We start from the raw sequence: 72,089 nt of genomic DNA, 5'->3' as shown, positions 1-72,089 counted from the left end.
TTTTTCTAGCTTGAAAATATCAGTGACAATAGGTGGGAAATACTCTATCAAAATATATGAGTTCCAATTACTTAATTGTATATGAAAAGCCCTGTCATTTTTTTCAGAGCCGAAAGTCTCTCCGTAAGAAAAAAATTAACAAAAGAACTGTGGCTATTGGACATGCTTGGTTTAATACTATATCTGCGCTTGAATTTTTACTTGATAACAACGTATTAGATTTTAGCGAGAGAAATTTATGTATTCCTGAAAACTTATTACACCAGGGTTTTCGATATCACAAACTAGTCAAAACATTTACTAAAATTTATCATCGGTATAAGGATATAATTCGTAAATATAACTCAACATGCAGACATCTTATACGTTCAGGTATTTCACATCCAATCTTTTATGGTAATATTCTTTACAAAGCACAACAATCTAATTAAAATATAGATCCCCGATTTCGTTATACTACGTTCCTACATATGAGTAGTAACGTAGTATAACGAAATCGGAGATCTATATTTTAATTAGATTGGGCAAGTCTGGAAAGGTCGTGTTTCAAAGTTACTGTGCCAAAATAGTCACTGTGGTAACCATTACAGTATAGTCGGTGGAAACAAGTTATTTTGTTGTGACATAAGTTTCAGCACTAGATGATTGCAATTGAATGATCAAACAAAATACTGCACATTTGTTGAGAGTAGAAATTTAATAGTAAACTAGAGAAAAAAGAGAAATACCTGTTACCATTCTTTCTGACCTTGATCAGCACTATAACAGAACAGATAACAAGAATATGAAGTGGAGTCCAGGCAATCTGGAGCAATCATACTGATAAGAATATGAAGGGGTACGGGTAATCTGGAGCAATCATACTGATTTTATATTATAATTCATCCAGTTAATTGTGATTTTTTTTGTTTGGCCCATTTGCCACCTGTTTTATAGAGATGCATCTTAATTAATTTATCAATATACAGATATCGACTCGGAAAAATAATTGAGAAAATGATAGAATAGGTATTGTATCAAGTTCCTCCTGTTGATCACTTTATTTGATGGATACTCTTAACTCTGTTCCTTGGTATAGAAACTGTCACAACCATCATAACACATTATCTGTATGATATTTCAATCAATACACTTCTACCAATTAATTATGTAGTAGTTGTTAGAGATACCATTTTCTCACGAAACCCCTCTACCCCTGTTAAAACCGAATTTATTATACAAAAGAAGTTTGGATACGTCTTTTGCAAATCCTTATTCTAAACATATGTTCAACATGTTCAACCAACTTACAACTAGATGCCTTAAACATAACTATTCAACCGTGTATATGAAGTTCATATATTCCTCATACATTTTGTAATCATTTCCTTGATAAACGGGTGCTGATAACAGGGTAACTATTAAGGTTCATCGATACACTTCAACACAAATGGCTGTGTTTACACCATGAATTTTTCTTTGAATTCAGACAAAACTGTGTAATGTAAATAGTTTTAAATCCTGACAACCGCTAGATATATACAAGTTGTATTCATTTTGTTGTTTTAAAAAGAAAAAAAAAACTTTTTGAGGATTTTGCTAAACATTTTCTTTCCTTGCCACAGGTTGTGTAAAAATAAACAAAGTCATCTGAAATCTTTGAGATGGTCTCCCTCAGCAAATGATTGTATTGTATCATATTGATCGATATAGACAATAGAGGGACAATAGAAATCTACTCATTTAAATATTATAAATGAGAAGACTGTATCAATGAAAATTCAGGTATTTGTTTATTTCAACATCTTCTGTGGCAATGAAAGATAAAATGTTCATCAAATCAATAAAGTGTTTTAATTTTTTAGAACATAAATTGGATGTAACATTTATTTACACTGTATGCCAGCTTAAAAACTTTAAAATTACACAGTTTTGACTGTATTCAGATGAAATTACCTTAATTGTGTAAACAGCCATTTTTTTTTAAAGTGTATAAGATGAACCTTAAATCAGAGGAGCATATCTTCGAGTATAGTAGTTGTAGGTTGCCGTCTGTAACAACAATTTTTCAATAGTTATCAAAGGTATCAGGATTATAATTTAATATGCCAGACGCGCGTTTCGTCTACATAAGACTCCTCAGTGACGCTTAGATCAAAATTGTTCTACAGCCAAACAAGTATTAAGCCGAAGAGCAATGAGGACCAAAATTTTCAAAAAGATGTGCCAAATACGGCTAAGGTAATCTATTCCTGGGATAAGAAAATCCTTAGTTTTTCTGGAATATTAAACCAGGAAATTTATAAAAATTACCATATAATTGATATTCATGTCAATATTTTAAATGTTATTTGCTTAAATTAGACTGTTATTTTTCTGTTTGAAGTTTTTACAAACACGTGTTGTAGGATCTCAATATTGACGACTTCAAGTCTAATCCTTCTGACTGCACATATGCTAATCACTCATTCATATATAATCTACCTGACCACGTTTTAACTGGTGACCTAAATCTTGTCTAAAACACTTCTCTGCAAAATGTGTTATCCAAAGGCCCGAAATATCATGAGCCTAAATCCATCAATCCAACACGATTGGTTTTGGCCGAGGATTGTGCACACACAGCAAACGAATGGAAAACCACTGTCATATTCCCGACTTGACACAATAGATAAAGGCAGATGTGGTGTGAGTGCCAATGAGACAACTCTCCATCCAAATAACAATTTAAAAAAGTAAACCATTATAGGTTAAAGTACGGCCTTCAACACGGAGCCTTGGCTCACACCGAACAACAAGCTATAAAGGGCCCCAAAATTACTAGTATAAAACCATTCAAACGGGAAAACCAACGGTCTAATCTATATAAACAAAACGAGAAACGAGAAACACGTATATATTACATAAACAAACGACAACTACTGTACATCAGATTCCTGACTTAGGACAGGTGCAAACATTTGCAGCGGGATTAAACGTTTTAATGGATCCAAACCTTCTCCCTTTTTCTGAAACAATAGCATAACATCACAACATAGAAAAACATACGATAAAATATCAATTGGCAGACTTAACTCAATCAAAAAACGTATGATTACACAATGAACGAATAAATTTGATAGCATGTAACGGTTTATGTAGAAATTGTGGATTAAACCTGGTTTCATAGATAGCAAAACTTCTCACTTGTATGACAGTCGCATAGAATTCCATTTCATTGACAAAAATGTGCGAGCAAAACAAACAGACATAATCAGTAACCAGATGCTTTACAGGGCGCAGCTTGATACGACCGCAGAGGTCGAACCCTGAACAGTTGGGGCAAGTATGGACACAACATTCAAGCTTGATACAGCTCTGAATTTGGATTGTGATCAACTAGTTGACACATGATAGGTTTCTGACACATAATGAATGTGGCCTAAGAACTTAAAAACATTCAAGTGGACATATCTATAATACTAAAATAACGAGGTCCAATTTATCAGCCGGCATGGGGTATAAACGACAAATCTAAGAATTCAACTTTATATATAGCTAATATAGGACAATGGTGTTGATTAAAAATTACACCACTCCAGACCCTTTTGTTTTCCATATAATTAATATTGCCAATAATTAACACAGGTGCACCACCAAACGGTGAATTTTGAATTTGCTATATACACGGGTCATACTTATAGGGTTGAAACTACTAAATTCAATCATTGTCACATTGTTTCCTATTGTAGCATTTTAATAAGCATGACTTATACGAATACTAAAAAGGTACAGTTTCCAATTTGTTAGCCGGCATGACGTAAAAACAGCGAAACAAAGAATTCAACTTTATTTATAACTTATATAGGACAATTACTCAATTCAAGGCCCTTTTGTTTTCCAAATAATTAATATTACCAATAATTGATAAGTTCCAGGTTGACGGGTTCAAACAGAAAGATCTAGAAAGCATGGAAAACTGTGCATCTTATAATGAGCATAACTATATCAGATGACCATACCAATACTAAAAATCCAGTCTTAAATAAGACTTGCACATATTTATACACTTTACTTCAGTCACGGACCCGCGATATCACGGGTGTGTTCTAGTACCTATTATGGTCCAATATCCAAAATCTAAATACATGGTTAGATTCAGCATATCAAAGAACCCAAATAATTTAAGTTTTGATGAAATCAAATAAAGTTCAAATTTGGACCCGTCAGAATTCAATGTGAACCAATTTGATAAAGGGGCCCAAATATCAAAAATCTAAATTCATGGTTAGATTCAACATATCAAAGAACCCATATATTCAATTTTTGTTGAAATCAAACAAAGTTTAATTTTGCGATTTTGACCAACTTGAAAACTGGGACCATAATCAAAAATCTAAGAACATTGTACATGTTTAAGTTCAACATATCAAAGAACCCCATGAATTCAAATTTTGTTTAAATCAAACTAAGTTAAATTTTGGACCCTTTGGACCTTAATGTAGACCAATTTGAAATGGGACTAAAAATTAAGAATCTAAATATACGGTTAGATTCGGCATATTAAAAAACCCCAATAATTCATTTTTTGATGAAATCAAACACAGTTTAATTTTGGACCCTTTTGACCCGTAATTCCTAAACTAAAAACTCCAAAATCAATCCCAACTTTCCTTTTGTGGTCATGAACTTTGTGTTTCAATTTCATATATTTGTATTTACTTATACTAAAGTTATTGTGCGAAACACAGGAAGAATTCTTATTTGTCCCTGTTTTGGCCCCTTATTCCTAGACTGTTGGGATCCCCCCAATTCAATCCCAACCTTCCTTTAATTGTTATAAACCTTGTGTTAAAATTTTATTGATTTTTATTAGGGACGACTTCAAAAGATCGATGTAGGATAAAAAAAACTTAAATCAAATAGCGGGGGGGGGGGGGGGGGGGGTCAACATTGCTGCAAGTTTTGTTAATCTAAAATCGATTTTATATATCTCAATATAGGTAAATCAATTTTTCCCAAATTGAATTAAGAAGGGGGGTAGGGGGGTCAGCCAAAAAACTATGTGAATTAAGTTTTTTTTTATCCTACATTGAACTTTTGATGTCGTCCCTTAATTTAAGTTATTTCCCGGAAATCATCCGTTTTCGTCCGACGCTGACGACATGATTCGAACAAAAAAATAAAAAAAATTGCAGTCGTATCAAAAGGTTAAGAATTGGGGTACAACAGTCAATATTGTGTACCCGGTATAATCGTGTCATGAAGACAAGAATACAACAAATGACCATATTAGAATGGCGGTATGTAAAGATAGGATATTATTAAAAATGGTTTAAACAATAAAGGTTAAAATTACAAAGACAAATAGGAAAAACTAAAATCAAGATGATGAGGCACAACGTGGGTACTTAAAATCTATACTTCAAGACCATCATGTATAATTTGTTAAGTTTCAGTATACAGAATATTGATCAACAAGCAGGCGCGTAGCTCCCTATATATATACGCTAACACGCAGTTGCGTGCACATCGATTCGGCATGCAAAAAACATTGCAAAATAAAAATTTATAAATTATATGTTTAAAGGAAACACATATGTTGTCACTTTTTTAATTGATGAAATGTCATTAGATAACGGCATTTGGTTTCAAAATAGAAGTTTTATTGGAGATCATGACAAAATCGGACAGTAACTTGTACCTTTTACAAGATTTGAATTTGTTATACTCAGTCTAAGACAGTCACATGCAATTTCGGAGCACATCATATTACAGAGTACGGTTTATCTGTTTGGAATGAGATGTACCAATCGGTATTAGATTTATCAGAACCCTTCGATATCGTTGAAAATATGCCACGGCGATGTTTTCGACAGACTACCAGAGCCAATAACCCTGTAAACTCGCCAAAACAGTATTGGAAAGTCTCATATTTTGCGTTTATAGACCATATGATAATGGAACTGGAGAGTGGAGTCGCGTCTGGTATTATCAGAAAATCGCTTCTTTGTGTCGTATCTGCTTCCTCGTGTTGTAGGAAATATAACAAACGAACCGAATCTCAACACAGTCTGAGACATACCAAACTGACCTGGTATATAATTTTGACGAATTCAATTTGGAGGTCGCTCGATGGCGAACACGTACGCTGGTTTATATTAACATCTCGCGAGTGCTACCGTGGCGATCTATCAGTGTAGTAGCTACGTCTGTTGAAATCAAATGTACGATCAACAATGAACAACGACAGGTTATCATCGCTAGCAGTACTGCATATTATTCATCGGGATTTCAGTGTGAATATTGACAAAGTAATAGAGAAGTTCGTTTCTGCCTAGACCTGAAGAGCAGATTCTGTACAATTTAGAGTTAATTCTGTATCAGAAAAATGTGTAGTTTATTTCATAAAAAAAAGTAAAAAGTAAAATAACAAAAATACCGAACTCCGAAAAATTCAAAACGGAGAGACCGTAATTAAAAACCACGAGTCGTTCTTTGACATAACCCTGGTACATCAACTTTCTGCTCAGACAATGCTGACGTTTCATTAAGTTTGAGTAGCAGCTGTACGCTCCTGCTTCAGAGGTGGGGGAAATTTATAATTTCAAAATTAAAATCGCCTCGTTTGTCATAGATTCTGGTACTGAGATGACTGATATGTCAAATTCGATCTAAAATTGAATAAGACAAAGAAGACGTAGATACTCTTTACGAATCAAATGAGACTGTGAGGTAGAATTATACAAATTGAACAGGTACTCTATGAAAACGTATGCTGCAGCAAACTTTAAAGAACAAAACATTGCAAAACACATGTCCTACCTCTAAGACAGATACTTTGTATGTTGTTGTTCCCGCAGATGAAGCCACAGGCAAAATCGTATGTATGTGTAAATCACATTACATAGGTTGCTTGATAAAAGAAGTAACCTGGAAATATATACTTACGACACTTACCAAGGAAAAAAATCCATGATAATCATTGCTTTGCTCTATGTTCTTTTGGAATTTAGGCAAAGGTGAATATCTGGAATTGAATACCTAAGTTACATTTATTTTTACAAATAATGTTATATTGCTGTGTCTTCCGAGTGACCTCTTTCTAAATTAAAACATAAATTATACCAGCAATCAAAGCCGGGCTTCAAAGTTAATGTGAAACTACATATTCTAGATGTGGCATGAATCAGATGTGGATACTAAATCAAAGCCTTAAAGGCTGTAAAAGCAATTGCTGCCATGTTAATGTTTGGGGACTTTTATTTTTCATCCACATATATACAAGAATTAAACCTGACATGAGTGTTGTCTAGTTAAAAGTAAGAAGGTTTTAACTTTATATAAATAAAAGACTTTAGCAGAAAGTCATTTTTAATATGTTTTATATTTCACAAGGAGACAACACGTTTACCAGGCTAAAGTTGGGGTCAAATATACATGTGCTGAAACATATAACTCAAAAAGAAATCATCATGGATTATCCCCTGGTAGTGTTTGTAACTTCCTTGGCAATAATTTCCTTTATTGATTTAATTTTAACAATTTTCATTATTAATTTATATTTAAACATTAACACAAATGATTAAGTTAAAACATTTCAACTTTCCAGACGCAAATGTTAAAAAACGGGAAAGAAATAAAATATCTTACAAGACATAAACATGTAAAGAATAAATGTATATTTCAGCTTAATAAAAATATTTTCATAATGTTACTTTGTCATCATTTTTAAAACTAAGTTCCAAACATTATTGCTCAGTTGATATGTGTCCTTCTGATGCGGTACGAGCACAGGCACTTGTTTCTATCCATAGGAAGGTCGATTATCCATATAAATAGTTTTATATGGATAGTCGACCTTCCTATGGATAGAAACAAGTGCATGTGGGTACGAGATAACTACAATTCTCATGCAATCCCGAAAAGGGGGGTCATCACAGACAAACATGACATTAAATCGTTATCACTGAACTAGTATATATATTGTATAGGGGCCAGCTGAAGGACGCCTCCGGGTGCGGGAATTTTTCGCTGCATTGAAGACCTGTTGGTGACCTTAATTCTGCTGTTGTATGTTTTTCTATGGTCGGGTTGTTGTCTCTTTGACAAATTCCCCATTTCCATTCTCAATTTTATTATACGAACAAGAACAAACAGCTCTAAGTTGCTTTGATATTTATCAATTTTCAGGAAACATTGCGAAAAAATGATCTTCAATATTTCGAAAACATGTGAAATAAAATTGCTAACACGGTGGACCTTCGAGTGTCAACAAACGTAGTAGACTTGTTCACTGAAAAGACGAGGATAATGGTTTCATCTGACATTTGTTATGCAAACCCAGTTTTGATCATGATATTTAAAAAGACGTACTTTTTTTCAATCTATGTATTAATAAACTAGAAAATTCCAAATTGTAAATATCTCTTCATCTGGACCGACTTGGCATCTACTACGTTTGGACGGGTCCATTTCATTAGTAAGGTGATCGATAAATATTACAGAGTTTTGACAGAAAAGGAAAACGAACTTATTGTTATGTGTTTTCAACAAGGGTTTCGTTCCGCTAAATTATTTGCGCAAATAAAGTTTGTCTATTTTTAGATTACAGGTAATAATTTGACATACGCATTAACCTGTGTAGTGATTTTGATTTTACGATAAATGTATGAATGAACGATAATTTTATGAACGAACAAGAGCACCTGACCTCTTAAAGAAACACAAATTAAACATAAAAAAACGTATTTATTAGGAGATAATTCAGTTAAATTTTCAATACTAAATCAACAACTGAAATGAATCCATATTTTGTTGAAACATCGTACGAACGGCGGAAAACGGAATCGCATTTATTAAAATGTACTTTTTTTCACTCGGACTTCTATGTTATTTGATAGTCAAACGGTTGACCCTTTAAATACAAAAATACATCTACAAGAACATATTCTGAAACTTCTTAAATCCACTAACTTTTTTTTAAAGTTTCAAGCTATGTATTGCATTAGAAAACATACATAGGTGTTAAAGAATGACTGACCAGGAGCCTGTTTAACAAAATACTATGGCTTGATCTGGGCGGAGTCTCTGATCTGGGTCACAAAGATGGCCATACGCGACGGCATAAAAGCAATTGCTTTAAAAATTACATGCAGTCTATCACACATTCATCTTGCGAATGTATTAAAACATGTGATTTTTCTACACTTTACCCAAGCATTCCCCTTAATAGGGGCAGACAAATTAAACTGAGAGTTGGTCCTGTTTTGTTTCATAAAAAGAATGACCAACGTATATACAAGTATCTTGTCTTTTCAAACATATTCTCTGAAACTGACCTTCTCAAGGAGTTTGATCTCTTGATTAACAACACTTATGTAACATTTTCATGACGTTTTCTTCAGCACGCAAGCGGTTTTCCGATGGAACCAATCACGCTTCTCTTGCCAACTAGTTCCTTTATCAATATGAGTCTCACTTCAAACAAGATTTTCTTATGAAGAAATAAAAGAAGAAAACGTTATCCTTTAACTTCATTCAGGGGGGTTCAGGGGGCTAAGCCCCCCCCCCGACGGAAAACGGTTTTCAGCGTTTTAGCTGCAAAATTTTATGTACAAAAATGTTAAATTTACTGGTTATTGAATCATGATAATTATAATATACATGATGAATAGTTGAAAGAATTGTGAATAATGTACCATAAAATCTGACCGGTGAATTAAAAAACGCAGTACAATCCGTAATATATATAAAAAAAAATTACAATAGGCATTGCCCAGCGTAGATCAGCGTATCCCTTTAATTAAGCAGTACACCCTGTTTGGTATAATCATATCTATTCCGTTCTGATTAACTTAATTAATAGTACATATTCCCTACCTGCTTAGGAATTTTGAATAATTGTGGCCATTACACACTGATTTGAGAGTACTCAAAATTACTGGAAGCCAGTTGATTGATTGGCTTTTTTACATCCTGTCAAATATTTACTCAAGTTCAGGACCGTTGATTTTTTTTACAATAAATACAACTTGGAGCATAGGTCCTGTAATAGGTCTCGTCCAGGACGAAGATCTGGAAATTTAAAAATGCCATGTATTGTAAAATGAGGGATTATTGGATAGGAGTAGAAAGTTTGCCTTTCAGTAGACCAACTACGCACTCCTCAAGGACGCATTCTCTCTACAACTAGGCATCGGATTTAATGTCCCCATTCTGACCAGACGTGACTGCGTATTTATACATCCTGCACAGCCAAACGGACGACCAACATTGGCAAGTCGGGTGAAGACAAAGTGGAAAGCTAGTTGAAAACTAACAACAACTAATTGAAAAACTCATGTGTCTAAGTTGAGGTTCATTCAAGTTTTTGTTGATAGAAGTGAAATGATCTGAACCAAAGTTCTAGTTTATAGTTTCTATATAAGGTAAAATCGTAAAAACATTCAATTCTATCCAACATTCCATTCACTAAGGACAGTGTATACATGACATTCGATAATTAAAGAGATTTGACAACTCAATCTTTCATCTACAGATAACGTTGTTTATAAATTTTTTTCTATCAAAAAAAAAATTTGTGAAAAAATTATGTGTAGGCACGTGCCTAAAGTGCCTAACGGCAGCTACGCCCCTGTCAGTTTCCGCTATAAAGATGATGTTCTCTCAGTGTTGACTTACATCTAGAAATTTATAACAATGGATGATCCCAGCCTTCCAATTGTGAACTTTCCATTTCTTTGTTCCAACATTCCAGCAGTGCTTGCATATGAAGTATTTATATTGTTGATCAAGATTTCTTTGATAGAGAGTTTCTACTCACAAAAACCATGAATTGGTTGACCTTTATGGAACAACTGGTTCACAGATGACGACGAAAATGTTCCAATTGTCGTAATCCCAACCCATTTCTTTTCCCCAAAAATGACATACCAAAATAGACTTATCAGTGGGTTTGTAGATATATAAGCAACACGATGATCGCCACGTGTGGACTAGGATATGCGTGCCCTTCTAGGGCACCTGAGATCCCTCGGTGTTGGTGGGATTTGTGTTGTTTAGTCTGTACTTTTCTATGTTGTGTTTTAGTATTGTTTGTTTTTTGTCTTTTTCTTACTTTTTGCCATTGGGTTGTCCGTTTAAGTTTTACTCATGAGCTTAAATGTCCCTTTGGTATCTTTTTTCTCCATCTTTCAAATGCTGTTCTTGCAAGATATTTGTTCATACAACATACCTGCCAACTTTTCAAAATATACATTGGGAATATTAAGCTCAATCTGTGCTCCTCTTTTATTGTCACAAGCGTTTTAAATCTACTAATATTTTGTTTGAATGAGTATGTACTTGCTTTTTTTATTGAGATGTTAAGTTTAATAAATGAAGATTTCCCCCATACATCTGGATAGTTGGCAGGTCTGTCACTGTCTTTTTATAGTAATACTTATACAAATTTTAAATGAAGATGGAAGTAATTTCTTTGGAAGTTTTGTCATTCCATCATTCTAAATTTGAACATAAGTTTAATTTTTTTCAGTATACAGTTACATGTATCTGTTTTTACTACATGAATGTATAAAGATGACTTACAGAATTAGTAAGCCATTTGTCATAGTTGGGGAATTCGAGCCCTAGGACTTGTTCAAATTTCTTTCTGATAATTTGGTCCATTAAGATATGATGACTGTATAATCCAGTGTGGATTTTTTTCAGTTGACCGATTTTGAGGGGACTAAAATTTTCAAATAATTTTGTAATGCCTACAGATCTGGAGTACATCTTTAATGCATTTTTGTAAAATCTACATATCTATGAGTACATTTTAAGAGGATTTTTGTAAAATGATGACTTGCATATCAAATAGTATTTTGTTTCTGTTGACAGGACTTTTACTGATAAGGAAACAGATGGGGCATTAATATTCTACCTACAATTTTGATCTGGACTGTTACACTATTTGGTATTGATGTCAGATCAATGATAGCATTTACATTTATTGCCTTTTCACAAGTTTCTATTATATACAGCATTTGACATATTTCATAGACACTAGACTATATTCTGACGGTCTGATCCTTTGGGGTCTTTAAGTTTGTGCCACTTTGAGTTGCTGTCACAGCCCATAAACCCCAATTCTTATTTTATGAATTTAAAAAGAAATCAATTAAAATGATGTGCACAGTTTATTTACTATTCTTTTTGCATAATGAAGCATTTACAAACAAAGTAAAAATGCAAAAATCACAAATATGAACTACACTTTATTTGAATAAAAGGTATGTACATAAAAAAAATAGCACTTAACACAAACTAATATGACATAATGATGATGTGCTAACAAAAGTTAAATTTAAATCATTTTTCTAAAAAAAAGAATAATAATTTATCTCAAACTTCAAGCATGCTCCAAGTATCCTCTCATTCAAGTTCTTACCAATGCATTGAACATGTTTAATAAAAGAGCTTTCATGATGAGAGTTCTTGAGATATGCTTTAAGCTTTCTTTCCAGTAAAAAAAAAAGGATGAATTTCTGGTTAAAATGATGAACAACATAAATTAAACTGTATATTATATCAGTTATAATACAGGTAGCAGCCACTCTTAAGTCTTTTAAATAATCATTTAATATGTTCTTGATAAAATAGTGATTTTGAATCTTAGTTTACTATGGTTATTCAATTTACTGTTTTAAAGTTTTTGAAGAATTATTTACATATTATTTATTCTGATTGGTGTTTCATATAAATTCTGAATATTTAAAGTGTACTTCATCTATAGTTGGAATATCTTTTATTATGTTAAATTCATTATTTTATTATTTCATGTTTCTATCATTTATATGCTTTAACTGTGAATTTTAGTTTGTGATATAATTTTACCAATAATTTCTAAAGTTTTATTCTGATTATATTATAGAAATTTCTTGACCTTGGTTACAAAAATCTATGCTATTTATAATTTAGAATATTTTAAAACCAAAATCTGAACACATAATGCAGTAATACACATATAAATAATGCTAGTCTTGTCTTAATATAAAATTCAATGATTAATATACATGTAAAGGAAATTATTGGTATTTTGAAATATTTCTAGATCTAGGCTGGGAGCAGTATATCTAACGTTAATATATATGTTCCTGATCTGAGTTATTTGTAAATTAAATGACTTTTTCAACACACTGTCCCTTTAAAGAAAAATAAATGTATTTTCTGTTAATGAAAACAATACTATCATAAAAGAAAGACAAATAAACAATTAAACCAAAGAATTCTGATCTTAACTTTTTTTCAAACTGGTAGACATGACAAAGTCCACATACAAAACACAACAGAGAGATATTGATACATGAAATAAACGATTTGATATATAGCAAATATGTATATCCTCTCATTGTCTTTACTGAAAAATAGATATGACGTCTGAAAAAAATGTTTGAATTATTTAGCAACATAACACTTTTATCATTTCTTTTGACACCACAAAAACTTTTAAAACAAAGTTCATGTATAGACGATCTTGTAATTAACTGATTTATAAATTCATGTATAACTTACTTTTATAGTAATATAGTTAATATATTGTTTTGGGTTTAAAAAACAGATAGACATACAGGGGGTTTAAAATTATTTTCCCTGAAAAAGATGAATATGTCATTAATATTGTGCAGTTGCATAAAGGCTTTAATAATTATACTTTTTTAAATATGGGTTCAAATAACTTCACTATGTTGTTTTAAGTGACATAATAACTTTTTTTAGAAACACATTGTCTAAATTAAAGAAGACAAAAATCATTGTCTTGAACAATTGTTGCAACAAAAAATTTCAGACTAGAAATGATTGCACATTGATAACGGTTTCTAAGCTATAACACTACTACTTTAATAAATTTAAACAAAAATATCTGAACAATTTGCATTGTTTACATTGCATGAGATTAGGGACCTACTATCATTCTATATTGTTGAATAATATAATTATTTTACAAAAGAAAATAATGTCTCCACAGCTGCAGAAAAAGACTGAAAAATAGCTAATGTATTTTTATTACTGATTATTTTTATCATTTATGATCTGCTTCTTTTCAATTTGTTTTTGTTCTGAAATTGCATAAGATATTTGTCACTAAGTGTAAAGCAAACAACAATCAATCAATCTATCGAAGTAAAATATCAAAATCCATTTATTAAGGGAAAAACATTTAAATAATGTAAAAAGTCACCGGCACTTGATTATTGGACTGGGTTTCATGTTATTGTTTTTACTTCTTCATAAACAAGACTAATACGAAACTTCACATTTCTTTTAGTTACTGGTGTAGGGGTGTTATCCTGTACTGCATGCAAACAAGTAGATCTGTAGATGTTAATGCCTCTCTTTACTACATGGCAATTTATTTTGAAATTAACCTTACAAAAATAGTCGACCATAGGTGTTGTTAAGTATGCAGAAAAGTAACACCAATGTATACATTATGGCTATTTCCCTATAAGAAAATATCCAATTTTAAGTCCAAAACAGGAGAATTACATAGATGCACATATTGAATAGTTATACAGCAAATTTTACCTTTCATCTATAAGTGATGTACCATATATATTTATATCAACTAAAATATTTAAACCCTGAATTGAAACATAGTTTATACATAAAAAATGCAGATGAGCTAATATAAATGTTCTCGCTACAACATTATACACAATGTACTGTGAAATAAGAAAAAATACATGTATTCAGATGACAGGGTCAATATATGACCAGCATACTGAAACTTTTTGAACTCTGAACCAGAACACAATTCATCATTAGAATCCACTCAATTCTACATATCATGTACACGTTGAACTGGATCCATGTCCGACTGTGAATTCTGGAACCAGAATAAAGTAATGTGGGAATGTGACATCAATTACAAATCACACTAGAGATATTTACAACAGGTGGGTAATCTTAATGACAATCTGTTTTAAAAAAAAGCTTGAAGTGTAAACAAATGGCAATAAATGGAAACAAATTGCAGAAAAATAAGTGAACTGAGCATTTAACCTTCTGAATATATAATGTCAACAAGCAGATAAATAACAACAATTAGTACAACAAGGTTTAAAATGTCCTACAATTATCTTACAAACTAAGAACACAACAATAACAAATTAAATAGTAAAACAATACATCTGTGTAGGATAATACTGTACAATAGTAAGTCTGCCAGGTAGTGGGCATTTCAAAGTTATTATAATATCATAAATGGCATCCATAATGGATCACATGATCATTCAATGACCAGCATTGCCATAAAAACATGATGACACCACATTAATAAACTTTGTGTTTTGTAGTAAACTTTTCTACTAAAGACAACTTTACACTTTGCCTATGTATTGGACCTATCAGATATACATATAATGCATTTATCATAGATTTTTTTGGTAAATAAGTGATATTGCAATTTGATTCAAGTTGCATCACGTATAATAAATGCATTACTCATACAATATTTATATTAAAATATCACTTTGTTTGTTGAACTTATACATGCAAGTTTTAAGATCAAGTACACTTGTCTTTAATATTATACATAATTGCAGAGATCATTAGTTAAAAGACTGATAATGATAACAACAGCATCATAACCAAAAAATTCATGATAATGGTGTTACAACTATATGTCAAGTTTTCGCAATTACTTATCTGGCTTAATGCCAGCAGCATGTAAATGTAACAAGTGGTGACACTACTACCATAACAATTCAACTTAAATTTGGGCTCATCTTAATCTTCCCACCAGTATAAAGATTTGATCTACTCATTCATTTTAATTTTCACTTTAAAAAAAATACTACCGTACTTAAATTAACATATTACAAAACCACCTGCCAAACCACATATATAATATCATACTACAAGAGCCTACATTTTCAGTCAGTGATCAAACCAAATTCACATAACTTACAACTAGAGGCTCTAAAGAGCCTGTGTCGCTCACCTTGGTCTATGTGAATATTAAAGGAAGCAGATGGATTCATGACAAAATTGTGTTTTGGTGATGGTGATGTGTTTGTACATCTTACTTTACTGAACATTCTTGCTGCTTAAAATTATCTCTATCTATAATGAACTTGGCCCATTAGTTTCAGTGGAAAATGTTAGTAAAAATTTACAAATTTTATGAAAATTGTTAAAAATTGACTATAAAGAACAATAACTCCTAAGGGGGTCAATTGACCATTTCGGTCATGTTGACTTATTTGTAAATCTTACTTTGCTGAACATAATGGTTGTTTACAGTTTATCTCTATCAATAATAATATTCAAGATAATGACCAAAAACAGCAAAATTTCCTTAAAACTAACAATTCAGGGGCAGCAACCCAACAACGGGTTGTCCGATTCATCTAAAAATTTCTGAGCAGATAAATGTTGACCGGATAAACAATTTTACCCCTTGTCAGATTTGCTCTAAATGCTTTGGGTTTGAGTTATAAGCCAAAAACTGCATTTTACCCCATGTTCTATTTTTAGCCATGGTGGCCATCTTGGTTGGATGGCCGGGTCACCGGACACATTTTTCAAACTACTAACCCAAAAGATGATTGTGGCCAAGTTTGGATTAATTTGGCCAAGTAGTTTCAGAGGAGAAGATTTTTGTAAAAGATTACTAAGATTTACGAAAAATGGTTAAAAATTGACTATAAAGGGCAATAACTCCTAAAGGGGTCAACTGACCATTTCAGTCATGTTGACTTATTTGTAAATCTTACTTTGCTGAACATTATTGCTGTTTATAGTTTATCTCTATCTATAATAATATTCAAGATAATAACCAAAAAGAGCAAAATTTCCTTAAAATTACTAATTCAGGGCCAGCAACCCAACAACGGGTTGTCTGATTCATCTGAAAATTTCAGGGCAGATAGATCTTGAACTGATAAACAATTTTACCCCACGTCAGATTTGCTCTAAATGCTTTGGGTTTTGAGTTATAAGCCAAAAACTGCATTTTACCCCATGTTCTATTTTTAGCCATGGCGGCCATCTTGGTTTGATGGCCGGGTCACCGGACACATTTTTCAAACTACTAACCCAAAAGATAATTGTGGCCAAGTTTGGATTAATTTGGCCAAGTAGTTTCAGAGGAGCAGATTTTTGTAAAATATTACTAAGATTTACGAAAAATGGTTAAAAATTGACTATAAAGGGCAATAACTCCTAAAGGAGTCAACTGACCATTTCAGTCATGTTGACTTATTTGTAAATCTTACTTTGCTGAACATTATTGCTGTTTATAGTTTATCTCTATCTATAATAATATTCAAGATAATAACCAAAAAGAGCTAAATTTCCTTAAAATTACTAATTCAGGGCCAGCAACCCAACAACGGGTTGTCCGATTCATCTGAAAATTTCAGGGCAGATAGATCTTCACCTGTTTAACAATTCTACCCCATGTCAGATTTGCTCTAAATGCTTTGGTTTTGAGTTATAAGCCAAAAACTGCATTTTACCCCTATGTTCTATTTTTAGCCATGGCGGCCATCTTGGATGGTTGGCCGGGTCACCGGACACATTTTTTTAAACTAGATACCCCAATGATGATTGTGGCCAAGTTTAGTTTAATTTGGCCCAGTAGTTTCAGAGGAGAAGATTTTTGTAAAAGTTAACGACGACGACGGACGCCGGACGCCAAGTGATGAGAAAAGCTCACTTGGCCTTTTAGGCCAGGTGAGCTAAAAATGCATCTCCTAGAGATGGATGACTCTCTATCAAGGAGTTACCATTTTGGATCTTTGAGATATAGGCCTCACACTAACAATTTAAACATGTCCCAAATGTTACAGATCTATGTTATACTACAGAAAACACTGATATAACATACTGGGTTTCTTACTACTGTCAACTAAGAGTGATAAGCAGGCCATATTGAAACTTTACTGAGCGATGTTGTTGTATCTTAGTAATTTTTGATCACTTTGTTTCTGAAGGACCAAATTTATTTTAAAACTAAATTGTTTGTATCCTCCTTCTCCACCTATACTGCTTATAACATATACCATTAAATAAGTATCTCTGTTAAGATTTTCCACCCAAAAAGTGGTCATATGAGTCTACACTTTGTCTTATCGAACTCATTGGCCAAGCAATAAAATGCTTTAAAAGTTTAAATTGGTTTCAGATAGAAGAGTTATTTTGTTTTTCAAATATTATAATAGGGTTTGTCTTCTACTGAACACTTGTAGATTTAAATACAGTTTTACAAATTCCATAATATACGAAATTTCTTATTCTTTTGTGCATAGCACATATAATGCAAAATATTATTAGATTTCTTTTTTATATTTTATCCCCATTTTATTAAAACAAATTTCTTTTAAAAACTTTTTAAAATTCAGATATTCTAGTGAAAGTCAACAAAATATTAAAAATCAATATTTTAAAAAACCTAACAAAACTTCAAAATGTTTGGACATCTATAAACGAACAACTTCAAAATGTTTGGACATCTATAAATGAACAAAACTTTTCCTAACAAGTAAAGAAAAATCTTTTTAGACATTTATTTTTCCATTGCATCCTGTTCAAGTCTTTTTCGCATGAAAAATCAATTTTAAATGAAAAATGCTATGTTACCTTAATTAACAACTTTATGTTAACCTTGGTCATATTTGTAACAATTGTACACCAAATATCAGTTTTGTGTTAACACTACCTATAACCTTAGGTTATAAAAATGGTAACATATAAATAATGGCAAGTTATGAAATCATAGCACATATGATGCATTAGTGCTATGAAGTGTTAAAACAATAGTTATTACGAATGATTATCAAAATAAAAAAAGATGAAAACAAAAATGACATATTAAGTTAAATAGATGCACATATAGCTATACAATATCAATTTCAATGAAAAATGAATGTATTTTTAAACAAGTTCTATGATATAAGGATTTCTTTTTTTAAGAATTTATTTATAGTTATGCTAAATCATGGCAATACATCAGTTTTTTGTCAAGGTTGTAACATTCAAAAATTTATTCTCAGGTTCAACAGGACCTTTAAGATTTTAATTTGTTAAATAATGTTTAAGACCTTTAATTGTAGTAAACTTACTCTAAGCAGCAGAGAACTATTGATAAAGATTGGATGCAAGAACAGAACTTAATAATGCCCACAGTTTTATAAATGCCAAGTCTTATAATGCTGGTACTATTTTTCTACAGCAGTAAGGTTGTAAGTTGTTTTAAAAAGTAACTGTGCCCTCTTGTTTACAAAATTTCAATATTATTTGATTTGATTTTTTTTCCTGTTATAACACCACTTTTAAGCACTGCTTTTTGGCTTTTTTGTGGTGACCAGTTTTTATTGGTGGAGTAGCTGGAGAAAACCACCAACCTTCAATAGGAAAAAATTTAGCAAGTCCAAAATTTTACACTAAAATGCGTCTAGTTTTATGGTCAAAACTGATGTTTGCAGAGATGACAACTTAACATGAGGTAGTACTGTGTTTTCAGGATTAATTGTTCTTAAAGGCTGCAACAACGGCAATAAATTACGTTCATGCTTACAAGTATTCAAAGATCTAATAAATGAAAGTTAAAGAAAAAAATAATAAAATAATTTATCAAAAATGTATAAAATCTAAATTGAAATAAGAGGTTCACATGAGCCTGTATTGCCTTCTTTGCCTAAAGCTATCAAAATGAATTACTGTACAAGATCTCCTAGATTCCTAAAATTTTCAAATCTATTTCACCTTGTTGTTTCAGACTTAACACAGTATAAAAGGGAAATATATGTGCCCAAAGCAGCAAAGCATTAATCCTATTAGCAAGTAATCTTGAATTTTGGTACAGGTTGTACTAATCAAAACATTTTTAAAGAAAACAATTTTCCTTGCAGTTTCACAGAATAAACTGAATAATTATCCATTTGAACAAATGTTAACATTGGAAGCCATGGTTCATCACCTGGTGTGAACTAAATGATCAATTTCTATTATAGATTTACCTTCAATATGCCAGAACAGTTTGATTTGAATTTTTTAAAATGTGATCTCTTAACAGTTTTCAATTGGAACCTATGTGGATAAAAGGATATGTGAAGAAAGGTTATAATGAGTCAATCAAAGAAAAATACCCACAAATAAACAACAAGAGTGCACACGCTGAAATGTCTCGCCTTCTATACTAATCATTGATATTATGTTGATAGTCCTAAGTATAAAGCTTTATTACAACTGTCACACTTAACATTAACCAAGATAACTAAACAAAGACCAATGAACCTTGAAAATGAGGTCAAGGTCAGATGAACCATGCCAGGCAGACATGTACAGCTAATAATGCTTCTATACAACATATATAGTTGACCTATTACTTATAGTTTGAGAAAATAGACCAAAACACAAAAACTTAACACTGTGCAATGAACCGTGAAAATCATGTCAAGGTCAAATAAAACCTGCGCGACTGACATAAAGATCATAAAATATTTCCATACACCAAATATAGTTGACATATGGCATATAGTATTAGATAAAAAGACCAAAACTCAAAAACTTAACTTTAACCACTGAACCATGAAAATGAGGTCAAGGTCACATGACATCTGCCCGCTAGACATGTAAACCTTACAATCATTCCATACAACAAATATAGTAGACCTATTGCATACAGTATAAACAAAACAGACCAAAACACAAAAATTTAACTTTAACCACTGAACCATGAAAATGAGGTCAAGGTCAGATGACATCTGCCAGTTGGGCATGTACACCTTACAGTCCTTCCATATACCAAATATACTAGCCCTATTGCTTATAGTATCTGAGATATGGACTTGACCACCAAAACTTAACCTTGTTCACTGATCCATGAAATGAGGTCGAGGTCAAGTGAAAACTGTCTGACAGACATGAGGACCTTGCAAGGTGAGCACATATCAAATGTAATCCTATTACTTATAATAAGAGAGAATTCAACAACACAAAAAATCTGAACTTTTTTTTCAAGTGGTCACTGAACCATGAAAATGAGGTCAAGGACATTGGACATGTGACTGACTGAAACTTCGTAACATGAGGCATCTATATACAAAGTATGAAGCATCCAGGTCTTCCACCTTCTAAAATATAAAGCTTTTAGAAAGTTAGCTAACGCCGCTGCAGCCGGATCACTATCCCTATGTCGAGCTTTCTGCAACAAAAGTTGCAGGCTCGACAAAAATCAACATCAGGATATGAGGTGCCATTACCACAAGTGACATCCAATCAGCTTGCATGGAATTGAGGATTTTCTGAGGATGGTCTCAAAAGCATCATTCCTTTAATGTTTGAAAATATATAGCTTCTTGTGTCCATGTTTACCTTTATTTGCCAAATGAAGTGATTTTAAAACAAACTTATGCAGTTTTCTACCTATTAATGTTCATATGAAATAGATATTTTAGAGGAAACTTTATAAATATTAACACTTGAATGGTCATTAATTAAAGCTCATGCTGTTTCTTTAAACAAAGGGGACTATAATAGACTTATGTGACGGTGTTTCACTTAATCTATCAAACAATTTGGGATTTGTTTTTTGTTTTTAAGATTTACTAAAGCAGTAATGCTGATTTCATGAAAGTAAATAAGCATTAAGGCAAAATGAAACAGGTATACATCATGATAAAAAATTATTTCTTCACAATCTTAAAATAATAAAAGACAATGTTTCTTAAATTAAATGACATTAGTGCTGTTTCAAATGACTAATCTGAAGATATTTACAATGTAGCAATCTCATTATTATTATATACAAATTTGTCGTTGGATATTCTACAATTATAACATTGGATTTATCTCCAGCTGGAATTATATAAACTTGACGTTCAGACTCATATTTGTTATGATGTCATCCAGTCATTGACAAGGTTTTTCACAACCTTTATTTAGGCACTGAGTATCACTTATCAGTATGATTACAGGCTGATGATTGGTCGGTGGGTAAACAGTCATCAACTGATGCCTTTGAAGTTGTATTTCTGGACAAAAGTTTGGAAGCTTTCTTTCCATCATAATGATTGGCTATATGATTAGAGGAAGCTGTATTATTACTATCAGCTTCTGCTTCTTCACTAACTTCTTCTTCTGTAGAGCTCCGTATATCTGTGATTTCCTGTAAACAGAAATAATACACAGAATTTAAAAAAAGAAATACAATGTATTGGCAAAAATTTACAACTAACTGTTCTAAAATTGACCATACAAACCAGTGTTAATGCATAGAGAAAAGCATCCAAGGTCAGTTTCTGGAGGCACTGAAGAAGTCTAGGGTACTCATGATGGAATGAATCACACATGCATTTGTTATTTAGCAGCAGAACTATTATGGAAGTCAGGATAGGAACACTATTCATGAAGTTTCTGTTTAAAAGCCATAGTTCCATAAAACTTCAGTTAATTGGAGTGAAAATGATTTCAAGCCATAATCAAAACTTAGCTATACACACACAAAAAAATGAGACAATGATTCCCCATGTGTTATTGTTGGAAGAAATTCATGCAATTACTAACTAAATCAAAACTAACCTAAACTATCACTAAAATTATCTATATTATTTGTAATGTTAAAATCAGACAAGACAAATGCTTTGTCCGAACCTGTATAGCTGCATACAATTGATTGTCAGAGGCAACATGTATACTGAAGGATAAGTGATCATTCCCTTTCACTGAAGACAAGAAAACATTTGCCAAATCTTTAAATGCGCCCTGAAATTATTTAAACAATCAGTAAACAGGAAGTGGTTGAACAGCAAATACTTTGTTTGCTTTCTCTATATCCTATAACTCAACAAAATCAATCTGGAGACCAAATATAAATTCATTCATTGAAAAGAGGAAAAGATCTGTCAAAAAGATGGAATGACCGACCAAGTGGCATTGTATCTATACCTGCTTCTGAGATCAGCAATGGAGTCAAAATGCCAGAATCATTTCAAAACCTGACAGGCTTCGTATTAATTTTGGTCGAATGTTTCATAATATCTAAACTGATATAATATTTACAACTACATAGACTTATAAAACAATAGTCTTTTTACAATATTTGTTTAAGGCTTTTGTTCTTGGCATGCCTAGAGATTTACACTTCTTGCATGAAGAACATATAACTTTTTTATATACCTCTAGGTCAGTGCCTCTACTTTAGCACTTTCATCCATTTACATTAAACAAAATGTGACATTCTGACTGTGAAAGGATTAGTTTCTATAACTGGATTATTAAGCTAAATTTTCACACTAAAACAAAATGTAACAAGTAGTGACACTACTGCTATTACAATTCAACTTAAATTTGGATTCTCTCCAAATACAAACTGATGTTTATCTATATGAACAACACCATTCATGTCAAAACCTATTTGGTATAAGCACGCATTAACAATATTTCTGACCAAAAAAGTGTCAAAATATGCATTTTTTTATTTATTTATAATTAAGAAAATTATATGAATGCTATTTGTAATTAAGAAAATTAAATGAATACTAATTTCCCACCTAAATTTCCATCAACATTCATAATATTTTATTTTCCACATACTTAAAAATGATCCTAATATCCTAATGCAAAAAAAATCTACACATTTTGTGCATGTAAAACTTATTATTTGTCAATTTGGAGCCTTAACTCATTAGAAAGTTCAAGTTTCATTATAAGTTAAAAAATAATCAGTTGGAACAAAACTCATGTATTAGATTTGTTAATATTCATTACACTATAACAGACGAAACACCAGCACAATATCCAGAAGAATGTATCATTCACTCACCGAGCATTAAGGAATATAATGATGCAATGCAACAAGAAAATAGGTGTTACATATACAGTTTTAGACAAAATCTTGTCTTGCTTCTGCTTATGTCTATCAATGAATGTTTTTAAGATAAGCAGAAGGAAAAAATAGATTTCGTATGTATTCTAGGCTCGACAACTTCAGCATGGAGTTAAACTAACTTTTTTGAAGATCTTGTGTTACTGACCACATTTTTGCTGTTAAAAGATTCAGTCCATCTATTATGCTTTTTTAGATACTATATTGGGTAAAAAGACTATAACTGGTAATTTGCATATATACATGTATATCAGAAACATATGGACTACTGTTCAATCAGAGATAAATAGGGAATCAAAAGACCATCTAAACAGTATTCCATGACATATATAGTTCATTTTGGCTTAGTAATTTCAGATGACAAAATGAAAATGTTAAAAGTGAACGATAACTAAAGCTAGAAATGTGCTAAATAAATATCTGCAGTAACAACTTGTAAAACAACTTTTGTAATTAGAAATTACAGATTCGGCCACAGGTTAAAATATATATCTCATTTAGCAACATAAATGTCCAATTCTACTAGCATCCATAGTTAACATGGTAAATTCAACCATTAAAAATCTGAGATATCTTCTGGTATATATAGAACAATACAATATGAAACATTTGGCAAATACTGTATTATCTTAAATACAATTTGTACATTCAAACTGAGTCACTAATAGTAGAGGAAGAAGAAAAGAAAGGGATCATTTATATACATGTGTACTGTAAATCCATATGACTTTTCAAATATAGTTTGACACCTGAAAAATGCAAGGTTTTGCATATTTGTTTTTGCCAATAGTCAGAGAAGAATCACCTTTTGTTGGTTTATGCATCATGCTCATTGACGAAGGTGGTCACTGAAATTTGGTCAAATTGAACTTGATTTAATGCATTTTGCATTAGGCCCAGATCTAAAGAACTAGAAATCTTAGAGTAATGACCTTTTGTGTTTTGTGACAAAGGTCAACACAAATATGATCAACTTAAAATTCATTTAACAAAAGAAAGGCATTGATTTAAGTAATTGCCTTCATAGAGAATAGATCTAGAGTGATCTGATGCATACCAGTCTTTTTTAGCCTTGCTGGGGTTCATACAAGTCCCCCCAAAAATGGCTGGCAAATATTCAAGTATCTCCTACTAGTACAGGAATTATCTGTTGTCAGTTGCTCCATATTTAGTGAACTAAATTATGTACGTTGACCATCATCAATAATAATAATAAAAAAAGCAAATAAAGAAATTATGGATAGGAGGTAAGAAGTTGTTAAAGATGGCCCCATTTCTTTCTTGTACACAGTTACCCATTATTTATGATGCAGAGTTATACATTTCAAGACACAATATACAAGTGATTTATAATTATTATATAAGAAGAGCTAAATTAAAATGGGTCATGATTGTTCCTTCTTCACATATTCATATATGTATTATTAGTATTCAAAGCCATGGACAATACAAACTCACTGGTGGTAAGCGGATGGTCGTAACTAAAAGTTACAACCATCTGGAGATGGGAGACAACTCTAGGGATAAGTTTTTCTTTTTCGATTTTTGTGCAGTAAAAAGTTAATTTGAGCAAAACCGCTTGTCTCATATATCCTTGTCATGAGTGCGTTGATATTGAAATCAAATTTGATAGATAAAACCATTCAAATTTTAGTAAAATAGTCAATCAAAAATTCGAGCTTGATGGTCATAACTTTAAATGTGTGATGGTCTTAAATTCAAGTATAGTATTTTGGATGATGGTCGTAACCGACACAAGATGGTTGTAACTTTGAAAGGTGACTGTAACTTGAGTATTAAGACACACTTTTATTGATGTATTCTAAAAGTAAAAGTAATCAACTCAGATGTCATATATGTTTGCTACAAAATATATTATTTGTTACTCTGATAATGTATGCAGAAATTAAGCTAAAGGATTATCAAAAATACACAGTTCTGATGTATTCCAAACGCTCATCATTTAGGGGCAACAGTGAAAACTAATCAACTCGCATTAAGCCAAAAAGTATGTTAGGGTTGAGTATCAATATATTTTTTACCTTACGTTAAGGCATAAAATTATTAAATGCATGTGTATTCCCTCATATTTAATTTCAGTTTTATTTTTTATTTACGATTTTTCATTATCTGCAATCATGTTTAGTTGAAATAATGAAACGTACAAATCTGAACAATCATCTTTAACTTTTAACCAGCTATTGCAGTTCTTATAAACTATTGGCCTTTAAATATTCAGCTTTTGGTCATTCATGAGGAAATTAAATCCACAAATGCACTTCGGAGTCCTGGATTTTTTAACTTGTTGTCTTTATTTTTCAAAGATTACATAACGATTATATATAGCGGTATATCATTGATATTAGTTTTGAGTATTGGTTCGGAATGGAAACTGAATCAACGGTGTTGCAATGAACATTGTATTAACCTCAAAAGTAGGAATATTGTTGATATATATTTTACACTGCTACATGCTTTGAATTCAAGAGAAAAATAAAATACTTGTTTGTAGCCAGGCTTAAGCTTGTAGCTAGGATAATATTACAAGGACTTAGATAGAACTAAATGTACTGCGGCAACTATCACATGCATACCCTGGTATGCAGGTTGAAAATTATGTGTATGTTATATGTTTATATTGTATGAATGGCTACAAGCTACTCATGGACTTTGTCATTGGACATAACTATGCACTTTATCAGCTTGATTTTGCCAAACAACAAGACTTCTAAAAATCCAGGCTAAAAATAAAGGGTGTGTTCTTTAAATCAGGTACGGCCATGTGAATTCGTGGGTATGGGTTAGTCTCAATACTGACCGTCATAACCTATCAATACTTTTAGCTTATTTTGAATCCTTACTGATAAACTTTCGACTCAATGTATCAATCTTGAATGGTAGATTAAAAAAAATCCACCTTGTAGGTACATTCTCAAAAAGTTTTAAAAATGTTTATCTTTTCAATAGATGCAAAATCTAAAGAAAAAGAAACAGGATACTGTTATTTCATGTGATGTCCAATTTATTAAAAAAAAAAGCCTTTTCTTAATATCATTAATTTTGTAATTAAAAAATGATTTGATACATTTCGTGCTTTTTATTTCTATCTAAGAATTATCACAACCAGAGCTGTGTTTCTTGTTTTAAAATGAATTCTCCTATTTTGAGAAATTTACATTGTTAATGAATCTTACTGCTTACATTAATTCAACTATTTACCTTTTGGTTAATTTTATACATTATATTTTCAGTATATATTATATACTGAAAATATAATGTATAAAATTAACCAAAAGGTAAATAGTTATATACTGAAAATATAATGTATAAAATTAACCAAAAGGTAAATAGTTATATACTGAAAATATAATGTATAAAATTAACCAAAAGGTAAATAGTTATATACTGAAAATATAATGTATAAAATTAACCAAAAGGTAAATAGTTATATACTGAAAATATAATGTATAAAATTAACCAAAAGGTAAATAGTTATATACTGAAAATATAATGTATAAAATTAACCAAAAGGTAAATAGCTGAACTATATATGACTGTTCATTTCATTTCATTTTGTACTGTTTCATTCCATTTGTTCCAATTTTCTTCCGTTTCACACTTTACAGGTACCCCTCTTTTCGCCCATTTCAGTTTTTATTATTTGGTGAAAACAACTTCTCAAATATATAATATAATATATTCATATAACAAAAGTCATTTAAAAACAAGAGGCTGTCACAACGACAGCAAACTGGATGTATTAACATTTATTTGTGTCCTGGCAATATCACAAGAACCATAACTGATGAATGGTGAAAGTGTAAATCGTCAATATCAAATTTGACCTCCATTTTGTCATCAGTATCAACATATTAAAACTTGAAAAGCTTAAGTTGATTGGTTCATGAGTAAATGCAACAACGTGAATGTAAACACCATTTTTCGATCTTTCAAGAACCATAACTCCTGAACGGTCAAAATAGTCATTATTTAACTTGACCTCCATTTTGTCATCAGTAACAACATATTAAAATTTGGGAAGCTTTGGTTCAACAGTTCATGTGTAAATGCACGGACACGACTGGAAAGGCCATTTTGTAATCTTTCAAGAACCAAAACTCCTAAACGGTAAAATTCAAAATCGTCATTATTGAACTTGACCTTCATTTTTTTGTCAGTAACAACAAATCAAAATTTTAAAAGCTTTGGTTGAATGATTCATGAGTAAATGCACGGACACGACTGGACATACCATTTTTCAATCTTTCAAGAACCATAACTCCTGAACAGTAAAAGTCAAAATCGTCAATATTGATCTTGACATTCATTTTGTTGTCAGTAACAACATATTAAAATTTTATAAGCTTTGGTTGAATGGTTCATGAGTAAATGCACGGACAACATTTGGTTGACGCCTGCCCAACTGCCGTACATGTCCAAATCAATAACCGACATTTTTGACACAAAAATCTGGTTAAAAATAGAATTTTAAATCAAAATACCCACAAAACTAATATTTGAAAACTTTGTATAAAATTTTGAATTGATAAGTGTTACACGGATTGAAATTGCTTTAATATACTATGTATGTAAAAATTTTAAAAAATCTTCAGAAATGCATCGTATAATATATGCATAAAAGAAAAGACACGTTTAAAACTTTAAACTTGCCTTATTAGGTCTTATTTAAAACAGAGTTACGACCATCCTTAACATTTTTGTTTTTTTAGTTACGACCATCATGCTGGAATTTTTGAATGACTATTTTCAGAAATTGGAATGTTTTAATGCATCAAATTTGGTTTCAATATCACCGAACTGCCGAATAGTATGTATGGGACAAGTGGTTTGGCTCAAATAAACCTTTTACTGCACGAAAATTGAAAAAGAAAAACTTATCCCTAGAGTTGTCTCCCATCTACAACCATCTGCTTACCACCAGTGAAACTAAGATATTGTGTATCAAGACTATCAAAATCTTTTACATTCATATACTGTGGATTCGTTATCATTTGAGGGATACCAGTTTTGGTAAAGGCTAACCAAGAAATCAAACAAATGTTAGTTTTTTGTTTATAGGGCCAAAATAAAAAGATTGTATGTTTGCCCAAACGCGACCGACCCAAAATAAACCCGCCGACTCAAATTCTTTTTTGACGTTTTTTTGAAGAATTTTTTTTTTTTCGGATTTTTTTGGGGTCCGCTCCGTCATCGTACAAAACTTAATGTTTGTCGTCTTTGCGTTTGAAAGTAACTGTGAATAAGATTAAAAGAAAGCGTATAAGAGACACAGTTAATCGATATTCGATGTTCTCTGTTTTTATCTTCTGATTTAACGAACGTAAAGAAGTAAAACATGTGAAGTGGCCCATTTTTTTTACGCTGTAGTTGTCTGTACTACCAAACCCTTACCTATATGCTCAATGTTAATTTCATCGTGTTATCGAATATCTGATTAGAATATTCAGGTAGATTTGTTCAAAACCATGTGCAATCGAATATTTTCAATGTTATTCTGACAGGAAATGGATCCGGAAGTTGCGAATTTACAATCTTGCAAGAAGATTTTGTTTTTACTGAATAAAAAGGAATTATTTCTTGATAAATTGTTGTCTTTAACTACTATAATCTTCCTTTATCATGTAAATTAGATGCCCTTTTATTCAAATAGTTCAAATTTACAAGTCTCATTAGACAAGATCAGTACGTTGCTGTTTGGGAGAATTTGATAAAACTATAATTGCTCACAGAATCAGAAATATAATCTTAACTGAATGTAACTCCTTCTGAATAATTTATTGCAATATAAATATAAATCCTTTTTGACAAGAGAAATCTGACTTTTGTCAGAAATATTTTTTTCACATGTGCAAAAGTAAAAACATGTTATTGACGCCATATTGGATTTTTATACAAATTTGTGAGGAAGCCTCTAGAACCATGACCTAAAAATAAATAGTCTTCAGAAAACGTTAACTTTTTGTAATTATATTTTATCAACAATGATTATTTTCAAAAATTAAACTTGATTATTTAAAGAAATAAAATTATAACAAATACGTTTTTAGTTTGGAGATTCTACAGAACATGCTTTGATCTATTTATAGCCAAATTAGTTTACCTGTGTGATAATGTAAAATATTTTTTTTTTTTCAAAACATAAAAAAGACACTAAGGATGATAGATAATAATTCATATAAATATTTTAGGACATTTAATCTATTTTAATAGAAATAGGATTTAAAAACTGAAAACAAATTTAATCATTATATATTAAATCAGCTGATATTTTTTTTACACAAACATCGTGTTGATGGAACTGTTGAAATCACTTCATAAATCCACCAGCCCTTTCACACAGTTAGCAATTGTCAGGATTATAAACATCTCAGGATACAAATCATATTTAGACTAATTTATTTATAGAGGTTTTAAATCTATGGCCTTTGGTTGTCTCTACAAAGGTTTGACCAGAAAATAAAGATATACTGTTATAAGATCTTTTAATATTTTCATGCAAATTCTGATAAAAAAAAAAAAAAAAAAAAAGAATTTGCCTACCTACCTACCCACACCCAGTCATCATGGGTCGGGTTTGGGCAAACTGAAATATTTTTAATTGTGGCCTAGGCTTGTATGCAGACTTTGGCAATCCATGAAATCAAATATCCACAAAAAAATACCATTTTTCCTCAACAAATTTGGTACCCATGAAAATAAATGAATCCACAGTAACTGTCAAATTCACAATCATGTTAAACATATATTTATCCATCTCTTTCATAAAAATACTGCCATAAAGTATTACATGTATAGATGATTTGAGGTTTATTGTACAGTGGCCAATATTACTTGCATCTCCGAACAAGAACATGTTCATTTAATAGGAATATAAAGGCTGTTTTGCTGACCATTCTTTGTCCTTACTCATAAATGCTATGTTGTTTGCGGAAAAGCACCAAATACCAATAATTTATAGTATTAGAATTTACTTGCAGATTATTTCATGACACCAAGAATTTTTTTTAGAAATAAATTTTTTGGTATTTTGTATGATTAGTTTATATAAGCAGTCTGAAGTGTAAAAAAATGTGATTAATTTAGACAGATTTTGTTAAAAAATGTAATCATATCTAGAATAAGTCAATATAAAAATAATGAGTAACTTGACATGCCATATGATTTCAATGTATGAATGATCCCTTAAATATCTTCTCACCCATATTATTCAAAAACTTTTTACTAAATTTTACTAATTCTAAATTATAAAAAGACTCTATAATATTAAAACTATTGTAAATATGTAAAGAGACTTGATTAATATAACACTGCAGTCGACTATTACGTAGAATTTTGAGTGCTCAGTTTAAATGTGGGTGAGTGAGATAGGTAGGTATATTACTCTCTATCTCACCTGATTGTCCTGCAAATAAAAATAACAATCAATTATCAACTGATCAAAACAAACATTAGTAGTACCTCAACTAAACATTTAGTTCTAACACACACTTTTACACTGACATAACAGTTCTTATATTAACTGATCATGTCATATGTTTTAACAAATGATTGTACATTAACATTCTCAAATGCTGACATAGGGAGGCATCTAAATCATGGCAAGTATTTCATTGATTTCAATATAAAAAGATTTTTAAGGTAGCTTGGGTGTCTTACTCCCATCTTGGATTTTAAAATACCAGATAACAATCGGTCTAGATCGTTAATAAAATGTGCAAATTTCAAGAGTATGTGATTTATTTGTTAGTTTTTTCAAGTTAATACAGAAAATGACATGTTTAAAGATATCTACAAATGTGAGATTCAATTTTTTTCAAGTTTGCCATGTAAGGGGAGACAACTCAAATGCAAAGGGAGATAATTCAAATAAGGTATTTTTTTTTTACAAAAGAATGTATTAGGAAATATATGCTATTTTATTGTGTACCATGAAAATGAGTCTGGTGACCTAATTTATTATTTATATATTTAAAAAAAAAAGTATGATATAAACTACATTTTGACAAATCATTTAAAAATTCTATGGAATTTAGACCCCTAGCTACATTAAAATACACCAAGGGGAGTTTATCAAACCAATCTCAAGATTATTTTTTTTATGAATGAGTTACAATGTTTGACCCGATGTCAATTGCCATAAAACAACATCATCAAACAATCAATTCTTACTGACATAACAACATGAGAATTGTGACACAGGAAATTTACGGGAAAGATACTAACGCATTAGCTTCCAATAAACAAGAGGCTCTCAAGAGCCTGAATCGCTCACCTTAATTCTTTTGGTTAAATCTCTCATCAATGATTATTTTGGCTTTTCAATTTATTTAAATGTTTTTTGGATCGTCCTATTTTCTTCAAAAGCCAAAAAAAATAATCATTTTCTCCTATGTTCTATTTTAGCCATAGGAGCTATGTTTCTTGACATACAAGGAAATAAAATATAAAATTTATACTAGATACTCTGAAACTCATTTAGCCTAAGTTTGGCTGAAATTGATACAGCAGTTTCAAAGGAGAAGATTTTTTAAAGTAAGTCAACATGATGAACAAATTGTGAAAAAAGTCTTTAAAGGGCAATAACTCCTTAAGGGGTCAATTGACAATTTTGGTCAAATAGTCTTAATTGAAGATCTTACTTTGCTGAACATTATTGCTGTTTACAGTTTATTTCTATCTATAATTATATTCAAGATAATAAACAAAAACAGCAAAATTTCCTTAAAATTATCAATTCAGGGGCAGCAACCCAACAACAGGTTGTCTGATTCATCTGAAAATTTCAGGGCAGATAGATCTTGACCTGATAAACAATATTACCCAACGTCAGATTTGCTCTAAATGCTTTGGTTTTTGAGTTATAAGCCAAAAACTGCATTTGACCCCTATGTTCTATTTTTAGCAATGGCGACCATGTTTGTTGATAGATCATAACTTCGGATACAATTTACAAACTAGATACCCTAAGGAACGTTCAGTTAAAGTTTGGAAGTATTTGGCCCAGTAGTTTCAGAGGAGAAGATTTTTGTAAAAGATTACTAAGATTTACGAAAAATGGTTAAAAATTGACTATAAAGGGCAATAACTCCTAAAAGGGTCAACTGACCATTTCCGTCATGTTGACTTATTTGTAAATCTTACTTTGCTGAACATTATTGCTGTTTACAGTTTATCTCTATCTATAATAATATTCAAGATAATAACCAAAAACAGCAAAATTTCTTTAAAATTACCAATTCAGGGGCAGTAACCCAACAACAGGTTGTCTGATTCATCTGAAAATTTCAGGGCAGATAGATCTTGACCTGATAAACAATATTATCCCCATGTCAGATTTGCTCTAAATGCTTTGGTTTTTGAGTTATAAGCCAAAAACTGCATTTGACCCCTATGTTCTATTTTTAGCAATGGCGACCATGTTTGTTGATAGATCACAACTTCGGATACAATTTACAAACTAGATACCCTAAGGAACATTCAGTTAAAGTTTGGAAGTATTTGGCCCAGTAGTTTCAGAGGAGAAGATTTTTGTAAAAGATTACTAAGATTTACGAAAAATGGTTAAAAATTGACTATAAAGGGCAATAACTCCTAAAGGGGTCAACTGACCATTTCCGTCATGTTGACTTATTTGTAAATCTTACTTTGCTGAACATTATTCCTGTTTACAGTTTATCTCTATCTATAATAATATTCAAGATAATAACCAAAAACAGCAAAATTTCCTTAAAATTACCAATTCAGGGGCAGCAACCCAACAACGGGTTGTCGGATTCATCTGAAAATTTCAGGGCAGATAGATCTTGACCTGATAAACAATATTACCCCATGTCAGATTTGCTCTAAATGCTTTGGTTTTTGAGTTATAAGCCAAAAACTGCATTTGACCCCTATGTTCTATTTTTAGCAATGGCGACCATGTTTGTTGATAGATCATAACTTCGGATACAATTTACAAACTAGATACCCTAAGGAACATTCAATTAAAGTTTGGAAGTATTTGGCCCAGTAGTTTCAGAGGAGAAGATTTTTGTAAAAGATTACTAAGATTTACGAAAAATGGTTAAAAATTGACTATAAAGGGCAATAACTCCTAAAAGGGTCAACTGACCATTTCCGTCATGTTGACTTATTTGTAAATCTTACTTTGCTGAACATTATTCCTGTTTACAGTTTATCTCTATCTATAATAATATTCAAGATAATAACCAAAAACAGCAAAATTTCCTTAAAATTACCAATTCAGGTGCAGCAACCCAACAACGGGTTGTCTGATTCATCTGAAAATTTCAGGGCAGATAGATCTTGACCTGATAAACAATATTACCCCATGTCAGATTTGCTCTAAATGCTTTGGTTTTTGAGTTATAAGCCAAAAACTGCATTTGACCCCTATGTTCTATTTTTAGCAATGGCGACCATGTTTGTTGATAGATCAAAACTTCGGATACAATTTATAAATTAGATACCCTAAGGAACATTCGGTTAAAGTTTGAAAGTATTTGGCCCAGTAGTTTCAGAGGAGAAGATTCTTGAAATAGTTTACGACGACAGACGACAGACGACGGACGACGACGGACGCCAAGTGATGGCATAAGCTCACTTGTCCCTTCGGGACAGGTGAGCTAAAAACAAGATATCTTTCAATTTTTCAAAAGAGGCATACATTGTCTTTTCTATAAGGTTTCCTAATACCATAAGCAGAATTGGTGAAGTCTACATTTCAGTATAGAAAAATAAAAATTCACTCAGATTAAAAATCAAAATATCAAGTGTACAACTTTAAACAGATAAGGAGATCTAGACGATTTTACACAGTGTCTAGTAGAAGATTCTTTGTAATAATGGTTTATTTCTTGCAATTTTAAAGTTTTGGCAAAATAAACTGATATAAGAAGAAATGGTAAAGTCTGTGTTTGATGGGATTAGAAACAGCAAGATTACTTAAAAATAAAATGAAATAGCTGGTGCACACTTTTGTGTCCTTGAGTTTTGGACGAGTTCTGTCCAGGCATTTTCATAGAACTGTGGATTAAAATAGTGTAACTCAGACACCAACTCAGACACCAATTTGGCAGAAGACAGAAGTTATTGCTATGCATCACTACAGAATGGCTCTCAAGCTAAACAAACTTTAACAGACAAAATCAGTTCTCAAATTTTCAGTGACCTACAATTATATAACTTTGTGTCACAATGTATATTAGGAAATATAAGTACCATTAGCAAAAGTAGATCATTTTCGAGGATTTCACTAGTTTCAGTACACCACAAATTTAAAATGCAACAATCTATAAATTTTTCTAATGGCTAAAATGCAGACTTTGTAAAAACCATGAAATCAAATCTCCAAGAAAGTACAATTTTTCCTCAATCCATGTAAAGAATCCACAGAAATAGAATCTCTCCAAAATAAGGTCACTCTCAGTTTGTTTTATCCTTCAGTAACCTTGGTCAAGTCTATAGCCTCTGATCTAAGATTTTAGATATCAAGTAAATGATAATCTTATAACTTGGTAATAGGGTGGACCTTTATGAGCATAAAATCATCTTCCTACAACAGTTAATAATCCTTTAGTGATTAAGATTATTACTGAGACAACTTACCAGGGTATGTATATGAAATTGTTGCTCTGTCACATTGGTTACAATAACTTTCATTTCATGCTTTTGATAAAGCCATTAAAGGTGCTTTTCCCAGAATCAAATAGATATATACAGATTTCATTGTATCACTGCATTGGCACATACATTGCACACAGTAAAATGATGTTAGGCAACATATCAATCAACATGCTTAGTCACTCTAGTAAAGTGTTGCATTTAAGTCCCATTTAAAAATAAACTGTTGAAACAGAGGTATGTCTTGCCTTTCTGTAACTTGTATAATATAATGGAATTGTTGAAGTTAAAATGGCAATACTTGAGTAATATGCAAAACATTCAAAGTTAATGCACCATGACTGAAGTGAAGGTGTTAATGTCGTAATAGGACAGTTCATTTTATCAATTTTTTGTCATAGGTATTGAGGATCAATTAAATTTATTACTGAAGGTAAAGAGTGATCATATAGCAATTTAAAACAATTATTGACAATAGTGGTTTATGGCACATGCTTGAATTGTTAAAAGTGAAATATGACAGTGGAAGTAGTAATGTAATCAGCAAGTCTGCAATCTTTGATCATGTTGAAATGTTGGAACTCAGCATAAAAAAAATGGCATACTGTTCTGGATGAAAGGTGAAGTAACCACTCTTCTACTTACATAGAATGAACTGTTTTTCTGACTCCCTTCCTTTTAGAAATAATATCAAAATTACTAACTGGTGATTTACCTCAGGAGAATACTTTAAATGGCTTCACTTCGCAGCTTAGCAATTGAACAACATACTGTACCTTAATGTGTGTTACCTAAGGCTTAGGTTACCATGTTAATATTTGTTTCTTTGAATTGTCAAACACAGTTGGAAGTAATTTCCAGTTACTTCCCCTTTTTTAAATCTTCTATTATGGTATATTTTAAACCTAATCATGTTTAATGGAACACTTTCTATGAAAGAATTATTTCCCCTAACACTGTATTTCTTGAAGTTGCTATAGCATCTCCTTCATAAAAGTGAAATATTAAACAGTCAACAGTCAATCAATTAAAAGTGAAATATGTCAGCAAATTTCAATTTTTTAGATGGTTTGTTATATCCTCAGGATGCTTCAGTCATCTTGACAGAAGCAATCTGCAGAAATATAAAAGAAGTTAGTTCCCCTTTGCTATTTTAGTTATCAATAATGTTTGTGTAACTCTAAAACTGTAACTCAAGTTACACTGTACATGTAAGCCATACAGACACAAGGCAATAACCTGGAAATTGAAATTCTTATCCTGTATCCTCTGCAAGATCAAAAGATAGCTTTAAAAGATTAGTGAACAAAGTTTGGGTTATTTGGGGTGTTGACGAAGGATTGCTGTTTAATGTTTAGCTGCAAATAAAATGCAAATTCAGGAGAATATTTATATGCAACATACTATTCACCTGTTTTGTACAAGACTAACCCCCTAAAGTTATGTAGGATTTTAACAGTATGTACAAGGAAACAGTCCACAGAAAAGCATGGCAACCCACACCAACACTTTATACTGACTCCACCATTCAGTCTTTGCTCATATTCCTTAATGTGGCATGCTTAGCACAGAAGCAGCAAATACCAATTTTAAGTCTTAAGATTTACCTGGCCCCAGATTTAAACACATGACCATTATTTGAAGAATTAGCGTAAGTAAACAATATTATGAAGCAAAAAGTGACCTTTGAAATCTGAAAATACCTACTAATCTTCTTTCATGAAATGAACTATCTTTTATTTTCTTTCATGAAATGAACTATCTTCTAAGAAAATCAGGTATCAAGTGTACAATTAAAATTTAATGATAGAAGAACTCTCACAAGGACGAAACCCTGCATGTCAATATCAAAAGTATTTCTTTCCAAAATAAAATTGTAAAAAATAGTGAATAGACCTATATATCATTGTCATTTTCAACAATTCCAATGTCAAGCCTGCATAGCTCATCTTAGTCAAGGATAACAACAGTTCAGTTGTCCTGTTAACCTAGTCAAAAAATTTCCAGTCGGAAGATTTCCACTGTCATTTCTTGCTATTTTGGTAATTTTGTTACAAAGGATCAGTGATTTGCATCAACAACAAGAGTTTGTTCTCTTTTTTTTTTTTTGTAAAATAAGGAATGCAAATTTGTGGAAGGCAAAGCTTACAACTTTTAAAATGGTTTCAATAACTTAAAATTTCAAATTTCACAGAAATAGAGCATCTTACAACATGTACAGTTCTGAACGTAATCTGGATGTATTGATTTGATTATAAACAATTAAATTTCTTCAAATTATCAAGTTGCGGTTCATATTCAAGTATTTACTTTTAAACTACTAAAACAAATCATTATGATCGATAATTGTTGTTTTTTGGTATGAATTATTTTCTGTTTTATAATCATGTTACAAAAATGTGCAATATATAGTTCATTAAAAAAAAAGACTCATATATTTGGTCTAAACTACACCTGGAAATGATTAAATATCCAATTGTGACTATAGCTATAAGACTCTGTCACAGGTCTCCAATCCTTACATTAAAATTGCAAGCAGTTTATAAATCCTTGTCCCATTCAATTTTCAAATGCTGTATTACCTTGAACTTAATACAGTTCAATTTAACATGAAATCAACCCAAATTATATATCAAACATGTTTTACATAAATAGGAAACCATGGACACAGATGGTGCCCCTGCATACATATAAAGTTATAAAGGAACATAACTCAAGTTTAGTAAAAGTGATGCAACCCAAATTTGAACCTGATCTGAGTTTTGAGGTACATGTAATAGGCATTTTGAAGAAGTTTCATAACATCTGGTTGAGGAAAACTGATCTTTGGTTTTTATTTGATTGAGGCACACTAAGTAAGGGAATGAAAGAAAAAATCATCAATTTTTCAATTTGAAAAAGGCATGACTCTAGAAAGCTAAAATTAACACCACCCAAATTCATCCTTGGTCTGTTTTTTTGTGGTTATCAGTATTGTGTGTATGTTTCATAACATTTGGTTGAGGTAAACTTGAGTAAAAGAATTGAAACCTATTTTGCCACATTTTATTAACTATCTATTAGCTTTCCTTAATCCTAGCACAATATGGTTCAACAAAAACTAGATGTTTTCCTAATTTTTTTTACAGTTGTCAAAAATCCACAAATTGACAAAGGAAATCAATTTGGGAATTCAAATCATATCAATATGAAAATTGTAAATTATAATTTAAAAAAAAAACACAATATTTTAATCTCAATTTTTCTCTTTCTCCTAAATAGAAAAAAATGAGACACCTCCAGTATAGGTTTAGGGAAAACAAATATTGAAAAAGGTCAAGAAAATCTTGACATATGATCAAAATAGAAGTGCTGATGGACAGATGGACAGACAGACAGACAAAGTCATTGGTATAGGGCACTATTGACTTGTTGGCAGGCCTAAACACTGAAAAGATTGCATTTTGAATAAATAGGGAATGGGTCCATGGGACACAGATCATGCCCCCACTTGCATACAATGAAATAAAGGGACATACCTCAAGAACTGTAAAAGTGACACTACCCAAATTTGTACTTGATGTTAGTGCTACAGCAGGGGCATAAAAAGTGCAACCATAAAAAGCTTAAGGAAAAATAATGAATAATTACCTCGTGACTTTTAAAAATAGCTCTGTATGCTACAATCACTATTAGCTTGAACCAGTATACATGCAGTATAAGTAGAACCAGCAACATTGCATTAAAAACATATAATGACGGATAAATTCCAACGATCTCCTTGCACTCAAACCAAGATGTCTTTAATACCCTATAAAGAAGGATCAATAATAATAGTCTTTAACAGCTAATAAAAATGGTTAACTCAAAATAAGCAATTCAACACTGTAATAAGATCATTGAATAGTGCTTTTATTGGTATAAATATTGATTTTGTTATCAGTAAATTAAAAGCAAACTAAATATTACTTGTATGTTATATACATATACACATATTTGTTTATGACTTCTTTACACTAAATCCATTGGATGTTGGATGTGTACTGATTGAAAATTAAGTCTTAGATGCTTGATTTTTTTATTAGTTGTTAGTGGCTTTGAACTAGCTGCCAGTTAACTGCGAGTACTGTCAGATTTGTACCTAGTGTTTTTTTGTTGCTGGGATGTATGTGCCTGTCCCAAGTCAGGAGCCTGCAATTCAGTGGTTGCCGTTTGTTTATGTGTTACATATTTGTTTTTTGTTCATTTTTTGTACATAAATTAGGCCGTTAGTTTTCTCCTTTGAATTGTTTTACATTGTCATTTCGGGGCCATTTATAGCTGACTATGCGGTATGGGCTTTGATCATTGTTGAAGGCTGTTTGGTGACCTTTAGTTGTTAATTTCTGTGTCATTTTGGTCTCTTGTGGAGAGTTGTCTCATTGGCAATCATGCCACATCTTCTTTTGTCATATAGTTTATTAAAGCAATCTATCTGGAATAAGGTCAAGGACAAAAGTCAAGGTCATATTCTCAATTTGTCAATTGCTTGTGTCTGCATCTCCTCTTTAACTATAAAAGCTAGATAAAAATGTTTGTGTTTTTGAGAGTAGGAAATGGAACATACTGATGAATCATATGGTTCAGCCATTATAAACACCAGAACAGTAAAAATATAACATAATGATATTTACACAAATATGAGGACTAAAAGGATGATTTTGAAAACTTTTCATTTTCCATGCAGATGATGGTGCAAACTTGACTAAATATAAAAGATAGAAAAGCAGACAGACAGACAAAGTGATCAAAATAAGGCACCCAAAGACTTGTCAATTTGTATATTATAATGCGCTAAAGGGAAATCCCAGATAGTTCCTGAAGGGTTTAACTTACTTGAAAGGGTATATAACTAATCTTGTGACAAACCAAACTATACCCATGATGGCAAAACCAGCATCACATAATTTCTGGAATCCAGCATACTTTGCACACTTTGCAATCTGAAAATATATAAATTAAACTTTATTCTCATTGGGCTTGTATAATCATGGTAAATGTTTCTTAGTAATTAGGAATTCAAAACATATGGATTGATATTTCAGAAAATATTGCACACATTTAAAAATCCAAAAGCTGTACACTGGATAAACAAACATTGAAATTTCAGGCTGATCTATTTTTTTTTTTTTTGACTTTTTCAAAATCAATTTTCTCCAGAATGCTTGCTGTTTCCTGCAATTAAACACAAAGCAAGTCTATGTGAGATCCTCATAAACTATGCCCTGCAGTACAGATACTAACACCTCACAAATTGATACACCCTATCATATACATTTATATAGATGTGACAAACTCCAGGCTTATCTGTGTACACCACAATTTTTTCAAATTAAAGAATATAATAAAGTTACCGGTATGCACAATGACTTTATGTAAGAAAGATTTCATAAGAAAGTTTTATAGAGTAAGGTACTTGTTTAAGAAGTGTTATGCAATAGATGATGAATATAATGTTGAAAATTTCAATAGACACAAAATGTGTCTTTCTTTGAATAAGCATCAAGTATGATATTTTATATCCAAACTAGAACTTAAAAGCAAACTTACCTCTAACCAAAAGTCTACTGCATCATGTATCACTAAAACTAGAGTTCCAACTCGTGTAAAATTTAAACTCCATGAAAAAGTCAGTAAAAATATGGTAGCTAGATGGTGAAAAAACATTTCCCAAAAATCCTGTAATCACACAAATAATAACCAATATACACGTGATATCTATTTAAATTACATGTAGTTTTCAAATATTGAATGACTTTGTGAAATCAAATGCATTTGCAAGCAATTAAAAAGGCATTAATACATAACAAATCTTTTGCAAATTTATAACACAGTGTGTTTTTTTCTTTAGATATGAATTCATGCCAATTAAAAAGTAAATTAAGATGTGGCATTTGCACTAATGAGTTAAGAATTCTACAACACAATCAATCAAATATATATCAAGATAAAAAGATATTCAAATCCTATTCTTAATCCTTCCCATTCTAGACATGTTGTGAATGTACTCCTCATATATCAATACAGCTAAGGCTGTTGTGTACATTTATGCCTATCAATGTAAGGTGAAAATAATCCTTGTTATTTATCACTGTAATGGATTGATTGATTGCTTGCTGGTTTTTAATACCATTTTCAGCACTATCGACTATATAGTGGCGATCAGTTTTTATTTGTGGAGGAAGCCAGATTGACTTGAGAAAACCTGCAATCTTCAGCAGTAAAACTCGCAAACTTGGTCAATTAAAATTTGAACAACATGTTCCGTGTATGGACATATGTTATCTGATCTTAGGTCAGGTTGTTGTCTCTTTGACATATTCCCAATTTCCATTCTAAATTTTATATGAATATCATCGACTCACTAAATTTACAATATTTTCAAGTGAGTTTTACTGTGTATATTGCTGTATTTCTTGGCTACATTGGCTAAAGGTATGGGGAAGTATTTAGATCTCACAAAACATGTTTGAGCCTGCAACATTTTTGCAACTCCCCAAGTTAAAAGCCTCTGGTCTCTGTAAGTCTTGTGTTTTTTAATTTATGTTCATTTATATGTTTTGGAGTTTAGTATGAAGTCAATTTTCACTGAACTAGTACACATTTTATTTTAGAGGCCAGCTGAGGTCACTGATTTTCTCACTGTGTTGAAGACCCATTGGTAGCCTTCAGCTGTTATCTGCTCTTTGGTTGGGTTGTTGTATCTTTGACATATTTCCATTCTTGATTTTAACACTATGACGTTTTTAAGTTACTTATAAAAATGTTAAAGACGGATGTATCTATGTCTGATAAATACAATAGAATACTTACTTTTCTTTTTACATCAAAAAACTGTGAAAACAGTAATGACCAGTAAAAGGACATCTCTATTTGATAATACCAATATATTCCAGAGGACAGATACTGAAATCATAAATACACTTGATATTAACAACAATACTACAGAGTTTGAAAGTTTTCTGTCAAATCTTCCAAGAAGAGTCTTTTTTACAAGGAATTATTGTGTTGAACTAGTAACAAGAATGCTTCTGATGCTGTGCTAACCATGCACCTGCTCATAATTTAGAGTATCAGAGAACAGGATGTAGGTTTCTCAATGTCATATCAGAAATTTATGCAAACTCAAGGTATGATATCTTAATTAATATAAATCAGTAAACAAAGCTATAATTTTTTATTAATTTTTATTGATATTTCTGCCCTTTCTTGCAGAGTTATCTCTTATTTCAATGCAAATCTGCGATCTTTTACTCTTCCTTAACCCTTTCCTCCATAATGACGCTTTTTGACACCACCCCCTTTACTCCATAATGACGCCTTTTGACGCCTGTGTAGTACTTCAGTTGAAAGGCTTTGACTACAAATGTCTGCATCAAACTTTAAAAAAATTGTATCTAATATGAAAAGAAAATTCATGAGAACATCTGACTTGAATTTCATTGATGAAATACTTGTTTTTGTAATGCATTAATACTTTAAACCTGATAATTTGTTTTTTATTGAAAAAATCCTATGCGAATCAAGTATTTTTAAAAAAAATCTCCATGGAGTAAAGGGTTAAGTTATATTTTGTGGGACTTTTTTCTGTGTATATTTCATGTATTTGCTAAAGATTAAAACTTCAATATCTTTTGTTGCAATTACTGTAAGGTTAGGGTCAAATTTATGCTAGATTGACTGGACTGTTTAAAGAGATATTGTCTGAAAACTTGAAAATCACCCCTTTTTTATGAATAAAATCCCCAAAACTCAATAAGCTACAGCAGAGGACATAACAATACTTACATGATAAGGATATCCTTTCCAGCAATAAGTAGAATCTGCAAACCATTCTTTCTGCAAAATATAAATAATTTTGACATGAGTATCCCCATTTTTTATGACAAATCTAATTAATAAATTGCTTCATATGGCTCTTGATAGGATTAAAATAATGTTCTCACCACTACACTAATATCGAGGTACTCACAAAATACCGCTTGATAATAGGTTGAAATGTTTGCATAATCAACAGTCAAGGGTCTAACTTAAATAAGTTATTAGAGAAAAATAATATACATGTTGTTATTGTGGGCTAAAATATCAAAAAACTGTGATAACATATGTATGTTACATGTTTCAAAGAGAAAATATACAACCTTTATTTTGTTAAATTTTTCTCAAGTTCTATTGATATTATAATTTTCTTTAAGTATACTAATCTTTTCAAAGATATAACAGCTCATAGTTTACCAATCATGCAAAATACACCTATGTTATTACAGAAAATATATTCCTGCAATAACAAAAGGGTGTTATTACAGCTTCTCTATATCTCTTTAAAGGCTTTACTCTGACTGCATAACAAAATATTTCAATTCATTGTAAGAAATGATGATCAGAGCTTGTAATGAGGCACTGCGCAAGATTCCAAGTGTCTCATTTACTCTCATATAGTAAGTTTCATGCTTGTAATAACAAAGCCTTGTTATTACAGCTAAGTTTGCCCTTAAAAGCCTTGTCTCATTGATTTACCATGGTTTATCAAAATTGTATTACTGGAATTAGAAAATTAGTTATCAAGGTAATATATTAAGCTACTGCGCAAAGTCTTAAGAATTCCCAAGTGCTCATTAAAGATAAAATATTTATGATATATTTAACTGATAACAAACATATGTTATTACAGACTAAGGAAAAAAGAGTAGACAACTCATGAAAGTGTCTGAAATAACATATGCATGTTATTTTTCTCTAATAACTTATTTAAGTTAGACCCTTGACTGATCAATTGGACAGTGCATATCAACATTCTACAGCACCTATTGCCTTCAAACCTTTGGAAACGTAAGAACTTTATATTAATTATAAGGCCTCACATGAGGCATCATAGTACAAACACACTCTTGACCAAAAATCCTATTAGTAAAAACAATCATAAGTCATGAATTAGAAACATTTCAGTATAATATATGATCCATTTTAGTAAAAAAAAAATTTTTTTGTAAAAAGAGCCTCATGCTATTTATTTTTCATTGGTTGTTTCATAAATCTGTGGTTTTAAATATCTTAATGTTAATGTCGTACTTACATCCCATAAAACCCATAAACCATACATAAAGATACTAAAATAGAAGGTAAACCTCCATCTGCAAGAGAAATTTATGAAAATATTAATATAAACTGACTAATGGTTGCTGTCTCCTTTACTTGTTAGTCATTCATTTTTCAAAACATGATTCTGGTGGCTTATTTAATCTGTAACTGTTCAAGATTTGTTTAAGGTTTTGTCACATTGACGCCTTTGTTAGCTAATTTTATGGAATGATTTTTGCTCATGTTGAAGGCTATACAGCGAGTTCTCAAAATTTCTTTTAAGCATGCTTGTTATTAGGATCTCTAAGACTATGAATCTGAAGGTCGATGTGAAAATTTGTTGGTCTTGTATTTGCAGAAACTGCTATCTCTTATTTTCATACATGTTGGTATACAAAAGATTAAGCCACAAAAAAATTGGCTTGCTGTCTAAAGCCTTAGTCACACCTGAACGGATAGCTGGAACGGATGCCGAACGGGCAGACACTACCCTTTGGTGGCATTTTGAAGAACAAACCAACACCAATTACACACAAACTTTTTTAATATTTATGCAATTTACATGTATTATTATTGTCGCCTTTAATTTTTCCGTATATCTTGTCCATCGCTTTTATGCAGTACTCATCCGTTGGAAAGTTCGATATCCGTTCTGTCCAGTATGTTTCCGTTTCCTCGTACGTTGCATATCCGGTGTGTGTCTGTAATGCATTCGTTACGCATCCGTTTTATTTGGCCAGAATATCAAAGGACTTCCAACTGATAACAATTTTGTCAACGGACAACTTTTATTTTCATCATTTAGGCGTCCGTTCGTGCCATCCTGTAAGGTGTGACCACAGCTTCAGAGAAGAATATTTTTTTAAAAGTACCCATTTAGACTCCAGGTTTCCCAATCTCACTTTATGGACACATACCGGATAGGCTTTGTTCGTTTCTGTGTGTGTTACATTTTAATGTTGTGTCGTTGTTCTCTTATATTTAATGCGTTTTCCCACAGTTTGTTATCGATGTATGTGTTTTGAACAGCGGTATACTACTGTTGCCTTTATTTATACCAGTACTAGGAATACAACAGGCATTGCTCCTTTAAAACTTTATTCTAATTTGATGCCTATCTACTAGATGCATCTGAATCCCTGACTAGAAAAGATAACTTTAGATTGTAGATTCACAACCAGTGATTTGAAATGCAAAGCATGGTCATAAAATATATTATAACTTACGCTGCCTCTGTGAAGCGACACATCATACTGGGACGGTCTTGATTTCTTCGAACACGAAACCATCTTTCTATCTGTCTTACTGACAAATCTGTTTGTTTAGATAATTGCTGAAAGAAACAAACAATAATAACTCTTAAACTTCAAATGTATACAAAAAAATATCACACACACTAAATGTCTTAAGACTTGCCAGTGATAAGGGACTAACTTTATACATGAAAAGCCGGACTACATTTTTGGCTAGGGAACCACATGGTTACCCTTGGTTATTGAAGACTGCCTGACTATGACTTTGAGATGGAGATCAGCAATAAAGAGCTCTTTTTGTTGTCAAGTGTGTCAAACATTATATTTTGTACCATGAACAAATACACCTTATCATTGCAATAACAAATGGAACTAAAACCCTAAAAATTGCTGCTGAATTATGAGAATTAATATTGTGACCAGTTACCTCGAGCTCCATCTTATCAAGCTTAAAGGACACATGATATAAATGTCTTCAAGATGTATGGTATCATCTGCACAATTGAATGATAGTTGCTTTCTCAACTAGCTAACAGTGTTCACACAAGACAATTAAAATACTAAAACAGAGCCTAAACTTTGTGGAGGTGACCTAAAAATATTACAAAATACCAAGGATTCATGTATGAAAAAAATAGATATGTGCTTTCTAATGGCCCAATTTGCCCAAAAAAAAGCTAGAAGCCATTTTGAGTAGAAATTTTGGAAGTCTGTAATTTTCGCAAAATCAGTAGCATGGAACAAAATATACACTTGATCTGTCACTCAGCATAGTAAACTCACATACTAGAATCAGCTCAATATGTGAAAGCTTAGAAAAAGGTCAGTATAACTGTTTGTTGCAGAATGGCAGAATAACAGAAAGGGCTAATAATATAGTGCCACGACCCAAAATGGTAGTGCTGTAATAATGAAAATTTAGAATACATATGTGTACTGAGAGTTGCATGTTTGAAGGATACATGTATAAGAATAACCTAAGGAAACAGATTATTTTAAGATTTTCTTCCAGTTACATATTTTGTTTGAAATACATTTCTTTTTTTATATTTCTAAAAATAAAAGCATTGTGCATTTGTTCGAGATCATGTTTATCTTAAAAATTGAGAGCAAATTAACCTTTTAACTTTTATCATCTCCATGGAGACAATAAAATAATAATAGAAAAAGACATTCAAATATCAAAATTATGCAAACCTTAAATGCATTTGTTCATTGACTATTTCATTTCTGCCTATCTAACAAATCACAGTAATAACATGTTAAAACAAACATGAGTAATTCTTAGCCTGTCATCAAACATTAATAGTGCTCAATAATGAAGACAGCTGGCTAGCGACAGACAAAAATGTAATTGAATTTCTGACAAAATAGTTCAGGCTAACTACATATTATTGTTCATAAAAGCAAATTATTTCCCCAATAGACTACTTAATTTGTTTGGATACTTCTCACACAACAATTATATATTTTTATTCAGAAGCACTATATTCAACGAAAGCCTTATTAGGAGTCATTTGCATGTTGAACTCTCATGCATGTATCCAATTAATAAATTTCTTCCAATTATAAAGAGCACTGCCTTTATGAAGAATACTAATCACTTAAAAAGATTCATTATTGTATGTGTGGGAAATACATCAACAAACAAATATCAATACAAAGCATTAATGCTGGTCAGCATGGTTTTTCATATCTCCTTAACCTCAATACTATGGTATATATATAAATAGCTGCTTTGAACTGAGAAATTGGCCAGATGAGATTTAAAATAATACTTCATAGGGATAATCTGCCCTAGTTATCCTATTTATTTATGACAATTAAATAAACAAGACCAAATTTGTCTACTTAGTTAAGCTTGGTATTTAACCTTGAACTTGGTCAGGAATAACCTTTTGGAACCAAAACATTTAACACTTTTCCTGGATTAATATCATTGACTTTATTTATTGTAAACCTTTAGAGTTTATAAGCTCATTAGTAAACCAAGATTAGATATAGTGTTCAAAAGACCATATGTATATAGTTTATATGACTTTTAATAAGTTTTAGTTTTTGTCTCATTTACAAATTCGTATGAGGCCAACATTAAAAATATCTTTGTTTCCCCTCACCCGACTGAGGTTGTTAGGGTATGGGTAGGTAGGTAGGCAAATTATTTTATTTTATTCCTTGATATGGTTTTCTATATTGAATTTGTATAAAATTCAACAGGTAAGGCTCAAGTCAAGAAAAGTGGGGTATTCCCTGTATTCTAATTCAGTGTACACCCCAGTTTTCTGGTGTTAAAAAAACAGTATACAGGGACCACCTTATTTTCCTATTCATTTAATGTAATGGAATCTACAAAAGCGCACATTCTACTTGTGATAACAATGCTTAATGATAGCAAGTGTTTTTTAGTTAAAAAATCAAGCTTATTTCAAGTCTAATTTGATGCATAACTCACAACAAAACAATTCCTTTGTTCACCAATTCATACCTTGATCATCAATTATGAGATGACAAAAAGATACATGTATGTTAATCTTGGGAATTGAAATTCAATGAATAAAATTTTTCAATAGAAGTGAACATAATTTAGTGATGTTGAGTTACACCTGGATCATGCAGCTTAGTCAATTGATTCCTAAACAAAGATTTGTATGTTTTTTCGAGTTCTAGAAGAAACAAGGCTTCACTTTATATTCATGTTTTGTATTTCCTAAAACACTTTTAATAAGTATTTACGAATTCTACTGATGCAGTTTATAACATTAAAATGTGCCCTTTTGTAATTTTCATGCCATAAATTGAAAAAGGAAATCCCATTTAAACTTGTTTTTTTTACACCAGAAAACAGGGACGTTTCCTGAAAACAGGGAATACATGTATCCCACATTTCCTGACTTGTGCCCAACCTGTTCAAAGACAAAGTAGATAGATTTTAAAGCACGATTCAGACCATTTTTACTCAAAAGTCGTTAAGATTGTATCCTTCAAACAGGAACAGAGGTTAGACACAAAGCAAATCAAGAAGCGGGTTGAAAGATGCTTCAGGTTTTTTTTATTTTCAAAAAAGATCACCCTTGCAAACAAATCGTGTGGCAAACATTTTGTTTGTTCCCTTGATTCCGAATCTTGTAGGCGCTTTATTGCAAAAATGCCTTGATTTAAAACGCTCGTTGACTACAGCATCGGAAAGGTATCACCAATAACCAACATAGCAAAAAAAAAAAAAAAAAATAGTGGACAAGAATGGCCAATAAAATTTTTCGGGTCGCAGTGATTTTACCGGGTCGGTCGTGTGAGGGGAAACAAACAATATTTTATTTTTGGCCTGATCTCCTAATTTCTATATTGCAAGCACTGTGGCATATTTGCCTCAATGTGATATCATAAATGATTACCTTAATAGAAAATAAACCTCTTAAAACGTCTTGTCTACTTATTTAAATTGAAGGTTACTTTGCAAAAGAAATGTGAAAAAAACTATGTTTTGGGAAAGAAATTCCAATGGAAATTTCAAGAATAGTTTTTTTAAGCATATCTTAGCTCTATCCTTCTCAACTCATCCTATATATGAATGCATTATATGCAGCAATCAAATGTCTCTGCTTTGTCAAACATATTCTAACTTTTCCCTTTTCTCATCAAAATAAAAGATACATGTACTATAAAACTACTTCAATTTCCATTGTTGAAACTGTTTGGATGGAGAAAAAGCTTGAGGAATATCAATATTTGCTTACAATCAGATAAGATAAAATTGACACGTGTACAAGAGAGTCTAATAATACACATCTTATTGTGTGTACCAGCCTTTTAGAAACAAATGAACTGGATAATATCACAAATGAGAATATAACAAACTGTATTTTATTCCTCAACCCCTTATCACATGTGTAGATATGGAATTCTTGACCTCTTTACCTATTTATAAAACTGATGTTATCTAAATACCACTTTATATTCATGAATTTCACACAAGCACTTGCTTTAAAAGTTACTTTATTTTACAAATGTTTTCTCAGGTTTCACAAACGGAAAGATACTATTGGGCTTTAATGTTTGATGCAAGACATTGAAATTTTTATACAAGTTTAATTTGGAAAATAAATTCAAGCATTGACTTTTCTTTGAAAATGCTGTGAATGATTCCAAACTATTAAAAAAAAAATATAACACATTTTTAATCAATTTTAAATTAAAATATCATTGAATACTAAATAAAAAGCTAAAAATTCCTTCCATTGTAACTATCCCGGATATCTGAGACAGCAAGGTGTCTGTTCTCCATTAAAAATTCTAACATATAGAATGTTAATACTATTTTATACTTTAAATTGAGAATTAAAATGAGCAAGTCAAATTAATGGCCTTATTCAGCCTTCATTAACACTATATCCTCTTATATTCTAAACAAACTTTTGTCATGATTTATCTGCTTTTATCATATTTATTGTCATTAAGTCACCAAAATCCTGAAATAACTTTTTATGTATCAAGTTGAATTGATCTACTTTTGAACAACAGAAGTCAAATGTGCATCTAAAGGATGGGATCTATATTCAATATTTATCTATTGATGCTACATCTATATTTCAGGGTAATGGATTTATTCTAATCCAAAGTTTTAAGTCAGAATTCCCCATAACAGTTCCAATATTCTTACAATTCTAGTGTGAACAGATGTAGGGCATTTGTTGATGAGACAGCAACCAATCATTTTTTTTATTTTTCTTTAAACTCACACAATTTGAGTTCATGAGTTCTGTCCGGATATATAAGGGGCTGAGGGATAAAGGATGGACTGGACAACTTCATTTTAATATTATACAAACAATATCATTTTTATCAGATATTGGTAGTGGAGAGTTGAATTACTGCAATTTCAACATATGTTTGTGTGCGTTTTATTTTTTTAAATTAAATGTTTTAAAAGTAATTTTATGAAGATGTTGGATGATTCTTAAGCTTGGAGTATGAACCTTAATCTTCATATGTTGTAGTATTACTGCTACTGTAAAGTCTTTTCAGAAAAATACATTTATGTACCTTATATAAAACTTTGACCAAGACCAATATTTTAATAATCATTTGTATACAGTATCTTTCAGAAATAATAATGAAGTCATGCACTATCCACATTTCTAGAACAGTTGTTAGGTAAGAAGATGAAGTAAACAGATCAATAAGTTTATTTTCTATAATGAAAACCATTCCATCATAGAGTCATGCAGGATTCCCATTTTCAAAATTATTGTCAAGATACTTAATGCCTTCCTCCTGTACATACATGCAGTAAACTAATCAATACCATATTCAAGGGGAAACTTTTTCTATAATTAAACTAATCAATTAAAAGACAATTTTTCCACATTTGATACACATATAGATGTCCAATAACTGTAGTCTGTATGTTAAACAAAATGTATGCTTGTATAAATGCATATAGGTTACATGATACAACCAGAAATATGACAGCTAGGACTTTAACTAGTCAATGTGAGCCTGCATAAATTGTTAAAACTCTAATGTTAAAACTGTACATTCATAACACTGAACAGTAATTTTTACACAAAAACATTCAGATTCTAATCAACATATTGATTGATTATCTAGAGCTAGAATCATTGGTCTGTGATCCATTTAAAAGTTCTAGAATATAAAGATCTCTACAGCAGTGGCTTCCAGGGTTTAAAATAATCATGTAGAGAGATGCTTTACATTCAGTGGCAAATATTACATGCATATTAAGAATGAAGATGTATACAATGAAATATAAGCATGATGAAATAAATGGGGAATGTGTCCTATGGACACAGATGATGCCCCTGCTTGCATACAATGTTATTAAGGGACATAACTCAAGATCTGTAAAAGTGACACTTTCCAAATTTGTACTTGATCTGAGTTTTGTGGTAATAAGCATTATGTGTATACATAGGCTCCATAACAATTAGTTGAGGCAAACTTAAATTAGAGGATGGAAATGGAAAAATTGCTGATTATTTTCCATTGGAAGAATGGGATAACTTGAGAACGATTAAAGTGACGACACCTAAATTCACAAGAGTGCACACGCTGAAATGTCTCGCCTTCTTTACTAATCATTGATATTATGTTGAAAGTCCTAAGTATAAAGCTTTATTACAACTGTCACATAAACTTAACATTAACCAAGATAACTAAACAAAGACCAATGAACCATAAAAATGAGGTCAAGGTCAGATAACCAATGCCAGACAGACATGTACAGCTAACAATGCTTCCATACAACAAATATAGTTGACATATTACTTATAGTTCAAGAAAAATAGACCAAAACATAAAAAATTAACACTGTGCAATGAACCGTGAAAATGAGATCACGTCAAATAAAACCTGCGCGACTGACATATAGATCATAAAATATTTCCATACACCAAATATAGTTGACCTATGGCATATAGTATTAGATAAAAAGACCAAAATCAAAAACTTAACTTTGACCACTGAACTGTGAAAATGAGGTCAAGGTCTGATGACATCTGCCCGCTAGACATGTACACCTTACAATCATTCCATACAACAAATATAGTAGACCTATTGCATATAGTATGAGAAAAACAGACCAAAACACAAAGACTTAACTATAACCACTGAACAATGAAAATGATGTCAAGGTCAGATGACACCTGCCAGTTGAACATGTACACCTTACAGTCCTTCCATATACCGAATATACGAGCCCTATTGCTTATAGTATCTGAGATATGGACTTGACCACCAAAACTTAACCTTGTTCATTGATCCATGAAATGAGGTCAAGGCCAAGTGAAAACTGTCTGACGGGCATGAGAACCTTGCAAGGAATGCACATACCAAATATAGTTATCCTATTACTTATAATAAGAGAGAATTCAACATTACAAAAAATCTGAACTTTTTTTTCAAGTGGTCACTGAACCATGAAAATAAGGTCAAGGTCATTGGACATGTGACTGACGGAAACTTCGTAACATGAGGCATTTATATACAAAGTATGAAGCATCCAGGTCTTCCACCTTCGAAAATATAAAGCTTTTAAGAAGTTAGCTAACGCCGCCACAGGATCACTATCCCTATGTCGAGCTTTCTGCAACAAAAGTTGCAGGCTCGACAAAAATTTATCTGTCTTTTGTGGTTATAAACATTATGTATAGGTTTCATAACATTTGGTTGACGCAAACTAAAGTGAGAGAACAGAAAGAAAAATTCAAAAATATTTCCATTTGTAGAGGGACACAACTCCAGAACAGTAAAAGTGACTTCACCAAAATTTCAAACTGGGTCTGTTTCTTATGGCAGTGGTTTTAAGGTAATAAGCATTGTGTATAAGTTTCTTAACATTTAGTTTTAAGGCAAACTAAATTTAGAGAATGGAAACAAAAAATTAACCAATTTCCATTTGTAAAGGGGCATAAATCTAAAACGGTAAAAGTGACACCACCAAAATTCAAACTTGATCTGTGTTTGAGCATTGTGTATAAGTTTTATATTCTTTGTTTGAGGCAAAATAAAGTTAAAACAAGAACCAATTATAAGACGAATGGATGTACAGACAGACAAGGGTAAAACAAAAATGTGGCAAGCTAATTACCTGCCAGATTTTTTCATGTTAGACCAATAACTTTAAGTTCTCCTCTTATATTTGATGTATATTTTCCCTCAGTTTTAGTTTGAAACCAGGATTTGTCTTTTTCTCAATTGATTTATGAATTTCGAACAGCAGTATACTACTGTTGCCTTTATTCTTCAACACTCAAACTGATAAAACCTCATAATCATTCTGTAACTTCATATATTTAGACTATTAACCTAATATAAAAATCTAAGATAACAGAAAAAAGTTATCAAGATTTCTCCAACAGCTTGAAAGTCCCCTTCAGTTGGTTAGGGACTACTAACATTATTGGTTGGATAAACGCTTTGTAAAATCTAATTCTAAGTCGAATATAAAAAGAAGATGCGGTATGATTGCCAATGAGACAACTGTCCACAAGAGACCAAAGTGACAAGAGTAAAGTCTACCTTCATTAAAAGTAATCATTTATATAATACAAGTAATTATATTACTGCAAATTAAGTGTCATCAAAATTTAAATGTGCAATTATAAAATTTCAATTGCAAGTGTGAATTAAATACCTGAACAGTTACAAACTTTATTTGAAGATTTTTTATAATTATTTCTATTAAGACAAGAGTGCACACGCTGAAATGTCTCGCCTTCTATACTAATCATTGATATTATGTTGATAGTCCTAAGTAAAAAGCTAAGCTTTATAACAACTGTACCATAAACTTAACATTAACCAAGATAACTAAACAAAGACCAATGAACCTTGAAAATGAGGTCAAGGTCAGATGAACCATGCCAGGCAGACATGTACAGCTAACAATGCTTCTATACAACATATATAGTTGACCTATTACTTATAGTTTAAGAAAAATAGACCAAAACACAAAAACTTAACACTGTGCAATGAACCGTGAAAATGAGGTCACGGTCAAATAAAACCTGCGCGACTGACATAAAGATCATAAAATATTTCCATACACCAAATATAGTTGACCTATGGCATATAGTATTAGATAAAAAGACCAAAACTCAAAAACTTAACTTTGACCACTGAACCATGAAAATGAGGTCAAGGTCACATGACATCTGCCCGCTAGACATGTACACCTAACAATCATTCCATACAACAAATATAGTAGACCTACTGCATATAGTATGAGAACAACAGACCAAAACACAAAAATTTAACTATAACCACTGAACCATGAAAATGAGGTCAAGGTTAGATGACACCTGCCAGTTGGACATGTACACCTTACAGTCCTTCCATACACCGAATATACTAGCCCTATTGCTTATAGTATCTGAGATATGGACTTGACCACCAAAACTTAACCTTGTTCACTGATCCATGAAATGAGGTCGAGGTCAAGTGAAAACTGTCTGACAGACATGAGGACCTTGCAAGGTACGCACATATCAAATATAGTTATCCTATTACTTATAATAAGAGAGAATTCAACATTACAAAAAATTTGAACTTTTTTTCAAGTGGTCACTGAACCATGAAAATGAGGTCAAGGACATTGGACATGTGACTGACGGAAACTTCGTAACATGAGGCATCTATATATAAAGTATGTAGCATCCAGGTCTTCCACCTTCTAAAATATAAAGCTTTTAAGAATTTAGCTAACGCCACCGCCGTAGCCGCCGCTGTAGCCGCCGCCACCGGATCACTATCCCTATGTCGAGCTTATGTTTAAAACCAAACAATGCTAAATATGATAGCCTAGAATAAAAGTACAAATGAATTTTGTACAGAAAAATTCAAATTCACAAGATTTATTAGATTGCTCTGATGTCGCAAAGCCTGTTTAAAGACCTTTTGGGCCATATCAGGCAGTGAAATGTGTCACAATTTCTAAAATCGATTTATGTAGAAAGGTCTGTGTGGTATTTAATCTTGTTGTGATTTGTAAGAAGTATTGTCCAGAAGTTAGCCACTAATGACTATATAGGAAATAAGTTAAAAAAAACAAATTACACTGTATCACAAACTAGAGGCCTGTGTCGCTCACCTGTTACTGTATTTACTGATGTCGGCCATCTTGGTTGGTAGGCAGGGTCATTAGACACTTTTTTAAAATAAATACCCTAGTAATGATTATGGCCAAGTTTGGTTAAATTTGGCCCATAGTTTTAGAAAAGAAGATATTTGTACAAGTTACAAAAATGACGAAAAGTTGTTCAATATTGACTATAAAGGACAATAACTCCTTAAGGAGTTCTCTGACAATTTTGGTCATGTTGACTTATTTGTAGATCTTACTTTGCTGAACATTATTGCTGTTTACAGTTTATCTCTATCTATAATAGTATTCAAGATAATAACCAACCAGATGCTCCGCAGGGCGTAGCTTTATACGACCGCAGAGGTTGAACCCTGAACGGTTGGGGCAAGTATGGACACAACATTCAAGCTAGATTCAGCTCTAAATTTGGATTGTGATTAAATAGTTGACACAGCATAGGTTTCTGACACAGAATGAATGTGTTCTAATGAACTTAAAATTTTTGTTTTCTCTTAGAGCAATTCACTATGCTGTTGAATATTAATCCTCTCAAAAAAATGTTTGAAGAAATTTTCTTTTTTATTTATGAAATTTCAAATGAGAAAAATTGAACCCAATTTTTTTAATCACATCCCCCTTTCCCTTATTCCAAAACTAATCTCAATTAAAATTTCTAATGGAGTTTGCAACAATAACTACTCATTTAAATACATCATAAAATATTAAGATGTAAAAAAACTGCTTGTTATCACTGAATGGTAAAGATTATTTTAATTTATCAGTTGGTAGTAAAAAGTGAATATACATTGTATATTGTATATAACAAAGATTTAAGTTGATTCTGGACAAAGAAAGATAACTCCAATTAAAAAAAAATCTTGCTATTGCACAATATTTTGCAATTAGATATTTCTTGCTTACTATTCTGGACAAAGAAAGATAACTCTAATTAAAAAAAAATTTGCTATTTCACAATATTGTGCAATTAGATATTTCTTGCCATTGCGCAATACTGTGCAATTGAAAAGACTTGCTATTGCACAATACTTAATATAATAATTTTAGATCCTGATTTGGACCAACTTGAAAACTGGGCCCATAATAAAACATCTATGTACATTTTTGGATTCAAAGAACCCCAAGATTTCAATTTTTGTTAAAATCAGACTAAGTTTAATTTTGGACCCTTTGGACTTTAGTGTAGACCAATTTGAAAACAGGACCAAAAATGAAGAATCTACATACACAGTTAGATTTGGTATATCAAAGAACCCCATTTATTCAATTTTTGATGAAATCAAACAAAGTTTAATTTTGGACCCCGATTTGGACCAACTTGAAAACTGGGCCAATAATCAAGAATCTAAGTACATTTTTAGATTCAGCATATCAAAGAACCTAACTGATTCATTTTTTGTCAAAATCAAACTAAGTTTAATTTTGGACCCTTTGGACCTTAATGTAGACCAATTTGAAAACGGGACCAAAAGTTAAGAATCTACATACACAGTCATGACAGTTAGATTCGGCATATCAAAGAACCCCAATTATTCAATTTTGATGAAATCAAACAAAGTTTAATTTTGGACCCTTTGGGCCCCTTATTCTGTTGGGACCAAAACTCCCAAAATCTATACCAACCTTCCTTTTATGGTCATAAACCTTGTGTTTAAATTTCATAGATTTCTATTTACTTATACTAACGTTATGGTGCGAAAACCAAGAAAAATGCTTATTTGGGTCCCTTTTTGGCCCCTAATTCCTAAACTGTTGGGACCTAAACTCCCAAAATCAATACCAACCTTCCTTTTGTAGTCATTAACATTGTGTTTAAATTTCATTGATTTCTATTTACTTAAACTAAAGTTATTGTGCGAAAACCAAGAATAATGCTTATTTGGGCCCTTTTTTGGCCCCTAATTCCTAAACTGTTGAAACCAAAACTCCCAAAATCAATCCCAACCGTTCTTTTGTGGTCATAAACCTTGTGTCAAAATTTCATAGATTTCTATTAACTTAAACTAAAGTTATAGTGCGAAAACCAAGAAAATGCTTATTTGGGCCCTTTTTGGCCCCTTATTCCTAAAATGTTGGGACCAAAACTCCCAAAATCAATACCAACCTTCCTTTTGTGGTCATAAACCTTGTGTTAAAATTTCATAGATTTCCATTCACTTTTACTAAAGTTAGAGTGCGAAAACTAAAAGTATTCGGACGACGACGACGACGACGACGACGCAGACGCCAACGTGATAGCAATATACGACGAAAAATTTTTCAAATTTTGCGGTCGTATAAAAACTGCAAAATTTCCTTAAAATTACCAAATTCAGGGGGAGCAACCCAACAAACAGTTGTCCGATCCATCTGAAAATTTCAGGGCAGATAGATCTTGACCTGATAAACAATTAAACCCCGTCAGATTTGCTCTAAATGCTTTGCTTTTTGAGTTATTAGCCAAAAACTGCATTTTACCCTTATGTTCTATTTTTAGCCAAGGTGGCCATCTTGGTTGGATGGCCGGGTCACCGGACACATTTTTAAACTAGATACCCCAAAGATGATTGTTGCCAAGTTTGGTTAAATTTTGCCCAGTAGTTTCAGAGGAGAAGATTTTTGTAAAAGATTACTAAGATTTACGAAAAATGATTAAAAACTGACTATAAAGGGCAATAACTCCTAAAGGGGTCAACTGACCATTTCAGTCATGTTGACTTATTTGTAAATCTTACTTTGCTGATCATTATTGCTGTTTACAGTTTATCTCTATCTATAATAATATTCAAGATAATAACCAAAATTTCCTTAAAATTACCAATTCAAGGGCACCAACCCAACAACGGGTTGTCTGATTCATCTGAAAATTTCAGGGCAGATAGATCTTGACCTGATAATCAATTTTACCTCATGTCAGATTTGCTCTAAATGCTTTGGTTTTTGAGTTATAAGCCAAAAACTGCATTTTACCCCTGTGTTCTATTTTTAGCCATGGTGGCCATCTTGGTTTGATGGCCAGGTCATCGGACTCATTTTTTAAACTAGATACCCAAAGGATGATTGTGGCCAAGTTTGGTTATATTTGGCCCAGTAGTTTCAGAGGAGAAGATTTTTGTAAAAGTTTACGGACGACGGACGCCAAGTGATGAGAAAAGCTCACTTGACCTTTCAGGTCAGGTGAGCTAAAAAGAGATATGAATTTGGATTAACATTCACTGTTAAGAAAGCTTTATAGATTGCATTTCTGTAAATATTGACAAAGTAATTTCCCATAGGAACTCCTTTTAAGGCTAAAACTGTACCACTTTTACTATTTAGTTTTGAATAAATCTCATCTTAGAATTGAAAGTTCATATGCACAATTTTTTTTAAAGGTCAAAATATAGGGCTGTGCAGCATATTTTCAATGTTTATATGCCCTGAACTTCTCAGTTTAAACTAACACTAATTTTCTTAACTACCCCTACCTCGAATGAAAGGTTACCACAGATTTTCATGTAAACAATATGCACATGTATAAATACTGGTAACATTCCCAAGTTATGTCTCTGTGAGATGGAACACGGAGAGCTTAACCGGGGTACAGAATGTAAACAAAATTAATTTTCTATGAATATTCAAGATCTCCCCAAAAGAGGCGTATTGTGAGAAACAGCTTTATTTACAAAGTGCAACCTATAAGGGGTTGAAGATATCAGATTTTTTTAAATCCAATTATAAATCAAATCTAACAAAACTCTTAATCTATGCAAAACCAAAATCAAAAATTTTCAGCAATTTTAGAAACATTTTTCCCTTCAGACTAGCTATCTGTCACATGGTCTTACACAAGCAACAATTAACTACTCAATATTTTCAGTACTACTGTTTTTTAAACAGTTTTTATACTTATAACACCCAATCACCCTCGATAATTGACTAGGCATTTGAAACAGGGTCTTACATTGCAGTAAATCTAGTTCTTCTACAACTGTAATGTGACATTCTTACACAGATACCTTGACATAAAATTAAACCTATCTAAACTACAATGTAGGAGATATGTACCTACATGTACAAAGAATAACAGATTTGGGATATTTAACTTCCTTTACGACTAACAAGATCCATAAGATAATGTTAAATCCTATCCAAACTAAACTAATATTGGACACTGGCTATCTTATTTAAACTTGACCTGCAGTCACACCTCAAGTTATCAGGTCAAAATATCTGTGTAGAAAAACAGGAAATGATATAGTTTATTTATGAAATTGTTGTTATTTCATATACTAGTAATAATATTATTTCTTAACATACATCTATGAGTCACTTTATGAAGTTGTTTGTCCAATATGAAGTAGTTTGTCAGGTCAAGCACCCCCAACTACAAGTCATATGTGTTGTTTCAGTAAAAATACTTAAAAATTTGAATTGAAATACAAAAAGTAAAAACCTATAATAAACAAATTGAAATTGTTTTTACAGAGAGAAAGAGAGAGATCTAGATAGAGAGAGAAATAAAGGTCAACAATCCACTATCAATTAATGAATTTTTCACATGAATAAAGTTAGGGTTTGTAGAGTATTTGAAATATCAGTAAAAGATAACTTCAATTTCTTTAATAATTGTTTCTTCATAGAATCATATATACCCTCCAGTTTATATGATCCCTTCATCCTACATTGACTCTTAAAATTCAAGAGTCTATCTAAAAATGAGGGTACTTTTTATATGGCCTTCCAAATACCGTTTCGATCCCTAACATCACTGAAGAGACAATTATTGTCGAAATCCGGATCTTGTGTACTAAAAAAATATTGACACCGTATGTTTGTGGCATAACATCGTGGCCACAAGTTAAAATTTTTTTTTGTTTAGTATTAAATTTATATTAAGATCCATTTTGTTACATCTTGTGATCAATTTTATTTGGCAATCGCCAATGGCAGTCAGCAGGGTTAAAGAACATCAGTTGTTCGACCTGTTAGTCAAATGCGTTTTGTTTAAATATACTTTTTCACTTTTTTGGTCTTTTGGAAAATGTTGTTTGTGCTGTTTTTAGACCCTTCTACAACGAAATTTGTTTTACATGCACACTTATAAAAATTGCGCTTTTTATCCAACGCAGTCATAGGTTTGAGCGTAGTTTTCAATTAAGACTCATTTATAATATATATTGTGTATAAATTCCACATAGAATCATTTAAAAAAACTTGAGTTATGTCAAGGATCTTGTCTAGATGGATATACAGTGACACACAGACAAATAAGGATATATCTTTGTCATTGATAAAACTTCTGGTCATTTAATTATGACAATGTAAAATCCAGTCTTTTGCAAATCAATTAGGATAAACATTACATGTATTAAGATGGTTCAAAATCAGCCTTGTAAATAATTGGGTTATGGGGCAATTCTAACTGCTTTAAGTCTACTAAAGTTCAATTGTTTTCTATTGAAACCTTTATGTGTTGGCCCTGTTTCACATATATGTCCTTTAATCTTTACTTACCAGTAATGCATCCTCTTTAGGAAATTTACGTATTTTATAACTTTCCTCACATATATTATTTTTTGGTGCTTTTTTGGGAACTCTGTCTCTAATACAAAAATATTCTCCTATCTTTGTAAACAAAAATCTGAAAATAAAAGAAAATTAAACTGTAGTTTAAAGAAATCTCAATTCTCAATACTTGCATCTAAAAATAAAATAATAAAAGATTTATGATAAATATCAATGAGGTGCATAAAACGTATTCTTGTTCTAACAGTGACATTCTAATATATAATTTCAAAATTTTATAAATGTACATTACTTATATATATTCATTTTGTCAATCTCCTTTAAGAGGAAATAAAGTATGATGATGGACTTAAATAAACATCCAATATAGTCCAAGGAAGCATACAATATACATGTAATACAGAACAACCTACCATTTACAGGATGGAGCTATAAAAGATCAATGTAGACCTCACACTTATACATGTTATACATGGAATTAGAGGTAAAAATACATAAAAAGTAGAACCAGATGCTCCGCAGGGCGCAGCTTTAAACGACCGCAGAGGTCAAACCCTGAACAGTTGGGGCAAGTATGGACACAACATTTAAGCTTGATACAGATCTGAATTTGGATTGTGATTAAATACATGCAGTTGACACAACATAGGTTTCTGACACAGAATGAATGTGGTCTAAGAACTTAAACTTAAAACTTAAAAATTTTAAATTGGACATTTACCTATTATGGTCCAATATCCAAAATCTAAATACATGGTTAGATTCAGCATATCATAGAACCCCAAGAATTCAATTTTTGATGTAATCAAATTATGTTCAATTTAGACCCTTTAGACCTCAATGTAGACCAATTTGAAAATGGGACAATACTGTGCAATTGAATATTTCTTGCTATTGCGCAAAACTGTGCAATTGAAAATTTCTTGCTATTGCCCAATATTGTGCAATTAGATATTTCTTGCTATTGCACAATACTGTGCAGTTGAAGATTTCTTGCTATTGCACAATACTGTGCAATTGAAGATTTCTTGCTTTTGCACAATATTGTGCAATTGAAAATATCTTGCTATTGCACAATACGTTATATAATAATTTTGTACCCCGATTTGGACCAACTTGAAAACTCGGCCCATAATCAACCAGATGCTCCTCAGGGCGCAGCTTTATACGACCGCAGAGGTTGAACCCTGAACGGTTGGGGCAAGTATGGACACAACATTCAAGCTGGATTCAGCTCTAAATTTGGATTGTGATTAAATAGTTGACACAGCATAGGTTTCTGACACAGAATGAATGTGGTCTAATGAACTTAAAAAAAAATGTTTGCCTTTGAGCAATTCACTATGCTGTTGAATATTAATCCTCTAAAAAAAATGTTTGAAGAAATTTTCTTTTTATTTATGAAATCTGAAATGAAAAAAATTGACCCTCCAATTTTTTTTTCACATCCCCCTTTCCCTTATTTCAAAACTGATCTCAATTCAAATTTCTAATGAAGTTTGCAAAAATAACTACTCATTTAAATACATCATAAAATATTAAAATGTAAAAAAAGTGCTTGTTATCACTAAATGGTAAAGATTGTTTTAATCTATCAGTTGGTAGTAAAAGTGAATATACATTGTATATTGTATAAAACAATGATTTAAGTTGATTCAACTACTATTCTGGACAAAGAAAGATAACTCCAATTGAAATCCAATTGGAATTTCTTGCTATTGCACAATATTGTGCAATTAGATATTTCTTGCTATTGTGGAATACTGTGCAATTGAAAATATTTGCTATTGCACAATACTGTGCAATTGAAGATTTCTTGCTATTGCACAATACTGTGCAATTGAAGATTTCTTGCTATTGCTGAATACTGTGCAATTGAAAATTTCTTGCTATTGCACAATACTTAATATAAAAATTTTGGATCCTGATTTGGACCAACTTGAAAACTGGGCCCATAATCAAAAATCTAAGTACATGTTTAGATTCAGCATATCACAGAGGCCCAATAATTCAATTTTTGTTAAAATCAAACTTAGTTTAATTTTGGACCCTTTGGAAGTTAATGTAAACCAATTTTAAAACGGGACCAAAAATTAAGAATCTACATACACAGTTAGATTTGGCATATCAAAGAACCCCAATTATTCAATTTTTGATGAAATCAAACAAAGTTTAATTTTGGACCCCGATTTGGACCAACTTGAAAACTGGGCCAATAATAAAAAATCTAAGTACATTTTTAGATTCAGCATATCAAAGAACCCCAAGGATTCAATTTTTGTTAAAATCAAACTAAGTTTAATTTTGGACCCTTTGGACCTTAATGTAGACCAATTTGAAAACGGGACCAAAAATTAAGAATCTACATACACAGTTAGATTCGGCATATCAAAGAACCCCAATTATTCAATTTTTGATAAAATCAAACAAAGTTTAAATCTGGACCCTTTGGGCCCTTTTTTCCTAAACTGCAGTCTTCACGTTGAACTGCTAATTCTACAGGCCCGCAGCTCAATTTTTGAAAATTTTTAGTTAGATTCTGTTGGCCTGTAGGTCTGATTTTTACAGGCCCGAGAGCAATTTTACCAGCCTGGGCTGCCTGGGCTGCCACTCGGCGTGAAGACTGAAACTGTTGGGACCAAAACTCCCAAAATCAATACCAACCTTCCTTTTATGGTCATAAACCTTGTGTTTAAATTTCATAGATTTCTATTTACTTATACTAAAGTTATGGTGCGAAAACCAAAAAAAAATGCTTATTTGGGTCCCTTTTTGGCCCCTAATTCCTAAACTGTTGGGACCTAAACTCCCAAAATCAATACCAACCTTCCTTTTGTGGTCATAAACATTGTGTTTAAATTTCATTGATTTCTATTTACTTAAACTAAAGTTATTGTGCGAAAACCAAGAATAATGCTTATTTGGGCCCTTTTTTGGCCCCTAATTCCTAAACTGTTTGAACCAAAACTCCCAAAATCAATCCCAACATTCCTTTTGTGGTCATAAACCTTGTGTCAAAATTTAATAGATTTCTATTTACTTAAACTAAAGTTATAGTGCGAAAACCAAGAAAATGCTTATTTGGGCCCTTTTTGGCCCCTAATTCCTAAAATGTTGGGACTAAAACTCCCAAAATCAATCCCAACCTTCCTTTTGTGGTCATAAACCTTGTGTTAAAATTTCATAGATTTCTATTCACTTTTACTAAAGTTAGAGTGCGAAAACTAAAAGTATTCGGACGACGACGACGACGACACAGACGACGACGCCAACGTGATAGCAATATACGACGAAAAATTTTTCAAATTTTGCGGTCGTATAAAAATCTAAGAACATGTTTAGATTCAGCATATCAAAGAACCCCAAGAATTCAATTTCTGTTAAAATCAAGCTAAGTTTAATTTTGGACCCTTTGGACCTTAATGTAGACCAATTTGAAAACAGGACCAAAAATTAAGAATCTGAATACATGTACACTGTTAGATTTGGCATATCAAAGAACCCCAATAATTCATTTTTTGATGAAATCAAACAAAGTTTAATTTTGGACCCTTTTGGTCCCTAATTCGTTGATACCAAAACTCCCAAAATCAATCCAAACCTTCCTTTTGTGGTCATAAACCTTGTGTTAAAATTTCATAGATTTCTATTAACTTATACTTAAGTTATTGTGCAAAAACCAAGAAAAATGCTTATTTGGGACCTGCTTTTGGCCCCTTATTCCTAAACTGTTGGGACTAAAACTCCCAAAATCAATCCCAACCTTCCTTTTGTGGTCATAGACCTTAAGTTTAAATTTCATAGATTTCTGTTAACTTATACTTAAGTTATTGTGCGAAAACCAAGAAAAATGCTTATTTGGGTCCTTTTTGGCCCCTTATTCCTAAACTGTTGGGACCAAAACACCAAAATCAATCCCAACCTTCCTTTTATGGTCATAAACCTTGTGTTTGAATTTCATAGATTTCTATTTACTTTTACTAAAGTAGGACATTAAATTTTCCAAAATGTTAATTTTACAAATTTAAAGCGACAAAATTAATCAGAAAATATTTCATAATTCAAAAAAATTGCAAAAATGAGGAGCACTGGCGTATTTTAAACTGCCAATTGCTCACAAGAAAAACCTATGGGCAATGGAAGCAGCTCAAATAAAATACATTTAAACTACATGTAACAACGTAATAATAGACATTGTGACTTATCAAAATAAATACATCTTGATTAACAAAAAACAGGTTTTAACTCCATTGTTACTACAACATGTACAATAGAACACTGTCATTTGATAATACAAAACTGCAAGTCACTAAAAATAAGTACATCATTCTTATATGTCTTATACATTTATCCTTCAATTCTTTGCCAAAACATTTGTCTAGTTAAATATCCAGACAACCACCTCAATGTTCACACACTAAAACTTAATAAGGATTAAGTTTATTATTTTAAAAATATTTGAACAAGAGATGTTTTCTTTCAACAATAGAAAATAAGACCATAATAAATTAAAATCCTAATGCCGTAATGGTAAAACACTTGAAGAGGTTCTAAGAATGCTAATTCAAATTATATCTATTTACTCTAATAAAATTAAATAACCGTACAATAGTTTCATTTTACACCACATATACAATGCTTGAACACACTACAAAATAAAGTAAGATTTAAAACAAAATTGAGACTAAAAACACCTAATATGTTGCATTTTGCAAATACAGCTGTTTGACAAACCACACCTCTTTTGGTGAGATATATAGTATTCATGGCTATTTTTTTTGTTTACCTACTGGTTCCCAGATATGATCTCTATGTTTCATCTCATTGAATTTGAGATACAACTTAGGAATTTTACCAGTACAAATAAAAAGTCAAATTGAATTTCGAGGAAGAGCCAAAGTGAAGGGAGGGGTAATACAGAAATTAAATTCAACTCATTGAATATCAAGACATATAAATGTTGAAAATATGCTGCACAGACAGACAGCACAGCCTTTAATATATATGTTATTACCTTTGAAACAAATAGTAGAAGGATACAATTTATAGATTTTTTAAAGTACGAGTGGCACAGTTTAAGCCTTAGAAGTAGTTCCTATGGAATTTGCATTGTCCATATTTACTGAATTAATTGCAACCTATAAATTATTACAAAAAATCTTAACACGACGACAGAATATGGTAAAAAAAAAAGCCTAATGAATAACAATGTGTTTCAAATGTCAGTGTTAACATCTTGAATTGTGAAACATCAAATTATAAATAATTCAAAACAACTCAAAACTAATGTAATGACAATTGATTGACTATTCATTCTGTTATTGGGTATATACATATGAATTGACATACATGTATATATATATTTGATTAATTGTAATACCAAGATTTTTGTCACTGATGCACAAAAGGTTTAAAAAAAATTAGGTTAACTAGTTACCAATCTGACAGGCCATTTCAAAGCTTTGATCTACCAATAGATGTTACTATTTAAAAATCATTTAAATGACAAACTGCTGTATTTCAATTTGACACTCATTACTATTTGGATAAATAATACTTATATTTATATTGGTGAATGAAATTTAAATTCTGGGAAGAATATCATGTTCAAGGTTACTTTAAATTCAGAAATCATTGCGAGGTTAACCGTTTTTTATTATTGCAAAAAATGTGACTGAGTTGGAAAGGCAATAATTTTAACTTGCATTTTGAAATATTTTATTTGAATTAAACAGGATTTTTCTCAAAATCGTAAAACTTAAAATCGCATTTCAGTCAAAAATGACAAAAATGCATTAATAAATGCATGCAATAATTTCTGAATTTACAGTATATAATAATTCATGACATCATTAAAGAGGAAATATGGTATGATTGCCAACGAGACATTTATCCACCTATAGTTCAAATGAAATGGATGTGAGTAACCATACGACCTTCAACAATGAACAAAACTCATACCGTATAGTCAGATATGAAAAGCCCCAGAATAAAAAATATGAAACAATTCAAATGAGAAAACTAAGGGCCTAATTTTAAAACAAGAATGTGTCCATAGTACATGGATGCCCCACTCACACTATCATTTTCTATGTTTAGATTTCCATGAAATTGGGGTAAAAACTCTTAATTTGGCATTAAAATTAGAAAGATCATATCATAGCGAACATTTATACTAAGTTTAAAGTTGATTGGACTTCAACTTCATCCAAAACTACCTTGACCAAAAACTTTAACCTGAAACTTGCACTATCATTTTCTTTTTTCCGTGGACCATGAAATTGGGGTGAAAACTCTAATTTGCCATTAAAATTAGAAAGATCATATCTTATGGAACATGTGTACTAAGTTTCAAGTTGATGACGCCTGCCAGTTGGACATGTACATGAACACCTTACAATCCTTCCATACACCAAATATACTAGACCTTTTGCTTAAAGTATCTGAGATATGGACTTGACCACCAAAAATTAACCTTGCTCACTGATCCATGAAATGAGGTTGAGGTCAAGTGAAAACTGCCTGAAGGGCAAGAGGATCTGGCAATGTACACACATACAAAATATAGTTATTCTATAACTTATAATAAGAGAGAATTTAACATAACATAAGATCTTAACTTTTTTTTCAAGTAGTCACTGAACCATGAAATTGAGGTCAAGGACATTGGGCATGAGACTGACAGAAACTTGGTAACAAGAGGTATCTATATACAAACAGTGCTCCAGCTAGAATTCAAAAGGGGCAGGGTGCCAGTGGAGGGCAGGGCACTTTTTTATGATAGAAGGCACTTCATTTCTTTTGTCTACGTCCCTGCGTGTATCACGAGTTCAAATATTTTTTTACTGTATATATTGTCAATAAAGATGCATAAGTTGTTGTTATGATTATTTATTCTATAAAATTTGCATAAGAAAAGTCATTCATATTACATGTTCATATAACATGGCAATACACATTCATACTATTAAATTTATTAACCAAAAGAGGCAAAAGAAACTTTCTATTCTCCCCCACCCCCTCTCCTTCCAAAAAGAAAGAACATAAACTAAACATCTCATAGTTTACTATACATGTACATGACAGAGTAGTTGTATTTCAAAATTTTCATCTAGAGCTTGGCCCTCAAAACTTTTTTTATTGTTTGTGTTTAGGAATATATTATTTAGTGTACAAAAATGTAGCTTCATCATGTTGATTTGTGATGAGAGTTTAACTACACACTTCCATTTTTGTAAGTTGATAGCTTGACACAAATCAAACAATCAAATTATATATATTTCTTAATTGAGAATGTATAAAACATGGATTGCCAAAAGTATGATTATCAAAAATAAATTGCAATATATTTTTTTTGTATGTTTAAAGACAGTTAGTATCCTTAAGGTAACATTCTTATATAATTTTGTATTCAATTGGTTATTTTTTCCTATTTTTAGTGCTAGATAATATTTTAGGAGCACAGTTTTGTAATAAGCTTTTTCAGGGGAAGTAACTCCAAAATTAATTTCCAACATGTTTACGTCTGCTTGTCGCTCACAAGTTGAGATGGACGATGTTTCTGTGAAGGCAAAGTTGATAACTTCAATTCAATTCTAAATTCATGAAAGTCTTCATTCATACACTCTTCCATTGTGACTTGGAGATTGAAAAGAAAATGCCAACACATTCATCATATTTATGACAAAAAGGTACATTGTCTTAATTAAATTACCTAGTAATTAACACCTTTGAAGTCTTATCCACAATAATTGATTGTAATGACATGATTAACCTTGTTACCTGGGGGCAATCACCAGGTGTCATATATGTAATTTAACTTCTGATAAGAAATCGATGAAACAAAAGGCAATTTTACCAAAACGGCACAAGGGTTTTTCAGAAAACGGCGTCAGGGCAGAAGGGTGCGGCTGAGGGCACACAGGGCGCGGCGCCCTTCTATTTTGGGCTAACGAGACCACTGACAAAGTATGAAGCATCCAGGTCTTCCACCTTTTAAAATATAAAGCTTTTAAGAAGTTAGCTAATGCCACCACCATAGCCGGATCACTATCCCTATGTCGAGCTTTCTGCCGCAGGCTCAACAAAAATTAAGGTAACAGACCTAAATTTAGCTACAATGTAGGGCGAACAGAATTAAGGTGAATGAGGAATCTGGGTCTGTTGGCCCACTTTCAGTCCTATTCACGTTCAAACCCTACACATTTTCTGCTGAATCGCATTCTAAGTCTGTTTGCATTTATTTTATTGCTTTTGAGCGGAATAATTATTTAATTGTTTTAAAGTAAGTGTATTGCTGCATGTATGAATCAGGTTTTTTTATTGTTTCATAAAAAAGTGACATCATAAAAATATAAACATGTTTCCTTGAGTATTAATTAAGTATTTTGACGAAATGAATCATGAATATAAAAATTGACAAGATGATCTGGGACCCGCCTCCAGTGCTGCGCAGTATTTTTCTAGCTGTGTTGAAGATTCATTAGTGGCTTTCTGTGTTTTCTGCTCTTTAATCGGGTTGTTGTTGATGTCTCTTTGACATATTCCCCCATTTCCATTCTCAATTTTATTATTATTTGATATTATTGTCCCAATGATATTGAAGACAATGTTTATTAATCTTAGACTTGAAGAAGAAAAGCTGAATGTACCAAATCTTCATTGAATTAACTCATACCAAGCTAACTACATGCAGTATGCATATAAACATCTGACAGCTACATGTACAAAACAAAAATCTTGATTTTCAAACAAAGAATAATAATACCAAATTTGGCTATGTAAATACCAATTAACAGTAATCATATATTATCAAAATTTTATAATGATTCATCTAGCATGTCTATACCACGAAAATGAAAAGCATATATTTCATTTAAAATTGCCGATTTGCCATTCATGAAAATTTATAAATATTTTGATAAATATTCATTTAAAAAATTTTTTTTTGTACATGTACATTTGTATATACAACTTGTATTTGAATAATAATAATATGCGAACAATTACAAGGGTGAACATATAGGGTGCAAACAGACCCAATGCCGATCCTGTTGAAGACCAAAGAGAAAATTGCTCCATTCAAAAATATAAACAAAAACCAAGGATAAATCAATTGTTTACAGAACCAAGAGAATGTGATAAATACCTGCGCCCTATGGATTAATTGATAAAACCTTTATCCAAAAACATTTGTGCTTTGTTTCAGATCCAAATACTACATGTACATGACATGTAGGTGTTTTTGATCTTTTCTTTATCATCATGTTTATATACATGTATCTATTTTCTTTTCTGATACATATGTACGAGTCATTTTTTGTTGACATTTTCTCCTTTGACTCGTTTTCAAAAATCCCATTAAGTGGAATTTTATACAGAACCTTGTATTTACTTTTTACAACTGAAAAAAGTATGTATGAATGATAATTTCATTCAACAAAAGATGCAGACATTGGACTTGCGCTGTGCAACCGAAGATCACGCCACTTACCGTTCGAGTATTTTTCGTATTAAGAACACAAAAATGGCTAGATATAGAACTATGCTTAAATCTTTCACTTGTGGTTGATATTTATCACTCTCTTCACTTTTTAGATCGTCCCATGTTACTCCTTCTGGGAGCCAAAACCATTCACTCCAAAAAGTAGATGCCATTTTGTACAATGACTAATTGTGGGAGCGGTGACGGAACTAATCAAACTCGGAATCTGTTACGGTCAGTGACCTGCAGTTCGGTCGTATAATAAAGGATTTGTATACAATTCTTTGGTCGTTAGCATGACAACATTTTCATTACTTTTTAAATGCAATCAGCAAAAGAATAGTTTAAACAATATTTATTCAGATAAATCATCACAAAATGATATGATACAACAGAAATAAATATTTTAAGGTTTCAGAAACTAGTGAAATTTGCTTTTACAAATCTGCCGTCTCCTTTTGCCGTGTCAAGCAATACACTATAAATTAAACAATACATAAATGTAAATTGACTGGCATGCTCTATAATTCTATAATAGTAGAGACATATGTCTCTGGTAATAGATATAAAAATAGGAGAAAGATGGAAAATACATTAGAGAACTGAGAAGAAAAAAAAAATAAAAAAATAAACACGAATCTTTATAAAGTATACCGACAGTGTGAAATGCTTGGGCTCCGATTGAATGGTGAAGTAATGACATCAAGGACTCGAATCAAGGGCTAAAAAAAAAAAAAAAAAAAACGTTTACTTTTGATAATATAATTTTCTGCACCAAACTAACTAAATGACTATCTTAGCTGAGAGTATCGTTGATCCAAAAGCAAAAGAATGAAATAACATTTAACAAACTTAATATACTCTGAGAATTGATCCTCTCTTTTTATTAAACACAAATATTAAATAATAGGCATGTTAGCTTATAACATAATAAGTTATTACTGTGCGTAAGTCGTTCTTCTGTAACCTTCCAACATTTTAAAATCAAAACGGCTACTGAACACTTGAAAAAAAAGAAAGAAAAACAAACAAACACAATATAAATTTCAAAGAATATACGCTGAACAATATAAAAAAGAAGATGTGAAATGATTTCCATTGATACTCTCGACAAGAGACCAAATGAAACAGAAACTAACAACTATAGGTCATCGTACGGCCTTGAAGGCTTCAACGACGATCAAAGCCCATACCGCATATTTATAGTCAGCTATAAAAGACCCCGAATTGACAAACGTATATACCACTGTCCCAGGTTAGGGGGAGGGGTTGGGATCCTGCTAACATGTTTAACCCCGCTACATTATTTATGTATGTGTCTGTCCCAAGTCAGGAGCCTGTAATTCAGTGGTTGTCGTTTGTTTATGTGTTACATATTTGTTTTTCGTTCATTTTTTTTTTTATATAAATAAGGCCGTTACTTTTCTCGTTTGAATTAGTTTCCATTGCCATATCACTGGGCCTTTTATAGCTGACTATGCGGTATGGGCTTTGCTCATTGTTGAAGGCCGTACGGTGACCTATAGTTGTTAATGTCTGTGTCATTTTGGTCTCTTGTGGACAGTTGTCTCATTGGCAATCATACTACATCTTCTTTCTATATATGAAACAATTCAAACGAGAAAACTACAATGTTCAGCAGGGCCGTAACTACCTATGAGGCAGGGGAGG

At 31.6% G+C, this 72,089-nt stretch overlaps 1 protein-coding gene across 1 annotated transcript; it reads right to left on the bottom strand.

Moving 5' to 3' along the window:
- Positions 1-21,762: 21,762 nt before the first annotated feature.
- Positions 21,763-70,612, bottom strand: LOC143064753 (ceramide synthase 6-like). Its single transcript, XM_076237825.1, has 10 exons — positions 70,428-70,612; positions 60,923-61,049; positions 45,802-45,908; positions 44,571-44,628; positions 43,286-43,336; positions 42,311-42,403; positions 41,048-41,176; positions 40,334-40,440; positions 39,110-39,269; positions 21,763-22,117 (listed from the first exon to the last, which is right to left on the bottom strand). Exons 1-10 carry the CDS (start codon positions 70,589-70,591, stop codon positions 21,905-21,907), a joined length of 1,209 nt encoding a protein of 402 aa, XP_076093940.1. The 5' UTR covers positions 70,592-70,612; the 3' UTR covers positions 21,763-21,904.
- Between the last annotated feature and the right edge of the window lie 1,477 nt (positions 70,613-72,089).

Source organism: Mytilus galloprovincialis, chromosome 2, assembly GCF_965363235.1.
Source record: "Mytilus galloprovincialis chromosome 2, xbMytGall1.hap1.1, whole genome shotgun sequence".
Taxonomy (NCBI): Eukaryota; Metazoa; Mollusca; class Bivalvia; order Mytilida; family Mytilidae; genus Mytilus; species Mytilus galloprovincialis.
This window is presented reverse-complemented; position numbering and strand designations above follow the sequence as displayed.

Excerpts from the sequence above, each read along its gene's own strand:
- LOC143064753 (XM_076237825.1), bottom strand. The coding sequence starts at position 70,591 with ATGGCATCTACTTTTTGGAGTGAATGGTTTTGGCTCCCAGAAGGAGTA. Across the intron at positions 44,629-45,801 it reads TGTCGCTTCACAGAGGCAGC|ATGGAGGTTTACCTTCTATT; the intron begins GTAAGTTATAAT and ends TTTCTCTTGCAG. Across the intron at positions 22,118-39,109 it reads CTATTTTTAAAAGTCACGAG|GAAATCACAGATATACGGAG; the intron begins GTAATTATTCAT and ends TTCTGTTTACAG.